The sequence below is a fragment of the Pezoporus occidentalis genome, unplaced genomic scaffold (genome assembly GCF_034315485.1).
Source record: "Pezoporus occidentalis ecotype Australia unplaced genomic scaffold, CSIRO_AGI_Poc_V1 ctg118, whole genome shotgun sequence".
Classification (NCBI taxonomy): domain Eukaryota; kingdom Metazoa; phylum Chordata; class Aves; order Psittaciformes; family Psittacidae; genus Pezoporus; species Pezoporus occidentalis.
In genome coordinates this window covers 3,841,580-3,896,096 of record NW_026912972.1, presented here as the reverse complement: position 1 = coordinate 3,896,096, position 54,517 = coordinate 3,841,580, and the positions used below count along the sequence as shown (strand labels likewise).

General features: G+C 48.8%; 2 protein-coding genes across 2 annotated transcripts in view; one reads left to right on the top strand and one right to left on the bottom strand.

Annotated features, from left to right (window-relative positions):
• ITGB2 (integrin subunit beta 2) overlaps window positions 1-290 on the bottom strand; it is a 12,642-nt gene extending 12,352 nt beyond the window's left edge. The window contains exon 1 of the mRNA XM_062602917.1: window positions 123-290. The gene's annotated coding sequence lies outside the window, so the exon portion shown is untranslated. The remainder of the gene's footprint in view (window positions 1-122) is intronic.
• Window positions 291-2,563: 2,273 nt separating this feature from the next.
• SLX9 (SLX9 ribosome biogenesis factor) lies at window positions 2,564-51,893 on the top strand. The gene is made up of 6 exons (XM_062602992.1): window positions 2,564-2,720; window positions 4,441-4,549; window positions 39,919-39,987; window positions 44,477-44,630; window positions 48,498-48,566; window positions 51,243-51,893. The coding sequence occupies exons 1-6, from the start codon at window positions 2,595-2,597 to the stop codon at window positions 51,367-51,369; spliced, it is 654 nt and encodes a 217-aa protein (XP_062458976.1). The 5' UTR covers window positions 2,564-2,594; the 3' UTR covers window positions 51,370-51,893.
• The last annotated feature ends 2,624 nt before the right edge of the window (window positions 51,894-54,517 follow it).

Below are 54,517 nucleotides of genomic sequence, written 5' to 3'. Positions count from 1 at the left end.
AAGAATTATAACCCAAATCCACTGGAAACACCAGAGCTACCAAAGCACCTTGTTGCCTGGCTGCTTTCCACCCCCCACAGAAAGAAGAAACAGAAGCAAAGAAATGCAGATGCTGTACTTACCTTGCATCAAGCCCTCTGCTCCGTCCCGTGCTTCACCTGGGATAGGGATGGTCTCACCTTCTCGAGCTTGGCTGGGAAAAGCAGAGGGGCATCGGGAGCTTTGCAACACACCCCAATCCTTCCTTCCTATTTCTTACAGTCGGCTGGGGCTGAAAGGAGGAAGTCAGAGCAGTGGGTGTAGGAGGGTGCGTTCCCCTCCAAAACCCAATCAAATCCCTGTGAAAGCATCCTGCCCCCCAGTGCTGGGGCTCATCTCTCCCCTGAGCTGCACTGGGGGGTCTGCAGCTCTCCTCCTTCACCTTGGACACGGACCCTACCAAAACCCCCTGGTTTTTGCCCCACTTTTAACCTTTCACCAGCATGGGCCCCCAGTGAACAAGTAAAGCTGGTAGTAAGGGAAACTGATTCCTTTGGGACCTGGTTCCTGGGTGCGAAGAAGATGGGGAGCTGGCTCTCCATGTGTCAGGGCTCACTGCCAGGGTAGTGAGGTCTCCTCGATTGGCAGAGGATGCTGGCACCCTTCTTGCTGTGGCACAGCTCAGGGCTGTGTGGGGTTTTCTTTAAGCAGCCTTCACATTGTGTTGTGCAGGCTGCAGTAACTCCTCCAACACACCTTTACCAACACTTCCCTAAGTAGAGAGAAACCAGCTATTTAGGAAATGTACAGGATTGTAGTTTTGGGTGCTTTTTGAAGGTAGTTAATGTGAACCTTTTGTTAACTGCTCTTTAGGTTCCCCTTCCAGCAGGCTAACATTGAGTGTCCACAATGCATTGTAAGACACCAATGCGGTTTACTGGCTGCTTGCCTTAGTTATGGAGCTGTGTTTATCTTTGCAGCAGGCAGAGCATCACAGTGCTAGCAGTGATTCTGAGCCCTGATGGATGCCCCGTGGGTCAGAGGCTTTGACAACAGAGCTCTGGCCTGGTTTTATTGCAGCCAAGGTGCTGGTTGTAGCAAGAGACCGTCATAGCAATTCTTGCAGCACGATGGGAGTGTTGGAGCAGCTCTTGCCTGGCTGGCATGGCATACAGTGGGGATGGAGCTGAGGACAGCCCCGCCAGGAACCATAGGATGGTTTGGGTTGGAAGCGTGGCTGCAGCTGGATGCTGCCATAAACCCCTAATCCTGGAGCGGGTGAAGCTGGGAAAACTGGTGGGGCTTCCCGCAGGTGTTGCTGGTTGCAGGTCTGGGGGAAGGAAATGTGCTTGAGTGAGATGAGCTGCGGTAATTTTCCCTTTTGTATTGTGTAAGGTCTTTATCGGGCTGCTCTGTTCAATTATTCCATCAGGTTTGTCAAAGCACTCTGCTCCCACTGGCCGTGATGGAAGGGTGGGAGAGCTGGGAGCCTCCTGAGCGGGAGCAATGGAGCAGAATGGGTACCTCATGGGCTCTTGGGGCCCAAGGCTGAAGCTTGCTGGAGTACTCCCAGTTCCTCCTGAGCTGTTCCTCATGCTGTCTTGCAGCTTTGGCCTTGAATGGATGTCCACAACAAAGCATTATCCCTAACAATTCCCATAGGACCCTTAACACATTGTGTGTTTTAAAATGCCCTGCCTCCAGCATATCAGTGCTTAGCATGATGGGTTAAAATTATGCATATTTACCACATTACTACTACATTTACTACTATTAGCCAATGAGCAGTTACTCTAACATTGTGTCCATGCTTTCACAACCGCACACAGCACGATGTCCAAGCAGGAGTAAGCCAGGGCTGGAGCAAGCAGCATTAGGATGACTTTCACCCCTTTGTGTGTGTGGAACGGTGCAGGTAGGGCTGAGGCTGTTTTGTGAGGGGTTTCCAGCTGGTCCATCCGTGCCTGCATGGTCAGACACGTGCCTGGGGCCCACAGGGGCTGGTCACGTCTTTTCTGCTGTTCTAACTACGGACATAACTTCTGGCGGTGTGTTTCAGAGTTCATTTCTTGTCCTGCCATGCACCTTGGTCTCCAGTTAGGGCTACCAAGAGGCCTCAGCTCTTTCAGGGGCTTACACCAGATCTTAACTGTGTTGTAGAGCCTCTAGATTTGACCCAACCACACTGGTTGACACCCCCTGGCTGTTTCCAGGACCCACTGGAGGCCTGAAGGTGATTAACCCCCAGGCTGCCCACCAAAGCGACTGGTGTCACTTAAGATGCCACCATGAGGTTTCAGAGTTACCAGCTGCAGGGTGGCCTGGCTGGGGCAGCTACACGTGTGCTTCCCGGGTTCATGGAATGGTTTGTGTTGGAAGGGACCTTAAAGCTCACAGAGTTCCAACCCCTGCCACAGGCAGGGACACCTTCCACTAGAGCAGGTTGCTCCAAGCCCCTGTGTCCAACCTGGCCTTGAACACTGCCAGGGACGCAAGGCCGCGGGCGCCCTAGTCCCTCGGCTCCCGGCTCCAGCCCTCCCCAGTCGGGGCCGCCCCGCGGCAGGCGGGGCTCAGCTCAGGCCTGCCCGCCTCTTTCCTTCCGCCGCGCCGCCGCCATGGTGGGGAAGGTCAAGCGCCCGCGGCTGCACCGCGCCGCCCCCCGGCCCTGGCCCGCCAAGGATCCGCTGCCGCTGCCCGAGCCCCAGCCCGGCCCCGGCGGCTGGAATGCGGCGGCGGGCAAGGTAACGGGGAGCGGGGTGGTGACACGTGGGGCCGTGGTATCGCCTATCCCGACGGATGGGTGTATCCCGGCGGCTGAGGCCGTGCTCCCCCGCCTGCACCGGGAAGGCCGCAGCTCTGTTCGGTCCCTTGAGCTCTTGGAATCTGCACACGGCGGCTGCCACGGGCGCAGGAGCCTCGCAGGTGCCCTGGTGTGGCCTCGCAGGGTGCCTGAGGGTGCCCTTTGGTCCTGGACATGGTGAAGCGTTGGTGGGAGCTGGCAGTCTTCATAGGGGCAGGAGTTAACTGAAATGGTGACACGGGCTTTGGACAAGGGCCTGTAGGGACAGGACAAGGGGAATGGCTTTAACCTGCCAGAACAGGGGAGATTGAGATGAGCTCTTAGGCAGAAGCTCTTCCCTGTGAGGGTGCTGAGGCGCTGGCACAGGGTGCCCAGAGAAGCTGTGGCTGCCCCATCCCTGGCAGTGTTCAAGGCCAGGTTGGACACAGGGGCTTGGAGCACCCTGCTCTAGTGGAAGGTGTCCCTGCCTGTGGCAGGGGTTGGAGCAGGATGAGCGTTAAGATCCCTTCCAACCCAGACTATTCTGTGACATTGTTTCCTGAAGCCTAGTCTCCTTTTCCTGCTTCAAAAAGTCACCTTACACCCTCAGTGCTGTGCTTGTGGCCTTGAAGCTGCTGTGGCACTGTGCTGGGCCTCACACCACTTGTCAACACACTTCTCATGGTGATTAAGGACACTGCTGGTCACAGCAGGCAGAACAAGGGAGCCTGAAGCTTCAGAGCTCTAGTGCAAGGTCCTGCTTGTGCACCACCAGCTTCCCAGCATGCTTCTCAGCATCAGCCATGGGGATGGATGTGCCATGTGCTGGTAGTTACGGCAGCCATCAGCATGCATTGGGAGTGGAGGGGTTAGACCTGCCTGGCTCATTTTGTGCTGGTTCTCTTCAGTTCCAGATTAGGGCAGGTGGAGATGAGCTGTTTATACACAGTCATTTACACACAGTTTATACACAGTCGTTTAGGAGATTTGGGCCATGTCTGGCTTCACCAGCTGTGTTATCAATAACACAGTTAAGGCTAAAGCTGGTTGCCTCCCCCAGTCTCCCAGCAGCAAGGACACAGAACAGCAGTAAATGCTTTTTGTGCACCTACAGCTTTCCTTTTAAACAGGGAGGAACAGACTGTGCCATATACAGCTGGTTTTGTACCACTATGAATTATGTGTCAGTGCTAGCTAACTAATCAATTCCAAGCCAACCAGAGAAGCTACTGCAAAGCTTAGGACTTAGAGAGCTATTGCATGCTTAAAGGAACTGGATTCTGAAGATTTGGTTAAGTTGCTGGTAGTCACTGAATCTGCTTAATGTCCACTGATTTAGGATTTAGGCCCCTAATCTGCTCATTTGTTGCTTATTTGTATTGTCATGCACCTGTAATAAATCTGGCTTTTCCTAAGGATACCATTCACATTAAGACCAGAATTCAGGTGAGCTTGGGTTGAGGCAGATATCTGTTAGGAATAAGACAGTCTGAAGCATGACTTTGTGAAGCTTCCTTCTGTGTGGAAGAGCTTGTGGGGTTCTGGCCAGTGGGGTGACTTACCTACCCCTGCCTGCTCAGAGGCACCCTCCTGTCTGGAAGGTGCTGGGGTTCGTTTTTGTTTTAGTGAATGTGTCTTGTGGTGTTTGTACTGACTCCTGCTTCATGTTTCTTTTGGGTAAGGACTGGGACTTCTCACCTTCTGATGTTTTTTCCGGGCTGAAGATTGACCCTGATACACTTGTCAAGAACCTTGACTTGGACTCCAGAAGCATCATTTCCTCCAGAACAGGTTTGTTGTTGTATTGTGAATGAGTGCCTGGTTAAGTTTTGAGCAAAGACACCGAGGACTGTATTCTTCAGTGGCTGTCAGAACTGAAACCAAACCACAGCTCCCTGTGTTCCTGCAGGAGCTTTTCCGACAGGTTTCTGTTTGGCGTTGGAGGAAGCAGAATGGCATATGTGTGGGGTGGGGAATTAGGCTCCTAGTCCTCAGGGGCTGAGAGGACAGCAGAGCCCAGGCTGTGAGCTGATCTCCAGGCTTCCTCCGCAGCTGCTTCTGCCTCACCAGCAGCTGCCATTCATACTCTGTTTTGCCAGCTAGTTGCTTGTTGTGCATCAGTAGTGCTTTACCCACAGCAGGCTGATTGCCACCCGTTTTCTCCTGTCCATTGCTGTTTCTAGGTCTTCTGGCAGGAGAGTTCAGCTCGCCAAGGATTACGGGGAGTAAAGTGGGAATGGTGAGGTGGTGATAGAGGGTATTGTTTTCTAATCCCACAAGGAAATGCACCCTGCTTAGTGGCAGACAGGGCTTTGAGTCTGAAACTGGTTTTCCATTTCATCTCAAAATAGAAACTGATGGCACACGAATCTGTCCTGATGCAGAAGACATGAGACTCACAAATACCTCACTTACAAACTGAATCTCTTCTTTCCATGCAGATTAATACCACTACAGTGACTTTGTTTTCCTGTCCAGGGCTACAAAGCAACCCAGTAACCACCTCAAGGCTAGTGGTTACCTGAGCTGCAGTGGCCACAGCCCATCAGTCACATTTAGTCACAGTGTCGGGGAATGGGAAGGTTGTGCGAGGACGCGTTTGCTGGGGGTGCTTGCCCTCTGCACAGAAACCTTTGTGAAATGCCTTGTTTTCCAACACTGAGCTCATTGTTTGTACCTCTCCTGGGAAAAAGACATGTGTGCATACATGTGTGCACGTAAACATAGCCATCTCTTTAATTAAATGAGCATGTTGACGGCTGACAGCCTGCAGTCCTTATCTTTCACTGCAGGCTGCAGCTGCACAGATCTGCTTTATAAATAGCTCTGTGCCTCTAGTCCCTCTGCAAGTGCTGATGATGCAGATGTGTGGTGTGTGACTACATTTAACCCTCTCTTGAGGCTGTGTGCTGGCTGCCTGCAGTGATGCTGACCCCAATGCTTTGTGCTGCCTTGCACTTTCCAGATGATCGGCTAAAAATAGCTGTTTGTCTGGGGGCCCAAAACTGCAGCTCAACGAGGCAAAAAGTGGTTTGATTTTGTTCTCAAATCTTCCCAAGCTGCTCTGCCCTTTCTTTTTGTATCATTCTGGAGCCATGTGGAGGCCTTTTCATTATGGAAATCAATTCATTTTTTGTGTTAAGTCAGTGAACTGTAACTAGGCTGTGCATACAATAGCAGACACCCTGGAGTTAGAAAAGAGATTCTAGGCAGGCTCTGCTTTGTCTCCTGGGATCCCTGGTCAGCTGAGGGCCTGTTCAGAAGCAAATTCAACTTGACTCCAACCCTCATCCCCACTTTTCTCCCACCCCCATTAGCTCTGTGCACAGGGCAGGAGGGTAGGATTCTCCTACACATTGTTATTTTTAGATTTAATAGCAAGACAAAAAAATGTCTCTCTCCCACTTGCATTTCAAGCTCTGAGAAGGTCAACTTGGCAGACTGTAGGTAGGCTGTATTTCTGTATCTCCTGTGCTTTTCACAGCTGAGGCTTTTATTCTGCCCAGGAATGTGTGGCAGTTGAGAAAGGTGGTATCTTTGTCCTCCTGTGTGTGTGCGTGCACTCCTAGGATTGCTTCACATTATCTAAGGTTACTGGTATCTGTTTTGTGTTACTGTCTGGTCTTGTGCTGTGACACTTTAGGGACAGCCAGGAAAACGTCAGTGTGGGCTTACAGAGGCTTGCAGGGCATAAGTGAAACAAGGGATCAGTTACAGGGGTTGGACCTGACAGGAAATGCTCTGGGTTACTCTGCTGGTTGCTGTGGGTTTTTGCTCTTTTGTCTCTCCTCCTTAGATCCTGCATCCCTCTGCTTTTGGAGGTGTAGTTCCCAGAAAGCCGGCATCTTACTGCATGCTGGTAATGCTTTCATGGCATTGCAGCACAAAGGTATTTCTGGGTAAAACATTTGACTGTCCTTCTACTGTCCTGCCATGTGCCTTTCCCCACTTGGTCTTCCACATTTTGGCTTTGTGCTTGAACAGGGGGCCCAACTTTTGTCTTGACAGAGCCTGAACACCAAAGTTCCGTGAGCTGGAGTGCCTTCTGCTAACTGTGAAGCTGTCAGATGTGGAGCTGGCCTAGAAGGATGTGTGAGGTTGAGAGATTGCTTATTGCTGGAAAACTAAGGAAGAATAGGTGGTGACATTGGCTTGTGGCTCCACGTGTCTGCACCCCCCCTTACTGTTTAAGAGAGGGTATTGGCTGGCTGGATCAATAGAAGAGACCTGAAAAGCCTGCCTGGTTTCCTCAGAGCATGGTGCAGGGACAAGAGTTGCTCTTGGAAGAGGTGGTGGTATAGGGGGAAGAGCAAGACAGGAGCACTTTTTCTATACCTTTTGTCCCCTTACCTTTCCTCAATTTCATAAACAAGATTGGCTGTGGTTATTCTGAGGGAAGAGGGAGAAGCATCCTTCTCAAGTTGGAAAGTTTAGCATCTCGAGCAGGGTTAGCATGTTGGTTAACATTAGTGGTTGTGTCTGCCTGCGCAGGTGTGTGCTGGGGCTGAAAGGAGAATGAAGGAGTTCCTTGTTTTGGGAGGATAATCTGGTGGTGTTGGTTCTTGCCAACATTTTCCTGAGGATTCCTGGTACAGCTGGTGGAGGCAGGGTGCCACACTGGAAGTATCTGCTGCTCTCAAGGTAATGGTCTTGTTGCTTCCCTTAGATACGCGGCTGATTAAGTGTGCTTGTTTTGATTGGGGTGAGGTATCAGTTTAGGCTGTTCTGGCATCAATGATTGCGGCAGCATGAGAGGGAAAGGGTGGAACTGTAACAGAGAAATGGAATTAATATTTGGTGAGGCTTGCATGTGTGATGGTAGAAAGCCAGTGGTCCAAGATGGGAAGTATTTTAATATGGGGAGCTCTGAGCCATGTCATACTGTGAAGAAGACCTGCTGCAACTGCTTTCTTCTGTTCTGCTTTTTGTCTTTAATCATTAGCTCATCTCAGCACCAGATTCCGGATGATTTCCACACGCTAATAGGTAACAAAAGCCAGCAACATCACTGTGAACACTGGAGCTAAGTCCAGGAGCTTGGTCAGTGATTGCTTTTCATCAGTGTATTTTACTTAGTCACTGACGTAATGTAAATCAGATGCTTTGCCATAATCTAATCCATGCGAGGACCTCTGCTACTAGTGTGAGGGAATAAATCTCCTGTGGGTGAGCCTCTGTAGCGTGGGAATTAAGTGCTTCCAAGTCAGTCAGAAATAATAGCCTGTCTTATGCGGGGGAGTGTGTGTGTGTGTTTGCTTTTTTTTCCCCCCTTTTTCTTCCCTTTTTGAATCCCTGCTTTAGGTTTCCTTCCCTAGTATTTGCCCCTTGAAGCAAAGTCCTGTTCAAGCGTAACTGTGGCAAACCAGTTGCCTGGGAATGTCTGGCGTTTTTTGGAGCAGATGATGAACCAGTTGTGGAATGGGATGAACAACTAGACTGGCATCTTCCTGCTTTATTTTCAGCGTCTGCAAAAGGGCACTCTGACAAGATGCATTGTTGAGGAAGCAAAAGGGCAATGGCAGCAAGTGCTACCAGGTCAGAATTGCTTGCAAAACCTTAGCTGGTCACCTTGGTTTCTGAGGTTGTGCCAAGAGTAGCTTTTCCTGCAGATTGCTTTAGCTCCTCCTGTGCTAGTGGTGAGCCAGGAAAATGTGATTTGGTACGTGGATTAAAGCCATTTGCTGCCTCTGGCCCCAGACCAGTTAGGGGTCCCTAAGGACACCATAAGGTAGGTTTAGATTGGACATAAAGAAGACATTTTTTACAATGAGGGCTGTGAGGCTCTGGCACAGGGTGCCCAGAGAAGCTGTGGCTTCCCCATCCCTGGCAGTGTTCAAGGTCAGGTTGGACAGAGGGGCTTGGAGCAACCTGGTGAAAGGTGAAAGGGGGTTTAGGCTAAATGATCTCTGAAGGTCTCTTTCAGCACAGACCACTCTGTGAGTCTGATTCTGTACCAAGCCTGGATCTGCACACTGGGATGTGAAAATAGAGGGGACTTTCAGGCATGCTGTAGTATCTCCGAGTTACCCCTTTGTATCTTGAGAGTTTTGTCCTCTGATGACAGTGTCTTACAGCATGGGTTCATCTGTCAGTGTCACAGAGGGGAGTGGAGGTGTGAAATTGCTGAGTATCTGACAAAGAAGGGAGTCGCTTTTCCTGTTGAAGAAATGCAGAGACAGGAGAGAATAAATCAGGGCAAGCAGGAACCTGATAGCTTGGAATTGCTGGAGTCTGAAAGCCATGTACAGCCTTGCTTTGCCCCTTTCTTACATACTCTTGATTTCCTTTTGTTACCAAGCCTTCAGAGTCAGTGCTTGTGTCCTTCTGGTTTGCACCTCAGCTTCTGTTCTGGTGTTCCAGATTAGCTGTGTCTGTCACATACCTGCTTCCTTCTCTTTGCGCTCTGCAGCCACTTGTCCAATTCTGTTCTCCTTTTGTAGCCTTAAATGAGAAGCAGAAAAACTGTGGTTGGTTGGTGTCATGGTTCTGCTGTGCACTAACTTTATGGGACATGATTTACTTTTCTGGTTTTTGCTTGTAATGGTGGTGTGCCAGAATCCAGGTGAGACCCGTCCTCTTCAGCATCACTGTTCCTGCAGTGTCTGGAGTCAGGGTTGCCACTGCTGTGTTGCTTGAAGAATTACAGCTCTGACAGGATGCTAACCTTTGTGTTCCATAACTTATTCCTTTCTGTTCATAGAATGGTAGAATCACTGAATGTCTGTTTGTTTGTGCCCTTTCAGTATTACAGTTCTTCCACTTCTGTCCTCATCCCTGAGGACGTTTCTTCATGAAATGCTTCTTTGAAAGTCCTGGAGCTGTGCTGTTGGTAGGAGCAGGTTACTTCTGCTGGGAAGATGTTGGCTGTGTTCCTCTGTGGTGCATGGTGTGAGTCTGCCTGCCTGTTGCGTCTAATCCTAGCACTGTCCACCTTCTTTATGCAGATTTTTAGTGACGTGAACAGAGCAAAGACGTTGGCACCCTTTCTATTGCCTTCATTTTGGGCTTCTCTTTCACCTCCTGGACAGCCTGCTGCTTGCCATCCCCTTTAGTTGTGCCTTCCTGGCTATTGTGTAGTGCCTGGCTTCGTGAAGGGGGTTCCTGTTTGGTTTTGGGGGTTATTTTGTTTTAATGAACACATCCTTTCTGAATACCAGTTTTAAGCCTTTGCTGCTTTTTGGGGTGTTTTAAAATCGGCTTATGGTGGTCGTTTACCACGTCTGCAGTGTGGAAAGCTGCTGCATCTTCACAGTTCCACTGCTGTTGCTTTTCTTCAGCATCTCATTCAGTGTTGGCAGTTGTCATGCGTGTCTTGTGTTTGTTTTAGAGCACTCTGCTCAAGCTGTTCCCCACTGTAGCACTCTTCAGATGGAGAGGGGTGCAAACTGATACTGACAGCGAGTGGCCTGCAAGGAGCAGCTGTAGCATCTCCAATGTGTGTGTAAAATGCGACGTGCTGTGCTAGTCCGCAGTGACAAGATGTTCCTGTTCCATCTGTCTCTGGGCAAAGCTGCCCAGGCTTTGGTCTGTGTGACTTTGGGGAGTGTTGAAATGCTTTCCCTTAAAGTGGTGTCAGTCAGGTACCTATTGGTGATGGCCTTGGTGGCGTGGCACTGAAATGATTTTAACGTTGAATGGTTTGGTTTGGAAGGAACCTTAAAGCTCATCCAGTTCCAACCCCTGCCACGGGCAGGGACACCTTCCACTAGAGCAGGTTGCCCCAAGCCTTAAATGCTGCCAAGGATGGGGCAGCCACAGGTTCTCTGGGTACCCTGTGCCAGTGCCTCAACACTCTCCCAGGGGAGAACTTCTGCCTAAGAGCTCATCTCAATCTACACTCGTATGGTCCTGCTGAAAGCACCTGCCTGCTTACCTGCAATCCACTGCAGTATTACTTGTTAGAAAATAATCTTTTTTGTTTAGGATGCTTTGAAAATCTCTGTTTGGCAGATGGATGCTGCCCTAAGAGGAGCAGCTGCTTGAGTGGCATTTGAGCTGGGATTTCTCATTCTCATGGGTGAGGTGGATATCAACAGGTCTTTCAAACAGGGCATCCAAGCTCCATTATCTATCATATCTGAGAAGTTGTGGCAGGCAGGTTAAGTTCCTGCTGACTGGAAAAGGCGAAATATAAGCCCCAGATTTAAAAAAGGAAACAAAGCAAACCCAGTGAACTACAGACCAGTCAGTCTCACCTCAGTGCCCTGGGAGGATCATGGAGCAGATCTTCCTGAAAACTAGGCTAAGGCACATAGACAATAAGGGAGTGATTGGTGACAACCAACATGGCTTCATGAAGGGCAAATCATGCCTGACAAATTTGGTGGCCTTCTACAATGAGGCCGTGGTGGTGGATAAGGGAAGAGCAACTGATATCATCTACCTGGACTTTTGCAGGGCATTTGACACTGTCCTGCACTAAATCCTTGTCTCTAAACTGGAGAGGCATGGATTTGACAGGTGGACCACTTGGTGGATAAAGAACTGGCTGGATGGCTGCATGCACAGAGTTGTGGTCTATGGCTCAATGTCCAAGTGGAGACCAGTGACAGGGGATGTTCCTCAGGGCCCCGGGGATGCTGCAAGGGCTGGAGCAGCTCTGCTCTGGAGCCAGGCTGAGAGAGCTGGGCTGGTCCAGCCTGGAGAAGAAAAGGCTCCTCAAGGGGAAACCTTAGAGCAGCTCCACTGCCTAAAGGGGCTACAAGAACAAAAGGCTGTAGGTTGCAACAACTTGCTTGGAATGGGAATCCTGCTGCAATCCTACTGAAAGCCAAAGGTGCCCGTGTCTTAAAAATGGTAATAATTTCTGTTAAAGAAGTAAAAACTCCACATTGCTTAATAACACTTTAACATTTACTGTGCAGTATGGTGCTGGCTGTGAAAGGAGCTGAATGAAACTCCACTTTAATTAGTCAGTGTAATTAAGTGAAAAGAGCTAAATGAGTGTCTGAAACTTGCACTGCTTCAAGTGCTTTGACTTCCCTTCTGCAGATAGACCATTTCCATGTTGTGAGTTCCTCCTGCCAACTCATGGGCATCAGTTGGGTTAATATTTCTGGAGTTAATTAACATTTTCTCCTTCCCCTTCCTCTAGCTGGGGCTAAGTCCTTCTACCTAAAATTAATGTTTTGTTGTTATGTTTTTAAATGCTCCAATTAGCCAGTGGTCATGGATACTGAGCACTACACAAACACAGGAACGCTTTCCAGAGTGGCCAGAGCTGCCAAGATGTTTGCAATCTGCTCCAAAGAGAAGAGGCTGTTCGTAGTGGGAAGAGCCTGAAATGAGTCTTATGAGCTTGAACGATGTGTCAGATCCCTGTAATTTCTTATGGCTGGCTCCTGTGGTGGCTGTGTCATGCTCCCCGCTAACAATGGTAGAAGGTACGTGCTTGCCTTGGAGCAGCCTTTACATGTGTTTCTTCTTTGTTTCTGGAGAAGAAAAGGCTCAGGGGGGACCTTATTGCTCCCTACAACTGCCTGACAGGAGGATGGAGCCAGGAGGGGGCTGGGCCCTGCTCCTAAGGAACATGGGATGGGACAAGAGGAAATGGCCTCAAGGTGCACCAGGGGAGGTTTGGATGGAGCTGAGGAGCAATTCCTTCCCAAAGGGTGCTAAGGCATTGGAATGGGCTGCCCAAGGCAGTGCTGGAGTCACCGTCCCTGGAAGTGTTCACACACCGTGGAGGCAAGACCCTGTTCACCAGTCTCCCTGCAACAGCTCTGAGCAAGGCTGTGGGCACATAAGGCTCTGCACGTTACAGCAATCTCCCTTCTCTGCCATGGAAGCTAAGCACCTAAACCCGTAAGATTCTGCCTCAGTCCTTGAGGCTCCCTGCTGTAGAAACAGGTCTCACAGCTGCCCAAGCTCTACAGAGCCAGCAGCCAACAGGCTGAGCTCCAGCAGAACATTTTTTTCTCTAAGACAGGCCCCAACAGCCCAGAACTGCTACAAGCCCCCAGCTGAGCTACACGATCATAGAACCACAGCCTGGTTTGGGTTGGAAGGGACCTTAAAGCTCATCCAGTCCCAACCCCCTGCCATGGGCAGGGACACCTTCCACTAGAGCAGGTTGCTCCAAGCCCCTGTGTCCAACCTGGCCTTGAACACTGCCAGGGATGGGGCAGCCACAGCTTCTCTGGGCACCCCGTGCCAGCACCTCAGCACCCTCACAGGGAAGAGCTTCTGCCTAAGAGCTCATCTCAATCTCCCCTGTTCTGGCAGGTTAAAGCCATTCCCTTGTCCTGTCCCTACAGGCCCTTCTCCAAAGCCCCTCTCCAGGTTTCTTATAGCCCCCTTAGGCACTGGAGCTGCTCTAAGTCTTCCCTGAGATGCTCCAACTTGTCCAAGAAGAGCCTTGATGATGCCCTCAGAAACAGTCAATGCTCAGTGGGATCCATGAGCTCCTTTTCCTTCTGCTAGGTGATCACCATGTCTGGAAACTCACTGCATTGCCTCCACACCCACAGGTATAAGGGATACATGATGGAGGACTCTGCCTTTTCCATGTGCATTCAGCAGAGGCTACAGCAGAAGAGCTGGCTTCTGCTTAGTGTCTCGTGCAAGTGTATTGCACGGATGAGCCTCAGTGCTGAGCTAGTCCTGGTCTCTTCTCCCAAGTAACAAGACAAGAGGAAACGGCCTCAAGCTGCACCAGGAGAGGTTTAGATGGAGCTGAGGAACAATTCCTTCCCCACAGGGTGCTCAGGCATTGGAACAGGCTGCCCAGGGCAGGGCTGGAGTCACCGTCCCTGCAAGTGTTCACACACCGTGGAGCCGAGGCCTCAGTGCCATGGGTTAGTGGTGGCCTTGGCAGTGCTGGGGAATGGTTGGACTGGAGGAGCTTAAAGGTCTTTTCCAGCGTGGTTGATTCCGTGATTCTATGGCTGTGTTGAAGCTGAGTGGGTGAAGAGGAGGAGAGGGCTGACTGAGGAAATGGGAACTGCTTTGGTGAGGCTTCTGAGGTGTTGCTCTGGGCTTTTGAAAGCCTTCCTGCAGCTCTTGTACAAATTGAGTGTTCAAGCATGTGGTTTTCAGGTCAAATGGGTCAGTCCCTTGTGCCGCTGAAGGGCTTGCTGAATCTGGGGTCACTGTACATCCTGGCTTTCCTGGTTAGGTGTGATGGGGCATAGTAGTTTGCATGTTGTGCTGTCTTGGTCTGTGTGATTATGATTCCAAAAGCTTTAAAAGGATACTAATCTAGCCTGGTATTCTGCTAAATCAGTTTTAAATGGTCAGACATCCTTACTTAACACAAAAATAGATCAGCCCCGCTTAGGAGAGTACTGAAGCTGCAGTGTTACAAAAGAGGGCTGTGAACTGAAATCCATGCCTTTGCTGTTCTGATGTTACAGCTTTGGCATAATCGAGTTATAACATTATAAATGCTACAGAGAGAGAGGGAGGAGGCACAGTTCTGCACTGGTGGCAAAGAGCTGCACCCAGCACGAATCCCAGTCATGAAAACCTCTCATGGGGCATGAGAAGAAAAGTTTAACACTGCATGACTTAAGGAACTGAATCCCAAGAGGGATGAAGAACTGGCTGTGGAGAGGGCAGATTGACAGCTCTGGAAGTCAGCGCCCTTCTCTTGTCACCAGCGTTAGTACAGAGTTGTGTCAGGCTGTCAAAGGTGTTTCTGAAATATGTGTCCTGGGAGTTTAATATTTAATAGGTGTTCTAGTTAGAAAATTGGTGGAGCCTGGTACAGTGTGGGTGCAATGAGAGGTCTTCTTCTGGGTTGCCCCTTCTGACTTGTCTTAATGTGCTTCTGGGGTGCAGAATGAGTCAGCCTCCTCTTTCCTCTGCTGACACCCCTGGGAGATGCCCATGTGAGGAAGCCTATTTTGCTTGGCTATTTTTTCCAAGGGTTTCTACACTAAAATTGTCATCTACATAAATCTGATTTGCCAAGAGATAAGTCTCTGCTAATGTGGGTCTTATCTGGATGACAGGGTGAGCGTTTAATGGTAGATCTCCCAAGACTTTATGCCTATAATTCAGACTAAGTGGGATCTATAGATTTATTGTGTGCAAGTTATCCTTTACTGGAATAAAGGTCTAGATTGCCTAAGGTTTTATATGTTGTTTAAACTGTATTGCCTGTTCATAGGGGCACAGATAATCCTTCAGTTGCAGCACTGATGGCCCACAGGTTGCAGTTACGAGAAAACATGATATTCTGCTGGAGCTCTTCTTTCAGGCCACCACTGACTGCCGTGCACGCTTGAGAAACGGGATGTGTGTGGTGCTGGTTCCTGTGCTGAGAGCTGTTTTGCTCATTACAGGGATACTCAGGATACAGAGGATCAGAGAGTCTTTGTGAGCAGTTTATGGACAAACGTTTTCTTTATGCTTGAGTCAAAATGTGGGCAACACCTGAAGATCTGTTTGCCCAGTTTAAAGGTGGCATTATTGATGCTCACATGTGGCATAACTGGTAAAGGCATGTAATCTGGGTTTAGCTTTTTAGGCAAGTGGTTTATAGAAAGAAAGTAAGGCTTTAGGGGTCTTTGTTGGGTTTTTTAACACTGTAAATCTCAACGGGCACTGTCTAAGCTAAATGTACAAGAAAGGTGGAGAGAGGGGCTTTGGACAAGGGCCTGTAGGGACAGGACAAGGGGAATGGCTTTAACCTGCCACAACAGGGGAGATTGAGATGAGCTCTTAGGCAGAAGCTCTTCCTGTGAGGGTGCTGAGGTGCTGGCACAGGGTGCCCAGAGAAGCTGTGGCTGCCCCATCCCTGGCAGTGTTCAAGGCCAGGTTGGACACAGGGGCTTGGAGCAACCTGCTCTAGTGGGAGGTGTCCCTGCCTGTGGCAGGGGTTGGAACTGGATGAGCCTTAAGGTTCCTTCAAGCCCAAACAAGGCTGTGATTCTATGACACTTAAGCAGGTCATTCCTCCATGTTGCTGTTGTACCTCTATACCTCTGACAGCATCACAGCCTTCTGTGGCAGTGAAACATGTGGTCTAACTCTGTACCATGAGGTTACAGAATTTTCTCTGCTAGGTTGGATGAAGAGATCTAACATATGACAGACAGACAGCATCCATCCAGACAGCATCTGGATCTAACAGCATCCAGACAGACTCAAGCAAGGGGCGCAGAAGTTGAATGCAGCAATGTGTTTTGGAGGTAACTTTAGAGGGAAGGTAGTCCTTGTGGAAGCTGCCGGCAGGGGTGAGCTGATAAACCTCCTTGTGTCCTGAAGGTCACAGTTAGGAACCTTTTCCCTCCTCCATTTGGGGAAGGAAAGAGAACGGAACAGTAGACAACCGTATACTCTGAGCTCAGGAAAGCACGGAATAGGTTGTGGGTCCATTCAGATGTTTTTCCTGCACGTTTGCTGTGTAGAAGGTGCTGCCTTGCTCCAGCTGTGACTGCATTGCTGACAGCTCTGCAGCAGAAGAGGCCATGCCTGTAGGAGAACAGAACGTATCTGTTGGAGTGCTCTTTTCATATATTAGATGTGCTCATTAGAGGGCAGCAGCAGAACTCTTCCTTTTTCTAGGTCAGTTCTATATTTTTGAAGGATATTTTTCTGCTCTGCAGGGCACAGAACACAATTTTCCAGTTCCTCCTTCAGGTTTTCCTAGTGCAGTATGTGTATAAGCCAGCGATGCTCACATGAAAGTGTTAGTCAGTATAAAGTAACATAGAGGAGTTAGAGTAAAAAGCTGCTTCTTGGAAGCTTGGAATTGTTGCAGGCTCAAACGAAGTGGAGCTCCTCAAAGCTTAAACCGCAAATGGCTAGCACCATATGTGGAAAAGCAGCCAAGTTGCACAGCTAACTTGTTTTTCCCTCAGCCTAATTCTTGTGTGACCTATATGTCCATATGCATCTATTGATTTGTTTGCTCTACCCCAGCTGCTGCTGCCACCTTTTTCTGCTCGAAGAAAGCGTTTAAGAACCAGTCTTGCTTCATCTGAGAGTAAGCTTTAAATGGGATCTGATAGTACTCTGTATTCTAAATACTAAAAATAATTACGGCCCAATGTTTAAAGGCTCAATGAGGCTGGGATTTGGAGCCCAACATCACAACGCTTAAATGCATTATTTATTATGTAACATTGATAGGAGAAGGCTGTAGTGTTGTTTGATGTTGCAGCTTGTGTGTTTCTGGCTTCAGCACGTCCAAATACTCACTAGGAGCAAACATCTCCAGTGCACAACTTCACTGCAATGTTTTGTACACTGTTGACCTTTCTGGGGTGTGTGAGCTGCTTCTAGGCAGCTGGAATAGCAGGAAAAATGGATTCAGCATTTCCATCATCAGCATCAGCAGTTGGTTTCCAACAGATGGCTCTGATTTTGCAAGGGCCTCTGTGGAAGTAAAACTTGGAAGAAAATGAGTATTTCAAAAGATGTCCAGGTAGGTTTTGTACCTTGTGAAGCTTTGGTGAATCCTCCTCTTCCTGAAGCTCCTTGGCCTAGGGCAGCGGAGCATGAGGATTGGCACGGGGAGACACAACACCTCCTTCCCTTTCCCAGAATGTGTTTGGTGTTATCACATCCTGCGTATTTCCACATCTCCCTCTGCCCTACCTGAAGGAGCACGTGTCCCCCCATAGGGGCACATAGCTGTAGGTTCCTCAAACGTTGGGGCGTCAGCACAGCAGGGTGTACCTAGCTGCTGCTTTCTGTCATACATTATTTTTTAGGATGGCAGTATCCAAGCCTGCAAACCACTAAGATGAAACAGCCTTCTTGATACTGGCAAACATTCCTGGTGCAGTGGCTTGGATCAGTCCCACCTCCTGGGGAAGTCCAGATTGTGCTTTGAACTCTCACTTTGGGATCCACTGGCAAGCTGGCATTTCTTCGTGTCTTCGCTGTGACACCTCAGTAAAGGCAGGTCCTCATCAGGAAAGGAAAGCTGAACAAAGCCAGAAAAATGTCTCGCAGTGCTTGGCAGCTCTTGGTCCATTAGGTAAATTTAATACCCTGTCAGTAGGATAAAAGAGAAAGACGTGGAGCTGTTGGAGCGAGGCCAGAGGAGGACACGGAGATGCTGCAGGGGCTGGAGAAGAGAAGGCTCCTTCAGGGGAGACCTCAGAGCAGCTCCAGTGCCTAAAGGGGCTGCAGGAAACCTGGAGAGGGGCTTTGGACAAGGGCCTGTAGGGACAGGACAAGGGGAATGGCTTTAACCTGCCAGAACAGGGGAGATGGAGATGAGCTCTTAGGCAGAAGCTCTTACCTGTGAGGGTGCTGGGGCACTGGCACAGGGTGCCCGTCGAAGCTGTGGCTGCCCCATCCCTGGCAGTGTTCAAGGCCAGGTTGGACACAGGGGCTTGGAGCAATGTGCTCTAGTGAAAGGTGTCCCTGCCCATGGCACAGGGCTGGAACTGGATGGGCTTTAAGGTCCCTTCTAACCCAAACCACTCTGTGATCCTATGACCTAACACAGTATCTTGTTGGGGATGCGGGTGTTCTCAGCAGCTGTATTTTAGGCATGGCGAGCCTCAAAGACTACTGCTTGGGAATGGCAAGATAGATTTTTTTTTTGTTGGAGGAGCCCTTTCTTTCCAGGAGCAATGCCAGACCATGTTCCCCTATGTGTCTGGGGATACTGAAGCACAGGGAGGTAAGGGGACAGGTAGGTCTCAAGGCTCTGTTTTGGTGCTATAGTTCCAGACCTGATAAGGTCAAGGCAATGCCCAGTGTCTGGCAGCTCTGCAAGCTGACAGCAGGGAGTGTCAGAGGAGCGACTACCAGGGTTTGGTCCTTCCCTACCCCTTGTTTACTTTTTGTTCTTGCAACATATCTCATGGCTGCACTGGGTAGATGGGGCTGTGGTGAGAGCACCCATTCTTGCCAGTGCAGCTGCAGTGTAAGTGCTGTTTGCTGACGCTTGGTATCATGTTTGTGCTGCTGGCAGGGTGCAGAGGGCATGAAGTGCAAAGTGATGGAGCCCTGGAGTCACTGAAAACCTGCTTGCTTTAGAACAGATTCTACCAGGAGAATGTTGTTCCAGGATATTCCTGTCCTGCAAGTTTTGCATTGAGAAAAGGGGAAGAAGTGAAGGGATGGAGATAAAAAAACAGCTTCTGCATCCCCTGGAGGAGCCCAGATCTTGATTTTTCATTTTGATTAAGATTTCATCTTCACTGAAGTGAGCCATATGGGCATATTGGAGCAGAGTGGCTTGCTCTAATTTGAGACTTGTTTGAAAAGAAGGAAATGGTCTTGTGTCCCTGCAGAGTGGTCAAACCCCGCTTTGGCAAGAGATGAGGAATGCTGTAGGAGGTCTGTAGTGAGGTAATGCTCACCGTGGTCTGTTGAGGGGCTCGGTGAAGCTGCAGGATGGTGCCTGTTTGTCGCCAGGAGCCAAGCAGAAGAGGAGCAGGGGAGTGGACGTGGGGCTGTCCAGGGGGAAAGATGCTGTGGGAGTGTCGTGTGTTGCATAAGATGGCAGAGCTGGTGATGATATTGGTGCCTCAGGGCTTTTGGGTGCTCTAAAGTGTTTGCTGAAGCAGAAGAGCAGTTGAGACAGCACAAAAGCATCAGCCACCAGAAATGTCAGAGGCTGTAGGAGGAGGTGAAGCCATGTTTGGACCAGTTCCACCTGCAGGGCAGTCTGTGAACCCATGAGGAAGGAAGGAAGGAGCCTTGAGGTGCTTGGGTACCTCCTGGTATGAGTGTTTTCATGGGTTGGGCTCATTGGAGTGTGTAATCACCAGCACCAGCACAAAAGAAAAGGTAGTTCACGGTGTCACATTGGAATGCTAGAATTAGTAAGACCTTTTCAAGGTTAGAGGGCCGTTACGATCATACAGTCTTCGTGCAGACACTGGGTCAACTTTGACTGTGCTTTAGGGGCTTCTGCTTGGCATCTCCAGTCCTGATTTTGTGGTGTAGCATTTCCTTATGAATTGTAGTCGGTTTTATAGTGCTTGTTTCTGGTCAGGACATAACTTGTCAGCTGTTTGAGCTGGGAGGGCTGTGTGCTCCTGATGGGCAGGAGCGGGTACCTGGGTGCAGCAGACACTGACCTGCAGTGGGTGTTGATACTGGGACTGAGTTACCTTCACCATAGAATCACAGACTGGTTTGGTTGGAAAGGACCTTAAGATCATCCAGGGCCAGCCGCCTGCCATGGGCAGGGATGCCTCACACTAGAACGTGTCACCCAAGGCTCTGTCCAGTCTGTCCTTGAATGTCATAGACCAGAGGAGCATGGATTACATGCCTTCTGCTTCCCCAGGTGATTATTTGTCTAGCTCCATTCTTCAGATGCCTTCCAGTTTTGAAAATTGCTCTTTGTGCTGCAAAAAGAGGGTTAGAACAGGCAGAGAGGCTCCAGCAGCATTCTGCAGTGCTGATCCTGTGTGCTGGTTGTTGCTCAACTACGTGCAGGCAAAGCTAAGCAGTGAGCTGGGGGCTGGAGGTCAAATACATGTCACAAACAATTTGGAAGGCTTTCCTGGGTGTCTCCCTCTTACTTTATGTTAGCACTGCAGTCCCCTGTATGTGCAGCAGTTTATAAAGCCACTTAGAATATAAATGTTGTTGGACCCGACTGATTTTGACCGGGGTTGAGCTAGTAATTCTTTGATTATGTAAATAATAAGTCTGCTGGCATTATCCAGGCTGAATTGTTGAGCTCTTTTCGATGTCTAAATCTAAATGATCTTGTATGTGTTGACTTAGTGGGCTATTGGGTAAAAGGAAATGAATGTGATTACATTTAACGCATGGCTCTTCAGTGCTATTAGATGCAGTTGGACTTGCTGGTGCTTCTGAACTGTTAGGTGTTGGGGTTTCCTGGAGTGCAGGATCTGCAGATGGTGGGATTAACTCCTTGACGTAGGGCTGTGCAATAGATGGGAGGGCGTAGGGAGGGGGAGGGTGCCACATTAATCTGCCACAGAGACTTAAAAACCAAAGGCGAGCTCTGACGTGATTAGTTTTTTTATTTTTTTATGCATGGAGTGTTGGGAGTGGGGAAACAAACCCGCACCATAGGGATCCTGAGAGCAGGCGTGCTAAAGAATCCAAGGAAGTCTGCCAGGAAAGGGGAATTAATCAACGGTTAGAATAACCTAGTGGAAATTTTGCCTAACGAGCTTTGAGTAAGTTCCAGAGTAATGACTTCAGGAAAGCTCAGACTGGAGCAGCAAAGAAGTGTCTCTGGAAACTCTGCTCCTGCATTGCCTGCGTACTTCTGGCTCCAAATACGTAGGAGGTGATGCCAGGGTTCGCTGACCTTCTTTAGCACATGTGCCTCACCTCAAAGGAAAAGCCATTCTCCAGACTGGATATCTGAGCTCCTAACAGTGTCTGCAGTCAAATGCAGTCCTTTCAGAGCATCTGTGTTTATCTGTAGATGAGTTTTTCAGCATTGATGGTAAAGGCATGGAATGCGAGCAGTGATTAAATGGATCTGAGCTGTCTTGCCTGGAAAAGATGATGGTCTGGGAAAAGTGATGCTGGTGAAGTTTAGTAAAGCATGATTGCCACAGAGCTGAGGACATACTAGACCTGTTCCCAGTCCCTATCTTCTAGTGAGATAAGTGGAAGAAATCAAACTAGGAGATGCTGGGTTCAGGATGGGAAAAGATCATTTAAGGAAAAGGCAGTTAAGTTTTAGGACTTCATGCACTGAGGTGTTCTGAATTTCTGGTACCCATGTGGGCTTCAAAGCAGCTGGTCAGATCCCCAGAACAAAAATACATTGGGGATACTACATGTACACCCACTCTATCCTTGGGCATTCATTACTGGCGCCATGGGATACATGCTATAGGCTTGCAGGAAGCTTTGGTCAGGCCTGGTATGTTCTTATCCCAGTGATACTATTTACTAGTGGTGAAGCTGGACACCAAAGCTCAAGTCCTCAAAGTGCCTTCTGTTAAAGCTGTGTGAGGGTTTTGTGTGTAGCTTCTGCTGATGCTTGGCAGAAGCAGTTCTTGCTCGCAGGAGAGAGCTAAAGGCAAGGAGGGGGTTGTCCAAGGCTGTTCCCAGAGAACATTATGTTAGGCTGGCTGAATCCCTCATGCATATCACATCTTTGACGGGGCATTGGCACAGGCTGCCCAGGGCAGTGATGGAGTCACCATCCCTGGAAGTGATCACAAACCATGTAGATGAGCTCTCAGTGCCATGGATTAGTGGTGGCCTTGGCAGTGCTGGGGAACCATTTGGACTTGAGCTTAAAGCTCTTTTCCAGCCTGGTTGGTTCTGTGATTCTATGATCATGGGGTTTCTGTTGTGTTTGCAGCCCTGGCTTGCAGTTGCAGGTGATGTTTTGTCTCCTAATTTGTGCAGATGCTTTAATCACATCTATTGCGTAAGTGGTCAGCTGGGTTTGTCATGCTGCAGAGGGGACTTTTCTTACTGAAACACATGGGCTGCAAGTCTTGATTTACTTGGGTGCCTGTCAGTCTCTGGGGAGCCTTGCAAAGGGGGGAGGTATTCCAATGAAAACCACCAAAAGAATGGAGGCTTTCTGGAAACATGCAAGAGGGATATTGGAGGCTTTTCCTGCATTCATCTGTTCTGCTAGTTAGGCTTTGCAGTAATGCCTGGAAGAGGCATGTAGCCACACATGTCACAGCAGCAATACTCTTGTCACCCTGTGTGCTGCAAAGGATCCTGATGTTTCCCCCAACCCAACAGCTCCAGTGGCTCTTTTGCGTCTCCTGGAGCTGCGAACACCTACAGCTGGGGATGGAGCCAGGGGGATGCCAGTGGCACTAAGTAGTGCCATACCTTATTGTTTCTCTCCTGATCCCAGTCCCAAATACATTCATGCAGCAGTTCTGCCCTTTGGCTATTTTAGCATGAAGTTATTTCTAGTGCAGTTTAAAAACTGAAATGAAAATGTAAAGAATCTGACCCTGCATAATTGCCTTTAACACGAATATGTGGCAGACCTGCTGTAATTGAGAGGAGCTGAGTAAAATATTGCAGGGGTACAAGCTGAGCTTTGGGGTTTTTGTCCTTTCTGTCTGTAATGCTCTTGTAACTGGCTGAAAACTGCTAAATCCTCCCAGTCTATTTCACAGTCATTAGTCTGTATTTACTTTCTTCTCTCCTGCTCTTCCTGCTGGCCTTTGGATCTACCATGGAATTAATTGGTGACAAAAAAAAAGAAGAGGGAAGGAAATTTATCCACTACATATGGCAGGAGATTGCTGGCAGTGCTGTCTCAGGTTAGGTACAGATACGTGACACACAGCCTTTCTGTAAGGTAGAATCACAGAATCAACCAAGTTGGAAAAGCCCTTTAAGCTCATCCAGTCCAACTGTTCCCCAGCACTGTCAAGGCCACCCATGGCACTGAGGCCTCGTCTCCACAGTGTGTGAACACTTGCAGGGACGGTGACTCCAGCACTGCCCTGGGCAGCCTGTTCCAATGCCTGAGCACCCTGTGGGGAAGGAATTGTTCCTCAGCTCCATCTAAACCTGCCCTGGTGCAGCTTGAGGCCGTTTCCTCTTGTCCCATCCCTTGTTCCTTGGGAGCAGAGATCAGCCCCCTCCTGGCTCCATCCTCCTGTCAGGCAGTTATAGGGAGAGATAAGGTTCCCCCTGAGCCTTCTCTTCTCCAGACTGAACCCCCCAGGTCACTCAGCCGTTCCCCATCACACTTGTGCTCCAGGCCCTGCACCAGCTCCTTTGCCCTTCTCTGGCCTCGTTCCAGCACCTCAATGTCCCTCTTGCAGTGAGAGGCCCAGATACCAGTCATCTCCTCCATGTTTCTTGTTTCCAGATAGGGTGTGCAGGTTTTGTCAGGAAAATAAGGCCTGCAGCCAGGATTGAAAACATCAGCTACTGGGGAGGAGAGGAGAAATTATGGTTAAACAAGCAAACAGGGCAAGAATATAGCAGACAATAGAAACGCTGACTCTGCTGGCCTGGAAGGAGCTGTTTGGAGGCCCAGTGGGAAGCAGAGGCAGTATCATTTGGAAAGAGTAGGGACAGGTTGGATTAATGAGGGTGGCATTGAAAGGCAAAACTCATCATCAGTTAATCATGCACCACCTGAAAGAAAATAAGGTGGGGCAATTCCTCATTGTTGTTCAGTCTCACCCAGGATCAGGCACTGGGGTAAGAACTTTCTTCCTGTCCCTTTGTGCCAGCAAGGGATGTGCTTGGTTAACCTCTCTTCCTGGAGCCTGGAGCTTTGCTGTCCTGGGCTTGTGATGGTGGGAAGCACAGCAGCGTGTTCAGTGCTTCAAGGAGAGGTTAGTACAAGTTGCTGTGATGAGAGATTCCCACTCTACAGTGTGTGCCAGGACTGTGCAGCAGTTCAGGTCTGGTTAAACTCCAAACTTCAGTCTGTCAGGGTGACGGCTGGTCACATACTGCCTTGCTCAGTCTCTCCACCACCAAGCTGGAGGCAGGGGATGTCATTCAGTGTCACTGTGCCTGTGCTCCTGCTCTTCACTAGCTGAATTCATCACAAACTCCCAGCCTTATGTGAGGTTACACAGGACTGCAGTTCAGCCCATCCCAGGAAGGATCCAAGGCTGACCAAGCTGGTTAACAGTGGTGTATATTAAACGGTCCTCTTGGATCATACGTTCTTCTGCTGGAACCCTCACAGCTGCTCCTAAAGCAGACTATAGAGTTTTTAGGCCTCTTCTGAGCTTCTCTTCCTGTTCCGTTTTCTTCTGTTTATTGGCTTATTTCACAATTCAAGCTGTGTCTGTTTATTCCTTGTGAAATTCCCATGTGCACATCCCAAGGGAAGTTTGTATCATGCTCAAGTCTAATTTAGTAGCCTTGTACTCCTCTCTGGCTATGTACTGTGGGCCAAACAGGGCAGTGGGGTGGCTGATGCTGTCCCAGTGATTTTACATGTATCCTGCACTCTGTATGTGCCGGGGGCCAGTTCTGAATCTGCTGGTTTGTCCTGTTAGAGTGCTGGGGTGCTGACATACCAGAAGGAAGGAGCCTATTGCTGCTGTCTTGTAGTCTGGGTGGCCTGATCCAACATCAACTTTCTGGGTACTGGGATGGCAGCGTTGACATCCTAGTACCCCTACAGTGAATAGGAAAAGAAAAGGCAGCACCCACCTGATAAATCTGTAGCTGGAAATGTTAAAGGAGAAGGTGAAACTGAGGAAGAAAGCTATTTCAGGCTATTGATGAGCTGGTGTTGAAGCAGGTCAAAACCTGCTGCTTCGATGTTCACCCCAAAGCTGTTTACGAAGCCACTTCTGCTGTGCACTCCCAGGCTGCTGTCAGGGTGGGAATTGGTGCTGGGGTGTTTGATGGTGAGGTTTGTTTCTTCACCTCCTTCTCTGATGGTAAGGAGTACACATTCTGTGGTTCCAGGGCCTGGGCTCCTGGCAGCATGCGGAGAGCAGAGGAGAGAACTGCCTTACAACAGCTGTACTTGTGTCACGGCAGCTCATCTCAGAGTAACTGAGGCACAAGGCAGTAGTATTCCCAGATTGCAGTCCTTCATCCCTTTTCTTAGTCTGAATTCAGTAGATCATTGAGGGTTTTCTGGTCTGGGCTCTGTGAAGGAAACTTGAAAACAAACCAAAATCTCCACTAATCAGACTCTGTACTTGGTTTCCAGCTGCTGAAATTCCCCAGTTAGATCTTTATGCCAGAGGCATGAAGCAACAATTTTCAGGTTTCTCTTGTTTCTCAGGGTTTGGTTGATGCTGTGGCTGCTGAACCTCTTACTGTGACAAGATCTTCCCCACCTTCCCAAGTAGCTTGGTATATAGTTGGTGTACCTCATCAGAATGAAAGCGTAGCCAAGGTGGGCAATTCCCCTGAGAAAAACCTGGGGAATATAGCCGTACTTTCCTCAAAATGCTTAGATGAGCACTTAAAGCTTCCAGTACCTAATAACTATTACAAACCACAAACTAGTGAGACGGAAGAACTATAAGGTTGTAGATACCAATAGTGGCAAATCCTTGGAACACCTCTGTTCTTCCAGCCCCAAAAGGTTCTGCAGGCATTCCCTCTGCCCTTGTTTGTGAGCCCACCTGGGGGACTTGGAATGCTTGTGTGCTCAGTCATGTCAGGCTGGAATAAAGGCAACACTTGGCCTAGAGATCTGTTGCTGCTGATAAATATTAACTTATGTTTAAAATAGATGATGGGCACTTTAGGGCTGAAGTCCGAAGATCAGTGTGACTGTCTCCAACACCTTGCCACTGCTGAAGAGGAGGAGGCCTGCTTCCTCCTCGCTGTCCTGACCATGTGTGCTCCTGATTTGGTTGGGCTCCCTGAACTAGTGGAAAACTAACCTGGGTGGCAGTGAGTGAAGTTTTCCTGCTGGAGCTGCACATCAGAGCTGGGGCAGGAGGCTGTGGGGCATGCATGGTGGAAAGATGCTGCTATTGCAACAACAAGCTCTTAGGGAAGCGAAGCTCAACCTGACATCTGGCTTGCCCAAACCCTGCGCTGCTCTGTGCTGGAATCTGCCTGCTGTTGTCTCCGTGCCAAGTTTCCAGATGTGATGTGTAGATAATGCTGCTGGTATGGATACTGCTCCACTTTGCATGTCGATCTTTCCAGGGGAAGCAGCCCTGTCTGTGTCATTAACTGAGAAGTCGATTACAATTGATTTAGGTTTTTTTGCCCCTAGTTCCATTAGAGACAAGCAATCCAATATTGCATTCAGTATTCCCTGGAGCAAGTCAGCACCTTCCAGACCTCTTCCCTGCTCATCAAACCACACCCGAGCATCCTGCCAGCATCACAGTAGAGCTTTAGGAGTATGTTTGCACAGGCAGTCTCCTCTTATCATAGAATCAAGGAATGGTTTGGCTTGGAAGGGACCTTAAAGCTCATCCAGTTCCAACTTCCTGCCATGGGCAGGGACACCTTCCACTAGACCAGGTTGCTCCAAGCTCCATCCAACCTGGCATTGGGCATTTAATGTCTATGAATGTAGATGCACTCTTCTTCATAGACTTGCTGGAGACTTAAATTATCTCTCTTCCATCTGCATTAGAAGGAAGTTATTCTGAGTCTTGGTGTGAATACAAAGCCTTTGTGCAGAAGTGGCTGCTCTCGCTGTGCTGATGGGTGTTTGCTGATGGATGGGAGCAGTCTCTTTAACAGTAGGTGGGGTGTTGGCACAGCGAGACCTTGGAGTGGTGTGCTGGAACTGTTGCCTGTGCAGGCTTGTAGTGCAAGAGGCTGCTGGTGTGCCAAGAAGGCAGATTTACTGAAGGAGAGTTTATTAAACTATGTCAAGGCTCCTTGTGCATAGTGTAGCAGAGGCTGAGGACTGCATAACCTTAGGTGTGGCTGCCTGTACTTCAGGGTTTTTGGCTGTTGCCTGACATGTTTTTCTGGAGCATGTGTTTTGGTGGAATCCCAGCTTGATTATAGATGCTGAAGCAGGGAAGTCTTCTGAGAGGGGAAGGCAGAGGGAGGGACATTACAGCTTCCTTGTTACCCCTCTGCTACTGTGCTCTGAACTTGATGGGCCACGTGGCAAGGTGGTCCTTCCTACTGACTGAGCAGCCTTGTTGTGAAGACATCCCAAGATAGCTGCTTGCCATGGACAGTCAGGGCCATCCAGCATATCCCTTTACTCAGGATTAGGTTGACAGGGTCTCAGGGGCTCTCCAACTGGAAGACAATGCACACTTCAGACACTGATATAGCAAATCTGCCAGGGAGAGGCAGGGAAGCTGTCAGCCTGGAGCAATACTTGTGTGGGTCTTCAAGCATTTTCCTAAAATTCATCCCAGTTTCACACATGTGCTTCCTTTGTGTCCTTGTATTTCTGAATGCCTGTGAAGCACACAGAGCTTCAGGAAGGCATTTTGGGCAGCCTTCTCCTAGTTCAGGCAATTTCAAGTCCTTGTTGCCATTGGAATAGTGGCTGCTGCAGGAAATGGTGGGATGCAGTGGTCAGGCTTGGACATTACTTTTGTGTCTGCTGTTTAAAAAGTAATAGGTTTGGATTTTTCTGCAAAGCACTGATTTAATGAGCAGGGTTATTTCTGAAAGGGAAGGCCATAGAATCCCAGACTGGTTTGGCTTGGAAGGGACCTTAAACCTCATTCAGCTCCAACCCCCTGCCACGGGCAGGGGCACCTTCCACTAGAGCAGGGTGCTCCAAGCCCCTGTGTCCAACCTGGCCTTGAACACTGCCAGGGATGGGGCAGCCACAGCTTCTCTGGGCACCCTGTGCCAGCGCCTCAGCACCCTCACAGGGAAGATAATGGAGTGAAGTACTTGATACCCCTCTAGCAAACTAGAGAGGGGGTAATGGTGGGGCAATCCTCTCATCTCTCAGCCCTTCTCTGCCTTCTGCTGTGCCTCTGAATACTCATTCCTTCTCCACTGATGAGAGCTTGCCCAATCTGTTCCTTATGTCCGCCATGGAGAAGAGAAGGTTGAGGGAGCAGCCTCTTCATGTCAGCAGGCTGGGAACAGAAATGATCCTCCTGCCTTCCTGAAAACACCTCTCTTTGCCTACCCTGGGGGGCTTCCAGTGTGCTTTAGATTTGCTGTGACACCAATGGCCTGGCGGCCCTGCCCTTGTCTGTTGGAAGACAAACCTCACTCTGCTCTTAAGGGTGATTTGAAGATGTCCAGCTTCCCTTAACACCCTTGTTTCCGCCTCTTCCATAGCTGTTCCTGGTTCCCCCCTCTGTGTACAACAGCTTCACCCTTACCATTTGAAGTTATAATTTCAGCAGTTGTGACATTCATCTCTTGACCTTCACAGCTCAGTTCTTCCTCCTTCACTGTGAAGACATCTGTGATGTGATCTGTTCTCTCCATGTGTTGTGTGCTGCTGCTGAAACTCCTGTACATCTCCTAGTTACTGCTGTTCCAGGAATGGTTTTGTTTCGACCCTGAAGGGGTCTACTCAAGTTGTCTACTCAACTCAATTTCTGGCTGATGTTGTTGTACTGCCTGGAAATATAATTAAGTATTGATCACAGTGCACTCGGCAGTCAACTTAGTTAATACGTTAATTATGTGTAACAGTAATTCCAGTGATGGTTGTTACCTCCCAGTGTAAGTAGCATCATGTGTGCGTTGAGAGGAAGGGCACAGAGAGACCTTGGGATGGAAAAGCTGTGTTTGCCTTTGGTTTTGCCTTTTTATAGTTGCAAGTCCCTTGGTTGGTGGTGGTCTGGGCATTGCTGGTTTGCTGCTCCTGTTGTTTATTGCCTGTTCCTGCTAGTTATTGTCTGCTGGTCATAAATTTCCAGAAGAAGCCTTACACCACCTCGGTGGTTCCTGCTAAATCCTCTCATCTGTTGGAAGCCAGGCTGCAGTACTTCCAGTTAACATCCCGCCTTCTGGGGTTTCCTGAAAAATGCCAGCATCTCCCGTTCTCAGACAGAGCGAGTGTCTGTCAGCAGTACCAGAAGTGCTGAGCCTTGGGGTTCCTCCTGCCTCTTTTCCTTTATCTTCATCCAAGGAAAGATCCAGCTGCAGCTCTTCCTACTGACTTCATCCCTGCCTTGTCAGGCAGTTCAGGTGGAGGTTCCTGCAGGCACTTGTTTCACCAAGTCATACTGGGATATAGTCCCATTGCCCATCCTGACCCATTTCAGCTGAAGGAAATAATTTCAGGTTATATTGTGTGTCTGCATCACTCCCATGTCCTGCTTTTCCCAGTTGTGGGAGGGAAAATGGCTTTAGATGTTAAACCTGGAGCAAGGTGTCATGGTGTAATCCCAGCCGGCAGCTAAGTTCCACACTCCCTCCTTCCTCCTTCAGTGGGATGGAGGGGACAGTTGGAAAGAAAGGTAAAACCCATCGGTTGAGATAAGAGCAGTTTGATATGAAGTAATATAATAATAATAGTAGTAGTATTGAGTAGAGAGACAACAAAAAGGAAGAGAAATAAGACCCAAGACAGACAAGTATGTTATCAACATTATTAGACTAAATCCAAAACACACAGTGCTGTACCGGCTACTAGGGAGAAAATAACTCTACCCCAGCCAAAACCAGGACACAAGGAACTGAGGAAAACTCAGTGTTTCTACCAACAAACTACCCAATCCATGACATACATTATCTGGAGATGCTGAGGGGAAGATGGGATCCAGCAGCAGCTCCACAACTTGTTCTAGGATGTTCTAGACAACCTTCAGTGCATGGCTGGGCTGCTGACAGTGCTGCAGTGGCCCCTGACAGTGACATAGCTGTCTGCCTCAGATGTCTCGCACTCTGTGCCTTTGCAGTTCCTCTGAGCATCTTTAACTACTTTTGTTTTTCCCTCTCTTGCCTTTTGTCTGCCCTTTCTCCCCCCTCTAGCCCCCCATCAGGCCATGGTGTTGGCACTCAGGGAAATGCAGTAGAAAATACAGAGCAGCACAGTTCTCTGCTGCATGTTTTGAGGAGAAATACCTGTGGTTAAAACACAGGTATAGTGAACATGAGTATGGATAAATGTCAGTTATGTCCAAATCTCCCGTGCACCACTTGCAGGAGCTACAGAACTGTCTGAGGTGTGGGGTGGCTTCAGTTCTGTACAAATGTTCAATGCTAAGATCAGTATTTTGGATAGAACAAGTCTTTTGTCTGCAGTCCCATTAAAGGAGCTCTTCAGAAACTAAGACTAAAGTGAAGAAATTCAGGTGGGAAGAAATTGGCCTGTTGTCAAACCTAGGGAAGGAGTTGGGGACTGGTTTGCAGGATCACTACTAAATCCATGCATTGAGAATGTAATAACAAATACAAGTGAGTAGAGCAGGCTCCTCTGAGTAGCTAAAAGAGCATGTATGGAGTGATAGGTAAGAATATACATGTAAGAGAAATGCCAGGTACCAAAACAAGTGCAAATTTTAGGATCCAGTGGCAGGAAATGGAAAACTTCCCTAGAGAATGCCCATTTAATTGTCTGGTAGCTAATATGCAGCTCAAAGAGAAGGACATTAAAGTAGATTAATGTTTCCTGGCATTTTGCATAAATGACAAGCACTGGGTAAAATCAAATCATGCACCACTTGCAGCTCTAGAACTTTCACCATGTCACACTGCAGAAGGTATTGAACTTGTCCAAGGACAGTGTAGGCAAAGGCAATCTTATGAGCAGGAGTGGAAAGGATATTTGGGGGAAAATCTCTTTAAAATAGAAACCTGCAAGGCATTGTCAAAAAGCATAGGGATGTTTCACTAGTCTGTCTCCCTTAGTAAGCCCTGAGGAGAGAATCTGCCCGTTGATAAATATGAATTACTTTTGGGCTCAGAATAAATCTCATTCTAGATATTTGTTGCTGTTCAAGCTTTTTATAGGGTTTTATATTTGATTCTTCCCACTGCTCCCCACTGAAACTGCAATATCCACACAAACATCTCTTGTGTGTGGATCTGTTGCTAAAATACACACTTTCATCCTCTGTGGAAGGGGCTTTGCTGACTGTCCAGGTTGTGTTGTGCTGCAGACTCCCTGTGGTCTGCTGTGGTGGTCCCCCTTTGTTGTGGCTGTGGTTTTGTACAGTACTTTCTGCAGGAGGTAGACAGCTCAGAACGACACCTCTGCATACCCCCAGTGCTTTGTGTTTTTGGGTTGTGATGGCAAACCTGTGAGTCATTATTGCCTTATAGATGTGTGCTGAAGGAACCTGGTTGCCAAGGTGACTTCAGATACTGGTTTGGCAAGGGCAGGTATTTTCTGACAAGGGAGCCACAGATCTGTGTGCTTTCCCTGCTGCACAGAAACTGAGGGTGGGCTCACAAAGGAATCATCATAGAATCCCAGACTGGTTTGGGTTGGAATCTTATCCAGTTCCAGCCCCTGCTGTGTTTTTACAAAGGTAGGTAGGGACAGGACAAGGGGAATGGCTTTAACCTGCCAGAACAGGGGAGACTGAGATGAGCTCTTAGGCAGAAGTTCTTCCCTGTGAGGGTGCTGAGGTGCTGGCACGGGGTACCCAGAGAAGCTGTGGCTGCCCCATCCCTGGCAGTGCTCAAGGCCAGGTTGGACACAGGGGCTTGGAGCAACCTGCTCTAGTGGAAGGTGTCCCTGCCTTTGGCAGGGGTTGGAACTGGATGGGCTTTAAGGTCCCTTCCAACCCAAACCGTTCCATCATTCTCTGATTCTATGAGAAGACCATAGTAATGAGACTGCTTTCAATCCTGGCTTACTCCCTGACTGACCTGGGCTGCAAATGCATGGGCTGCTATGGAGTGCTTCATACCCCGAGCTTCTGTGCTACTTCCCAGAAACTGAGTGCTGGCTGAAGGGAGGAGGAGGAGCAGCAGTTTGCTGGGCTTCCATGACAACAGAGGAAGCCACTTTACCTGTGTGGTAATGTTTAATTGTAGTGTACAACTTGCCAGCTTTCCAACCTGAGAGCTTGCAGATATGCATTTGTTCATGTTCCTTAAGGAATATCTTGAGCAGATTAGACTTGTGTCCCTTAGGTGAGGGAGGGAAATGCACTGCGGGTGCAGGTTCCCCTGGTGCTGCCTCAAGCAGCATTTGGCCTGAGCTCCACTGTTTTGTACTTCGACATGGATGACGAAAGCCAAGCAAGCCTGGTTGGTTTTGCTCTCTCAGGTGCCTCAGGCCATGAAATCGCCCTCAGAAACTGGCTGATGGGTTTCTGTGCTAGCAGTAGCAAGGCAGGAGGTTAGAGATGGTTGGGTTTCTTGGCTGAGTGTGGAAAAAAGGAGGCTTTGCTGCAGACCTACATCTCCTTGGATCAGCTTGATTGCAAGAAGGCTTTGCAATTCATTCTGCCTCACATGCGGACATGGTGAATCCTTATCTTCTGTGGCTGTTCCCTGTGTAATTTGCTGTGATCAGAGAAGTGTGTGGGGGAAGGACAAGATGGCTTGTGGCGAAACATGGAAGAAATCTCATGAACTGAGCTGCTCTGATTGTCTCAGATGTGCTTTGATGCCCTACTCCCTTTACTTTGCTCCTGGGTTTCCATTAGTGCCTTTCCTGTATCACCTCCATTCTGCTTCTCTTCTGTTTGGCCTGGGTGACCAGTTGCAGCTGCAGCACTTACAGAGAGCTGCTGCTGGGCGTACAATTCACTGTGGTGACAGGTACTTAAACTGTTTATGGGGCTGCACAGAAAGCAAGTACATGCCAGAGGAAGCAAAGAAGAAGTTAACCTTTTCAAACGTGCCATTCCTTGACAAATAAGGATATCTTACTTAGCTTGTGCTGTGGGACTTGAAGATACTTGTGGAGGGCATCTTGCTGCTTTGTTGGAAGAAACGTACACACACTTGTTGCATGTACATCACCCTGCTTTTTGTTAATCCCTGTGGACATGAAAAGGGGTAGGGGGAATTGAAATGGCTTTTCTTCAAAGCAAACTGATTCTCACAAAGCTGGAAACCCCTGTTTCTTATACCTGGTCTTATATAGTCCCTGACATGCCATGTGTTTCCCAGGGCATCTGTCTATGGGTGAGCCTTTCTGCCTTTGTTTGGTGGGGTTTGAAGTGTTACAGCTCAGGGAGTGTTTTGTTTTTCTGGGTGCAGAAAAGATATGAAGGGAAGTAAGTCAAAAGTAATTCAGCATCTTTTCTTGCAAAGCTGTATTGAATCCAGGCAGAAGCTGACCTGGCTGGGTGGTGAAGATGCGCTGCTTGGGATGCTCTTTCTTGCAGGTGATGTGAAGCTCCTGCACTGGTGCAATAACATCCTCAGCAGTTGCACCTTTTGCCAAAAGGTGTTTTTCTATGAGCAGGGAAGCATTTGAGGAAGATGTGAGCAACTTCCTTAGTGGAAGAACAGGAAGAGAGTACCACCCAGTCTGCTGAGCACAGAGGTTGGTTTGGCTGTTGCTTGTTGTAGTCATCTAAGACTCCCAGAGAAGGGACAGCCAAATGTGCAAGCAGCAGGAAGAAAGGGTGGTGGGTGATATCCTCTATGTTATGCAGGCAGAACTATGTATCTGCAACGTAATGAGGATGAATCAGTTTAAAGGTAAAACTATACCAAAAAGGGTACTTTGTGCATGCAGAGTTTCAAGAGCTCTAGTAGATGTCAAATGGTTCATCCCCTTGGGTTTGCTTAAAGCCAGATTTACTGAAAGTTGACTTCAGTGCCTGGTTCACTTTGTCTGCTATAGGCAAGACCTCCTCCTGTAGGTGCCAGCCAACATTCCTACAGCTCCTTTGTCTCCTGCGGCTCCTAATGCTTGTCTGGCCAGGAAGGGGAGAAGTAGCACAACGTGTCTGGTATCAGACAGTGGCACTGTCTGTCTGGTATCCTGTGTTTCATTCTCCCTCTTCAGTCTCACCACTACCCAGTGACTCAGCAGGATGTGCTAATAGTAGATGCACAATTTCTTTTCATTTCTTTTTATGCTAAACTTCCTAAAACCAGCAAAATGTATGTGATAAAAGTGTTTTGGTGTCCTGGACTGGGGATGGGTCTGACCTAATTTGCTCTCCTCCAGTGGGTTAGCAGCAGGATGGAGGTAATACACGAAAGGCACTAATGGAAATGCAGAAACAAAATGAAGCAGGATGTAGTTGTCCTGCTGTCCCAAGTTAATGTTTCTCCCCTAAGAAGGCTGCATGTACAGAAATCATGGTGGGGTATTTCTCCCTCTGATCCCACAGTGTTTGTACCCTGCGTGTGTTTTACGGGGAGGATAACTCCTGAAACAAGCTGACCTTCTTCTAGCAGCAAAAGATAGTGTTTCCCAGGGAAGAGCCTGCAGACTGGCAGATAAAATGAGCTCCTTGTGGCAGCCACAGATTCTCCATCAGGAAGCTCATGGTGGTTTCTCGGATCTCTCTGTGCCGTGAAGTGGCAATACCAAGTACCTGCCTCAGACAAGGCATTTCACAATCCTTGTGGCACGCCAGAAGGATTTCACGTCAGAAATCCAGGTTCCCTGAGACACGTCACCTCTGTCTGCCTTGGTTATGGAAATAACCTTCCAGCTGCAAAAGTGGCTTTAAGAACAGCGGCACATGAGCATCCTTTGTGTGCCTGTCAACCTCCATGCTGGACAGGGCACATGGGAACACCAGAGATTTCTGAAGAGTGAAAAACGCCTGGGGCAGAGGAAGAGAAGGTACCTTTACTTCTTGGCAGGGACTGAGTGTGCCTGAGGCACCCCAGACATTGCTTGGGAGGACAGACTTTGTCTCTGGAATTGCCTTTCACAGGTTGCTGTGCAGATTGTGACTTCCCCATCACCTCCTGAGGGGAAATGCTCCCGTTCCACGTGGCATGTCACTTGTGTGCTGATGCAGCTAACTAGAGATGAGTCTTGGCTCTTCTGCAGAGGGAGGTTTTGTGCCCTTGCTGTAGCTGGTCAGAGCCTGGGGATGATTACCAGGCCTGTCAGAGGCATGACCTTGGTGAGAGGACATAAGTCACACTACTCCTCTGGGTCTCTGATGGGAAGCTGGGCTTGGGAGTAGACTCTGCTTCAAATAACATGGGGATCTGGGAGGGTTGAGAATGCAGATCCCACTTTAAATAGGATGCTTTCCTCAGAGGGGACAGGAGGAAAGCCTACGTGTTGGTTTAACGATTAAGTGTGAACAAAAATAATATAGCTTGTTTTGGAACATAGAAAGCAAATGCTGTATCCATGGTGAAATGCGCTCTGTCCCAGCAGGGGCTGTCATCTTCTCTTCCAGCACTGGTTCATGAGCCTGCTCAAGGTGGCAGGGCTTGAACTGGGTAAAACCTCAACACCCCCTGCCATGGGCTCTGTTCACAAAACTGTCTCCAGGGTCTCCTATAAGGAGCTATAAAAGGCCAGAGATCCACCCCCTGCGGCTGTCCTTGCCACCTCCCACTACTGATACAGACTCCCTGGACACTTGTGCATCAGTGAGAAGTGAAGCTGGAGTCTGTTGGTTGGGAGCTGGGAGCAGGGCAGAGCACCAGCTCTGCTGTAGAGCATCTGCAGGACCTTCTGCCTGGCCTGTGTTGTTCCTCAACCTTCTTTCCGGAGGAAAAAGAACTGGCACAGGATGCCCAGAGAAGCTGTGGCTGCCCCATCCCTGGCAGTGTTCAAGGCCAGGTTGGACACAGGGGCTTGGAGCAACCTGCTCTAGTGGAAGGTGTCCCTGCCCATGGCAGGGGTTGGAACTGGATGAGCTTTAAGGTCCCTTCCAACACAAACCATTCCATCATTCTGTGTTTCTATGACTTTCAGTGGTTCTGCACTGGCATCTGTCAGGTCACACTATGGTTGTGTTCACCCCAGGAGCCTGTGGTTCTCATTTCCCAGGCCCTTTCAGTGGGAAGAGGTATCAGACAATTTACAAGTGACACTGTAATTTCAAACAACCAAACAAAACCCCAGACACCCCCAATCTTCTGCTTTTGGACGTCCTCTTTGAATTTCTTCAGTGAACTCGCCCCACAGCTGTAGGCATATGCTCCTTTTTGCTGCTGTTATACAACAGAGGCTAAAATTAACACAGCTGTTGTTATTTAACTTCAATTTATACCGTACCCTGTTTCGCCAAAATATTATGTTTCAAGCAGCAACAGCTTTCCTGACGTGTCATCGGAGTTCTGGGAATAATACTTAATACTATGTGCTATTTCTTAATAGCTCATACCAAAGTGGGGACTTGATGCTTCACTGCAGCCTTGCACAGGGGAAACCAGATGCCCAGGGCGGAAGGACCCTCCTCTGTTCATGTAACATTGCCCAGGCACAGGTTTCTTTGCTAGTTCTGCTCATAGGTGATACTTCTGTTCATGGCTAAGTCGTCGGTGTGGTTTCCTGGAATGGGAAGCCTGTTTTCTCCCTCCCGCTTGTGGACTCAAATAGTGGGATCTTGGGACTTAGGAAAAGCCTGAAGTGTTACGGCTTTAACACAGTCCGGCTTCTTTCTGAATGCCTAGAAAGAATCAAAGGAGGAATTCTGAGGTCAGAGAAGTCCTTTATGAAAGGCAGTCATATATATATATATATATAAAATATGAAGAATTTCTTTTTCCAGTCTGAGATGTCCTTTACCAAATAAAACCCCTCAACCTTTTTGCTGTAGTCCAAAACCCAAACCTGCTGGTCCACCAGGAAAGCAGGATCCTGACAATTGGGGTGTGGTATCAAACGCTTGATGTGTAGGAGGCAAAAAACCTATTGGCTTTTATAATCTGTTTATACTTGAGATGTTTTGTACCGTGCAGATCAGAGGGAAGAAAAAACACATCCTTGCCAAAAGGAGTAATTGTCAAGTTTACAGGATGTGAATTGCCCTCCGCTGGTGCAGGAGGGGTTAGCTCACCTTTCTTCCTTGCTCCAGCTTTCAAAGCCACGTGCTGTTAAATTACATGTGGAATGGGTTGGAGGGGGAGAACGCAAACCCTTGTGATTTCACAGGAAAATAATTAAGCTGGAGGTGCGGCCTGGCTTTGATCTCAGTGGTGCTTGCAAGCTAAATGAAAATAAAAGACTACCTTGGGGACAGCCCGTGCTGTTATTTAACCAGCTAAGCTCTGCCGTTGCTGCTTTCCAGTGGGCTTCCAGTGGCTTTGGCACTCTGCATCGTCACTGGAAGCTGCCAAACACAACTTTGGCACCTTCCAGCAGCAAAACAACCTCCGCAGAGGTAGGTGGGGTACATAAAGTGGAGGTGTCTGGGGAGAAGGCAACACAGAAGGGCAGAAAGTGGCCTCCTCATGTCCCTCTGGTGATCTGCTGCTGCCAGCCTGGCCATCAGCCACCAGTCCTGGCCTGCAGTGAGGCTGGGCTCCTGCCAAGAAAACAGCTTTTGTGTTACCTTAAATATTCTGCTGCTGTTTGGGAGGAAAAATAAAGAAAAGGGGGAAAAACACCCTAAATGTGAGTTGCTGTTGTTACTGGAACTGGCCAGCTGGCTGGCTGCTTTATTTAGTTATTTTCACCCATAAATCCCACTGAGTGCTCTTTGCCCAAGGGAGTAAGAAGTGTATTTTCAGATCAGGGGGCACATCTCACCTCTGAAAGCTGGGCAGGATCAGGCAGCCCATCAGAGAGCATTGGGCACGGTTTGTGTTCTGGGCTCTGGTGATTCATCTGGTTTTTATCCCTGAAACCACAGCAATGCGGGGTGATCACATTCTTCCCTGTGAGGGTGCTGAGACACTGGCACAGGGTGCCCAGAGAAGCTGTGGCTGCCCATCCCTGGCAGTGTTCAAGGCCAGGCTGGACACAGGGGCTTAGAGCACCCTGGTCTAGTGGAAGGTGTCCCTGCCTGTGGCAGGGGTTGGAACTGGATGAGCTTTAAGGTCCCTTCCAACCCAAACGAGTCTGTGGTTCTATCTTTGAGGTCCCTTCCAACCCAGACCATTCCAAGGTTCTATGATTTTATGACCTGGGATTTGGTTATTTAGCATCTGCTTTGATACCAGATACAGCAAACAGATTGAGGAAATTTGCCCTTAACTGGATGAGATACTTGTCTCTGTTATTGCCTGGTCCTATGGAAGGGCAGGGCTGTTCTGCTGGTCTGGGTGTAGCAGGGTTCCTGCATTGGTGCTTTATGCAGGAGATGGAAAAATGAATAGCAGCGTCAGTCACATGCAAACCCTTCAAGACATTCCTGAGCAGTCTAAGTTAATGACAGTTTTATTTCTCAATTCTTGGGTGCATTGACTGTAGTTAATGTATTTTTCTGGGACTTGAGGTAGTGAAAGCTACAGATTCATTCTCTGTGTCCTCTAGAAACTCATAGATTCATAGAACCACAGACTGGTTTGTGTTGGAAGGCACCTTAAAGCTCATCCAGTTCCAACCCCTGCCATGGGCAGGGACACATTCCACTAGAGCAGGGTGCTCCAAGCCCCTGTGTCCAGCCTGGCCTCAGTTCAGAACATGGTTGTGGTTTTTGGCTTTATGAAGTCCTTGCAGCCCCAGCAGGCTTGTTCTGATCTTAAGCCACTGAAATGACTGAGTTATGGTACTGCTTTTGTTTAAGTCACCTTGAAAGATTCGCATCTTCAGAGTTGTCCACAATAAGTTATTTTCAGAGTTGCATTGAAACCCTTTCTCCTGGTTCTTCCAGGGAGAGAAGGAGTCATTTCTTTTCTTTTCCAGGCTTAAGAATAAAGGAAGAGGAGTGGTCTTTGGGCGGCTTATTCCTCCGCTGGCGTTCCTGTAGCAGTATTCCCAGCACATTTCAGGAGAGAAGTTGACTAAAGTCAATTTTGGTTTAAACACCAGAGATAAGATAAAATTTTATAGCGTCTGCAGCGGAACTCTGGTAAATCTGTTTGTGACGTTACTTGGTGCTGGATCTCAGCCATCTACAGCTGGGTTTAAATACTATGTTTGGTTATAGTAGGCTGCCTGCTATAACTTGCTTGAAAAGCTGTTTGTAGTGGGCTGTTCCTTAGGGCTGCCACAACATCTGGGTGTTTCAGACCCTTTGCAGTCCTTCCCCTGCCTGACACATGCTGTCCAGGCAGGCATTGAGGCTGTTGCCCAGGCAGGGGGATGCCAATAGCCATGTCGGGTCACCATTCCCCCTCCTACATAGAATCATAGAATAGTTAGGGCTGGAAAGGACCTTAAGATCATCCAGTTCCAACACCCCATGAGGGACACCTCCCACTAAACCATGCCACCCGAGGCTCTGTCCAGCCTGGCCTTGAACATCGCCAGGGATGGAGCATTCACAACTTCCTTGGGCAACCCATTCCAGTGCCTCACCACCCTCACAGTAAAGAACTTCTTCCTTATATCCAACCTAAACTTCCCCTGTTTAAGTTTTAACCCCTTACCCCTTGTCCTATCACTGCAGTCCCTAATGAAGAGTCCCTCCCCAGCATCCCTATAGGCCCCCTTCAGATACTGGAAGGCTGCTATGAGGTCTCCACACAGCCTTCTCTTCTCCAGGCTGAACAGCTCCAGCTTTCTGCATGTCTGCAGTCCACATTTTCCTCCTTCTTAGCCGTATTAGCCTGAGTGTTTTCAGATTAAAGCTTTCTTCTTGCTCCCAGTTATGGGACGTGTAGGTCTTCCCATCACTTCAGAAGAAACACCAGCTCCCAGACCAGGTTCTTGCAGGACACTAGGCAAGGTTGTCTTAAAAATCGTATCTCAAAGAGCTACCTGATCTGATCTTCTTGCCTTTTCCTTACTTCTTAACTGATAGCAAGATGGGTTTGATTGTTCAGGTAGAAGTTGAGGTGTAGCTCCCAGCCTGCCTGCAGCCTGACCAACCTGCCAGCAAGTTCAAAAGCGTCAAGGGTTGAATGGTGCCTTTGGGAAGAGCCCAGCACTGAATCAGTGTGCAGAAGCCATGTCTCATGTCTCTCTTCTCTTCTAGGTTTAGAAGAAAAAACAGTTCTTTCCAAAAAAGAGAAAATGAAGCTGAGGAAGGAAAGATGGCTACAGAGTAAGTACTCATTTGGAACACAGCGCTACCGCAGGTATCAGTGTGGGGCTGTTGGGTCTCTCTCTATGTGGGGTTTGGGTGGCAGTGTGGGGCAGTGCTTCTCAGGACCCTTCACATCTGCCCCATAGCACATGGGGTAAAACTCTCCCAGCTGTTGTTTAGCCACTGAGATTGAGTCATTGCCCCAAATCTTCCTCCATGTGTAATTGAAGTGACTACATAAAGCCTTTATTTACCTAGATAGGACACTGTGCATGTGTAGGTTTAGCATGTTTCTCTAACTTTTAAATTTCTGGTACCGATATGAGTAGCTATGTAGTGGAGCTCCCCATTCCCAAGGAGCCATGGGGGTGGTAGGAGAGCCTGGAGCTGAGCCCCACAAGCTAATCCAAGCCTCTCTGGTGAAAGCCTGCAATGGGCCTTCCAACCCTTCTGTAAGGGAAGTCTCTGGACACTGCTGGCTGTGTTACTGCTCTTTCCCATGTGCCACAGGTCAGTGAACCCGCTTACCAGTCAGTCTGGCTGTGAAATATGAGCTAAACAAAACCAGCCCACAGCAGAAATGTTTGTGTTTCCTGTGGGAAGTGTCTGTATTTGTGCTTCAAGTATCTCAGTGCAGTAAAAGACGATGCTGTGCTACGCATTGTAGCAGAGGGATTCCTCTTGCCACCTGGAGCTGTTCTTGGGACAGGTTTTTTCCCTTAACACCTTCTTGGTCAACAGATTTGCTGACAGACTCTGTTTGGGACAGGGATGTGGCTTTCTGCCACACCATATGCTTTCTGCTCCTGAGGTCTGAGCTGAAGTCCATCAACCTGTGATTTCACCAGTTGCAGTGAAGCTATCCCTGTCTCCTCTTATATAAGAGGGGATAATTTAACACCATGAGTGTGAAGGAAACCTCCTCCTCCTCCCTGTCACTAATCAATAACGAGTGCCTTTGTCATCTGCAACCCTTGGTGTCCCTGTTGGACGCAAAACATAGGTGTCTGTGCTAGTCCTAATGTCTGACTTGCCACCTGCAATTGTGATGCTCCTAAGAGGAGAGGGCTGCTGGAGCATAGCTGAGCTTTCCCTCCCTTCATAGCAGGGCTGGTACCAGGTGCCATGGCGGAAACCATGTCCTCAGCAGCATTTTATGAAGGAATCCAAAGTAAAAACGGTACATGGGACTCATGTCATCTGCAAGAAACAGAGGGCATGCTCCTGCAGTGAGGTGACAGCGCTGCTCCCATAGGAAAAGCCCAGGAGCAGGGTACCTGCACTCCTCCACATATGCCTTTGCAGCATTAGTGTCTCATGATAACGTATGTTATTTTGTCCTTGCTGTGGCCTCTTTCCTGCTTTCTTGGCTCTAAAATCACTAAGCTGAGGGAATACAAAGGAAATGTAGAGGCTTTGCTTTGAGGAGAACGCCAAGATGGAAAAACTTCAGACCAAATTATCTCTGTCTTAGAAGATACTAGGTGTTAGAAGTGCTTTACAGACACAGAACTACTTAAAATTGCTGGCTCCCTTAACTCTCCGTCTAAACTGTGGCCAGTTAGTTGGCAAATCCTAGCATTCCCTGCCAAATGCTTTGTTAAGGCTAACAAATACCTGGGGATTTGTGCAAGTAAAGTCAGGAAGGGTTAGTACCAGGTGTGCAGCTTGTTATTGAGGAAAATGGAATAGCTGGAAAGAGCCTGCGTAAACATCATTAAAGAAACCGATATTATTAGCTGATGGAGTGAAATGAACTGATATTTCCAGAAATGGAGATATTTCAATGAAACTTGGCATTCTAACATTGTGACCTTAAAGAGCTGGAGTCAACTGAAAAGCATTGGTTTTTATCAGATGCGGATAACTCTGCCAACTCTTTGTGGCCTTTGACACCCCAAAAGAGAGCCTGGCTTAGACTGGAGAAGTTGAACATTTAGGAAAACATCCCTGTTTCCCTAAATCTTCCGAAGAGTTTGTTGTTTCTTCTTGTCCCAGAGCTGCTTTTGTGACACTGGATGCCAAGACCCTGGGAACTAAAGTTCACCCAGTAGTGCAAACGCAAAACTTGGAGATTTCTCCCATTCTAATAAATAATCTCAGGAGAGACACGAGAGGGGGAAAAAGATTTGTAATGCTTCAGCGATTAGAAGTATGCACATTTAAAAATACATATATTGCATGGCTCCTCAGACAAACAAGACTTCATAGGAAAAGAATTTGGGATGTTTGCGCAGAATCAGGTGTCTGAAAATTTTGAGCACATACTGTTTATGAAAGCACAGAAGGAGTCAGCTTCATAAAGCCAGACCAAAAAAAGAAGTGATGCAGAACAGAAAGCTGGGTTCTTGGCAGGGATTGCTGTGAGGAGAAGCGTTTACAATCCAGATTTGTCACAAACAGCCATGAACAGCAAAATTGCACTTCATGAAAAGCTGTTGCTCCTCTACGCAGCCAAGTTGGGGAGCAAACAAGACAAAGGCACTAAAGGAACTAGTTGGGTTTAAAGTTCTGCTTTCTTAAATGTGAGCAGCAGGATTAGACCCAGAATTGCAGGACACATCTTTCCTGCGGTCTGTAAGTGGAACTGGCTGCTTTCATGTTCCCACCAGAAATACCTGTGCCAATTGGTCCTGCTGCTGTAGCCATGCTTTGTTGGAAGCTGTTGGCCTCCCTCTGTCACCAGCTTGGCCCCATGGCCACTGGCACTGTGCTCCGCTATAGAACCAACCAGGTTGGAAAAGCCCTTTAAGCTCATCCAGTCCAACCGCTCCCCAGCACTGCCAAGGCCACCACTAACCCATGGCACTGAGGCCTCGTCTCCGCGGTGTGTGAACACTTGCAGGGACGGTGACTCCAGCACTGCCCTGGGCAGCCTGTTCCAATGCCTGAGCACCCTGTGGGGAAGGAATTGTTCCTCAGCTCCATCTAAACCTCTCCTGGTGCAGCTTGAGGCCGTTTCCTCTTGTCTTGTTACTTGGGAGAAGAGACCAGGACTAGCTCAGTACTGAGGCTCATCCGTGCAATACACTTGTACGAGACACTAAGCAGAAGCCAGCTCTTCTGCTGTAGCCTCTGCTGAACGCACATGGAAAAGGCAGAGTCCTCCATCATGTATCCCTTATACCTGTGGGTGTGGAGGCAATGCAGTGAGTTTCCAGACGTGGTGATCACCTAGCAGAAGGAAAAGGAGCTCATGGATCCCACTGAGCATTGACTGTTTCTGAGGGCATCATCAAGGCTCTTCTTGGACAAGTTGGAGCATCTCAGGGAAGACTTAGAGCAGCTCCAGTGCCTAAGGGGGCTACAGGAAACCTGGGGAGGTGCTTTGGAGAAGGGCCTGTAGGGACAGGACAAGGGGGAATGGCTTTAACCTGCCAGAACAGGGGAGATTGAGATGAGCTCTTAGGCAGAAGCTCTTCCTGTGAGGGTGCTGAGGTGCTGACACTGGGTGCCCAGAGAAGCTGTGGCAGTGTTCAAGGCCAGGTTGGACACAGGGGCTTGGAGCAACCTGCTCTAGTGGAAGGTGTCCCTGCCCATGGCAGGGGGTTGGAACTGGATGAGCTTTAAGGTCCCTTCCAACCCAAACCAGGCTGTGGTTCTATGATCGTGTAGCTCAGCTGGGGGCTTGTAGCAGTTCTAGGCTGTTGTGGGCTGTCTTAGAGAAAAACATGTTCTGCTGGAGCTCAGCCTGTTGGCTGCTGGCTCTGTAGGGCTTGGGCAGCTGTGAGACCTGTTTCTACAGCAGGGAGCCTCAAGGACTGAGGCAGAATCTTATGGGTTTAGGTGCTTAGCTCCCGTGGCAGAGAAGGGAGATTGCTGTAACGTGTAGAGCCTTATGTGCCCACAGCCTTGCTCAGAGCTGTTGCAGGGAGACTGGTGAACAGGGTCTCCAGGAAAAGCCAGCAGCCTCTGTGTCTGCACTTGGTGCAGTGCTTTTCTAAGGGCCCAGTTTATCCAGCATCTGACTGCTTGAGCTCTACCTTGAGTCATGAAAGTGAGACCTTGACTTGCTCCAAACCAAGTAAACAACTGCAATGAAGTCCATCTCCTTTGCCTGTGCTAGGAGACTATTGTTTGGTCCCAGCAGCAAAACAGAGATGGGGCTGTGACTGTTCAACGCTGCATGTGGAGCTGTTTGGTTTGTCCCTTCCCCTCTTGTTTCTTTCTCCTAATTCCATGCAAGGTGTCAGTGTGGTTTTGTCCACCCCACAACTCCTGCACCATGTTACTGTGTGCAATGAACAGTGCAAGGGATGGAAACAGTTCAGACAAAATCCGGCTGGGAATTTCACTTCCCATGTACATGTCAGTAGAGATACATAGTTAGAAGCAAGCACAAGAGGGGGAACTACCCAGCTGCAGTATTCTTCAGTCTTTCCCTGGTTTAAATGAATTCTGGCTTGTTTTTGTGTCAGTGGTGAAGCAGCCTCTGAATTCCTTAGCTCAGGGGTTATCTCTTGCAAATACTTCCCCTTCCTCCAGTAATGTCTTGTTTCTGATTCAGAAATAGAGAGTGTGAAGTTAGCCAAGCAGAAGCAAAAAGCCGAAGCGAAGCGGAAAGCCACACCTGTGGTGGGAGATATGCAGCCACTGATGGAAGCCCTTCCCGAGCTTTCTGACCTGACCACCGGTGGCAGGGGCAGGAAGCCACCCAAGAGGTATGTGCCATTTAGGGATGGGCTGTGTATTTCCCTTCTTCCTGCAGGATGGAGTGTCCTTCAGTTCAGCTTGTTGCTACAGCCAGTGCAAGCTCAGTGCCAGTGGTCAAGCGAACAGGGCCTCATTATAAACACCATTTCACTCCTTTCCATGCTTCACTTGCTGCAAGGAAAAAGCTTAAATGTATCTTCTGAATCTACAGCTAAAAGGGGAGTTGTATTGCTTAGGGAAGGCTTGGCAGAACTTCTGGGCTTGCTTCTGTGGTAGTTCAAGCCCTTTTGAGCAGAGATTAACACTCTGGCCAGACTCCTTGTTTGCTCTGTTGGCTTGCAGTGTGATCTTGGACATGAATAGAAAGATGTTGTTTCTGTTCCCTTTATTCTGCTGAAAGAGAAGGGCTATTTCTGATCTCTAACACCATCATGTCAGCTGAAGGGTGGGTTCTGGCTGCCCTTATGTTTTCTCTTTTTTAGTCACGGAATGGTTTGGGTGAGAAGGGACCTTAAAGCTCATCCAGTTCCAGCCCCTGCCACGGGCAGGGACACCTCACACTAGAGCAGGTTGCTCCAAGCCCCTGTGTCCAACCTGGCCTTGAACACTGCCAGGGATGGGGCAGCCACAGCTTCTCCGGGTACCCTGTGCCAGCGCCTCAGCACCCTCACAGGGAAGAGCTTCTGCCTAAGAACTCATCTCAGTCTCCCTTGTTCTGGCAGGTTAAAGCCATTCCCCTTGTCCTGTCCCTACAGGCCCTTGTCCAAAGTCCCTCTCCAGGTTTCCTGTAGTCCCTTTAGGCAGTGGAGCTTCTCTAAGCTCTCCTCTTAAGGAGCCTTCTCTTCTCTAGGCTGAACCAACCCAGCTGTCAGCGTGTCTGCAGTGCTCTGCCAGACCATCCGGTCAGTGTTAAAGCTGCTTTTCCATCTCCTAGTGCAGAATGAAAGTGCTCTGTGTGCTGCACTATCACTTGTACCTCCTTTCCAGTTGCTCACTAGGGGTTGGAACTAGATACTTGTTATGACATTAATAAGCAAGCATGTGGATTAGAGAACAGCCAAGAAAAAGGCTGTCTGGCAAAACATCCGCTTCTTTGGTTGTAGGTCCAGGCTGGAGATGCCATGAACCTTCCTGTGACTTGCTCAGTTCCCCTCCAATGAACTCTAACCCAGGTGGGGCTCTGACCTACAGAGAGTGGCTGAGTTAGCAGCTTCCTGTGCTTCTGGAAAGCCACTCCTCAGACAAACAGCAGCTCTGAACCTTGCATCTAAACACGGGAAAATATTTCCTTCCTTAACTTGGCTTTTAATTCTTTGAATAGCATTTTTTTCCCTTTCTGCAGCCATTCAGTCTGCCTGAGCCTTCTCTTTCAGTGGGAATGAGCAGCAAAAGTGCACACAGATGTTTCCAAGTCTTGCAGAGCACTGAGAGTTGGTTGGATGGACTTCTAGGCCAGGGCACAGCCTGAGCCTGAAGAGGTGGCTTTGCCCTCTTTCTGTGACCATGTGCCACAACCACATGTGGCCTCTGACTCCAGGTGGTGATCAGATGTCATTCTCTTTCATCATTTTCCCCCAGCCCCCTTGTTGCCTGAGGCTCTCCTGTCTAGGAGGATGGCTTGCTCCAAGTATGTCTAGGGGAGGAAGGACAGGTAGGCTCCTTCCTTTGGGAATTCCTTTTCTGGGTGGTTGCTTCATCCAGTACAAATACCCTGCAGCTGCAGTTCTGGACCAGCTCACAAGGTAGAGTCGACCTGGAAAGACTCAGAGACGGCTGACAAGGATGACAGTGCAGGATCTGGCACAGTTTGGTGTGACTAAATTTGCTGGGGAGTCCTCAGCCCAGACAGGAGATAGAGGCAAAGAGCTTGGGAATGTAATAGTCTGTAAAATCAAGTGTGTTGTGGTTAGGAAGTAACTTGTTCATCTTCTTTTCCAATATGAGAAATAAAGCACATGGAGCATAGCTAGTGAGTAGGCAAGCAGAAGTCTCAGTGCTAGTGCTCTGTGGAGCTATGTGGGAGTGTGGCAGCCCTTCTTTCCCTTTGGAAGCCTGAGCGCAGGCTCTGGCTCTGGTTTCAATTTGGCTGCAAGGCTCTGCTGTCTAGAGAGCCCAGTGGGCCTATGGAACAACACAAGCGAGAAGCCCAGCCCTGATTGAGAACTTCAGGACTGTCCATCACCAGTTGCTGTGGGCACAGTGGGGGTGGCAGATTGGCTTTGCCTGTGACATGCCAACCAAAGAGTAGCCCTTGGTACATGGAGAAGGTACAGGGCTGTTCTTCCCCCTTTGCTGGCTTGTGGCTTCCTGGACTGCATGAGGATGTGTGTGCATCAGTGTTTGAGATAATCAGAGGAGGCTTTTATAGGATTTGAATCATTACATAAATGCAGGGTAATACTCTGGTGATTTGTCAGCATTATTAATAAAAGATTAGATTCTCCAGGAATTTGATCTCCTGCTGAGTAAGAGTATTACAGTGAAGGTCTTATTCTGTTTTATAATGAATGAAGGCAATGAAGTGTAATGAAACAGGGCTACTAACATGGTACAAGTTAACAGGCAGCATCCTTGTGGCTTGGTGGGGGGAATTAAGGCAGAGCCTTTTAAAACTGCTAGACCAGTGGGGCAGAGCTGTTGAGTGGAACTGGAAAGCCTTCAAGAAGGGACTGTTATGGTGACTTGTGGCAAGCCCTTTCTCTGGTGACTATGGGTTGCCATCCAGCTTGAGAAGGGATTTCTTTGTGCTTCTGGGAAGGATTGCAGGCAAACTGGCACAAGCTGTTCCTGTGCTGAGCAGTTAATGGACATGAAGACAGAAGAGATGCTTCCTGCTCCTTCTGTGTCTTGCAGTCCCAGTAGACACAGCAGTGTGACAGGAGCTGCTCAAACCCCTGGAGCTCTGTGTGCTCTTGTTCCTTGTGAGCACTCAGGCAATGCCAAGGTGACCTTGAGGGCTCTGAAGGGTACAGGAGCAGCATGCAGGCATCGATCTGCCCTTTCCTGCACAGGAAAGTGCTGTTCACCCTGGCTGACATCCATTTCTCTGAATGGGAAGCGAGCTTTGATGCTGGGACACACTGTGCTGGGCTGAGGGTCATCTACCTGGACTCGTGTGAGGCATTTGACACTGTTGTACATGATATCCTTGTCTCGAGATTGGAGAGGCCTGGATTTGATGGATGGACACTGGCACAGGGTGCCCAGAGAAGCTGTGGTTGCCCCATCCCTGGCAGTGTTCAAGGCCAGGTTGGACACAGGGGCTTGGAGCACCCTGCTCTAGTGGAAGGTGTCCCTGCCCATGGCAGGGGTTGGAACTGGATGAGCTTTAAAGTCCCTTCCAACCCAGACAAGTCCAGGATTCTATGCTTCTGTGATCTTAAAACATAACTGACAGCTGATACCCCAGTGGTCCCACTGCAGGATCCGAAGGAGGGCTGGAAGTTTCTTCTTGCTGAGCACCTGTGGCACTATGTATACCTGATGTGTGCCAGTGCTGGCGCTCTACAGTGCTAGCAGGGAACATGAGATGTGCAGAGGTGGTGAGGGGAAGTTCAGTGGCATCTTTTCTTTACGCAACAGTATCAGTTTGACCTGGAGGTTGGTGATAAGCAGAAAGTGATCTGGGCACAGAGAGCTAATGACCAGGTCTAGGAGTAAGAGATCTGATTTTAATTTACCTCCTGCCTGTTCAGTCCTGACTCCTAAGTTGTGATCAATCTGTGTCAATCTCCATTACTGGCTGACTAGGGAAATAATTGCCTTTCAGGACAATTTCCATACAGGACAATCCCTGTACTCTTCCTATCTCTACAGCAATTGTTAAATTAACTTTCTTCTGTAACACTCACTCGCTTTGTTTGTTCTTTCCACAGCCACGTAAAAGCAAAGGCAGCACCAGCAGACTTCTGTCTGATGAAGCAAGCTCAGAAATGCCAGCTCTTGTAAGTACCCAGTAATTAGTGTCTAGTCCCTGCTGAGCATTATGGAATGGTTGAGACTGGAAAGGACCTCTGGAGGACATCGGGTCTAATCCCATGCCCACCAGGGTCATGTAGAGGTGGTGGTCCAGGTCTACTCTCAGACGGCTCTTGAATATCTCGAAGGATGGAGATCACACAACCTCTCTAGGCAACCAGTTCCAGTGTTTCAGGCTTGCAGCCCTGAAGACCTTAGAAGAGATGGCAGCTTTGTTTTTTTTCCCTTTTCCATATTGCAGGATATTTGTGGGTGTCCTTCTGGCTTAGTCCCTATTAGACTTGATCAGTTCTAAATGGGTTCAGCCTGTTTCTGCTTCAGTCTCATGTAAAACTTAAGCTAAAAGAGCAGCAGAAGCTGCACTTGCTCCTTTAAGTGTTCACTTTTGCTGTCTCAGGAAAAGAAAGTGATGGCTGGGGCCTCGTGGGTATGGTCTCTGGGCTTTCAGGACAAACCCACCCCAACTGTCATCTTGTTCCTCCTGGCCACAGTTGTAAGTTCTGGCTGTACCAAATGAGTATGCCTGTGCTGTGTCCCTCTGCGTGGCACGGACAATGTGGTTATCAGCCCGGTGGTGCATCCCATGCCTTGGCTTGCTGAGTTGGAGCTGCAATATCCAGCTGTGGCTGAGTCTGTTATGACACCAGGCTCATGTAGCTCTAGCTGATGCCCTTCAGGAAAGCCTCCTGTGGTGGTGTAGTTGAGGAGCTCCTGGAACTGCATAGCATCAGGAGCTACAGCTGATCTGTCAGAACACCTTTGGGATGCTGACTGACATGTCCCTTAGGAGTACAGCTGTCCACTGGCATCTGCCAACCTTTTCTTCTAAAATATATCACTAAATGCTTTGGAATGACTCCTGGACTTGGTCTGGCAACTCCTTAGTCCACTGTATAATCTGCTGGATATCTTATACTGGCACCAGGCTTCAAGAGCGTCATTTCCCCTCAGCACAGCACCCCTGCGGCTGGCACTGACACCTGGCCCTGCTTCCTGTGGGCCTTGTTTCTAGGATATCTGTCAGTTCTGAGCCATTCAACTTCAAACTGAGACTGAGGAGAACAGCCTATAGACCCCGGCACTGCTCTCCAGCATACTCTGTGAATACCCTTCTCTGTGTGGAACTGGTCAGTGTCGATCCTGGGATGTTTTTCTTGTTCAGTTCTGCCTTTCTGGACAAATCCCTCCTTGGCTTCTCGCAGAATCCCGGGGGTCATGACCTTAAGTGTCACCAGTGGGTCTCGTGCCAAAACTCATGGGTGAGGAACACTACTTGAGGAGGGACTTGTATACTTGTATTAGGGGGCCTATAAGGATGCTGGGGAGGAACTCTTCATTAGGGACTGTAGTGATAGGACAAGGGGTAAGGGGTTAAAACTTAAACAGGGGAAGTTTAGATTAGATATAAGGAGGAAGTTCTTTACTGTAAGGGTGTTGAGGCACTGGAATGGGTTGCCCAGGGGAGTTGTGAATGCTCCATCCCTGGTGGTGTTCAAGGCCAGGTTGGACAGAGCCTTGGGTGAGATGGTTTAGTGTGAGGTGTCCCTGTCCATGGCAGGGGAGCTGAAACTAGATGATCTTAAGGTCCTTTCCAGCCCTAACTATTCTATGATTCTATACAGATCTGCAACAGAATAGGCAACCACCACAACCTTCTGTCTTAGCAAGATGGCCCCTTGTGTGCCCCCCCTCTCTTCTGCACAAAATGGGGCAGAGGCACTGAGTATCCTACCAGGGTGATCTGGGAAGTCTGTGCTGCTTGGGAGGGAAAAAACTGGGAGGAAGGTCTTGAGTTTGCTTCTCCAGGATGTTAGATAGATAGGACTGGATGCTCCCTGAGCCTCACCTTACTGACCCAACTGCCACAACCTGAGTTTCGGGTTTGGCTTCTTTCTCAGTTCCAATGACAGGGGCAGGGCTGGTGTTGAAGGGAGTGAACTTAGCTCCAAGCTGGAGAGCACTCTGCTGATCCACAGCAGCTCCTAAGGATGTTGAGATGGGTATCTGCCTGGGCTGTGGAGAGCCTGGTAGCCTGTGAGAGGGAGATGGGAGGCTGCAGTGGGCGTGACTTACTGGTTTATGCACTCCTGCTCTGTTCTTATTCCTCCCTGCTTGCTTGTTTTTTAAGACAAGGCCATTTCCACAGCAGTCAGCAGTTGACTAAGCATGCAGAGGCAATTCTGTCATGATTCTCCCATGGTGGCTAACTTAGTGTTGCACACAGTATTACCAAGCCTCTACATTGAGCAATAGAGAGTTGGTAGATGAGTTCTTCAAAGCAGAATCTGCTTTTGTGCTAGTGCAGTCTGAAGTTGTTTTCATTCCTCGTGATTTACTAGATACCCAGCCTCTTGTTCCTGATTTACTAGGGAAAAGCTCTAAAAAACCTCATTTCTAAGTGATGCTGGACACTGCTGTGATTGTTCCTGTCTCTGTGGCATGAGTTCAAGTCTCTGGCTCCTGTGAAGCTGGCAATGATTTGAGCTTTGCCCTTGGGTAAATGGGCTTTATTTCTTGCACTGTTTCTTTCTGACGCGATTCTGTCTCTACAGAAACCCACTGCTTCAAGAGTGCTGCTCTTACCTGCTCATTTCTTTTCGCATAAGGCACTCAGCACTTGTGTATTCTTTTTCTTTCCTCAGAGAGGAGGAAGTGGCTCGGTTTCGCGAGGTCATCTCCAGTCCTAGCTACAGAGCCAACCCCCTCATGGCCATCAGTGAGCATCTCTCCAAGAGGCTGAGGCAGGAGGAAGGAGGTAAACCCCTCTAGAATGTTAAGCTGGGACCAAACGTGCACACTGGAGCTGGTGCGAGGGCTTCAGGCTGCAAAGTAGCACATCACTAACGTGACCTCTCAGCCACTTCAGTCCCTGGAAGCAGTCCAGCAGATTATTAAATCCAACAGCCCTGCTTTCTGTCTGCAAGAATAATGCAGTTCTCTCCTGACAGTGGCAGCTGCTCCTTGGCAAGCAGCCTGCAGAGAGCAGGGTAATCTGTGAGATCTTTGTGCAGACATAAAGCTCCCTGCAAAGTGTCTTGACACCTCTTTCTCTTGTAGCAGACACAATGTCTTAAATTGTGCCACTGGCAACATATCTGTTTTCTGTCATTTCCCTCCCCTTTCTGACACCTCTGACAAGCCAGTCTCTAATGCTCTGTTGAGATGGTCCAAGACCCCCCAGCCCTTGAGCCCAGAAGGCTGTTGGAGGTCTGTGTAAAGACCAGTGCTGCTGTTCAGAGACATTGTTTTATGTGAGAACTTTAGCTTTGGAATAAACACACTTTCACACAATATGCAGTTTGTCTTGTTTTGGTAAATACTAATAGAAATATGAATTTATTTCCATCACTGGTAAAATGACTTAACAGAATATCTCCTGTCCATGTGTACAGACAGTGAAGCACCAGACTGCTGCTGCAGGGGAACCAGAAGCCATGTGAAATCATTGCAGATCACATCTAACTGATAGACTTGCTTCCTGTGGGTGATGCTGATCCCTTTTGGCTTGGGTTGTGCTCCCTGCTTGGCCTGCCCTATAGGAAGCATCCCAAAACATGTCCTGGCTGCAGGCTGTGGGCTCCAGCCGATAATTTCCATGTGTGGCTTTGGGAAAGGTGAGGCTTTTCCTTCTACCAAACACCGATTTTCACAAAACTCCAGTGAATTTTTATGGGGACAACTGAAGGCAGCGCCATTACCTATTGGAGATGATCGCGATTTGACACCCCAAAATGTCACTGCTGTCTTTTGTGAACCATACAGAAGTTTTCTGATGCTTTTTAACCTTGGAAGAGCAACCAACTCTGAGGAACATCTGAAACCTTTAAGAAAGAACATGGAATCTGGAGCTGACCCTTATCCGAGTTGGTGCCTGAGAACAGCTTTGATGAGAGTGGGAGGCACCTTGATCACACCTGTCTCTTGAGCCACTATTAATGCTCCTTTTTCTCCCTTTAGGCTGGCAGAGGCCACATAGACAAGTTTGCTATGTCCCATCTTTCACCCTGTTGCTCTCAGGCTGGCAGAGAGCTGGCAGGGCTTTCATCCTTTTTGAGAGGTTGAAACTGGATGATCTTAACATCCTTTCCAACCTAAACCATTCCATGATTCTGTGGTCATCAGAGCTGGGAGGCAAACACTGCTGTGCTGGAATGCCCTGCAGGACCCAGGCTCTGGAAAGCAGAGGATTGTGGTTGGGTCAGACATTTCAAAGTATCTCCCCACCTCCTGGCTGGTTCCTGCTTTCTCCCTTACCACTATCTGCTTATGTTTCTTTGAGGCCATGTTGGATCTTGGCATCTGAACATCAGCCCCAGCTTGCCCTGCTCATGTTATGTAGGTTGGACACTGCCTTGGATAGCTGGGCCTTGGATGGGGTTGTGCACTAAGGGCACTTCCTGTAGCTGCTGTTGCTGCCAGTGGCTCACAACAGCCCAAGATGTGACTAAAACTTGGACCAAGCTTAGGTTTTCTCCCTGTGTGTGATCTTTATCCCTTTACTCTTAATCTAGTTGTCTCCTGAGAAAGGCGCCATCCTTGTGCTTAAATGGAGGGGAGGGGAGAGATGAAGAAGGTGAAGACAGCCGAGCACAAAGGAGGATGAAGTTTGCTCCTCTTGTTAGTGAACAGCACACTCAGGGATGGAGAAGTGCATCTGGAGGGCAGGAGGCAGAGAAAGGCAGCTTGCAGGGCATGGTAGAGAACTTGTGTTGCTTGTTTTCTGGTCTTTGCAGGTTTCTCGTTGTCTTGTGGTTTAAAAAACATCCTCCTAGGTTGTGCACTGTGGGTGGGATCATATCCCTCCCTCAGAGCTGCGTGTGGTACGTCATGACTGGGCTTTGCAGAGATCAGCCAGAGGGCTGATTGCATTTGACAAGCACCAGTTTCCTGGGCACCATCTGTTTTCCACAGAGCAACACCAGCCTTTCAAGCCTCTGGAGAGCTGGATTGTCCCACACACCTCTGCTCCAGACCAGTTTCTTCTTAGTAACCTTCCCTACGGTGATAACAAACACCAGCTCTTGTCTTCCTGGACCACTTAGTTCTCTATTCACAGTCTTACAGTGGAAGCAGTTCCTGGATGGCCTGAATTGCATTGTTAGGGGAAATACTGAGCTGGTAGAAGGGCCAGGTATAGTTAGGATCTAGGGTAGATGTTACTGTGGGTTATGTGCCAAGAGATAGGAGAGGGCTGGAGCAGCTCTGCTCTGGAGCCAGGCTGAGAGAGCTGGGCTGGTTCAGCCTGGACAAGAGAAGGCTCCTTAAGGGCAGACCTCAGAGCAGCCCCAGTGTCTAAAGGGGCTACAGGAAACCTGGAGGGGGAGTTTGGACAAGGGCCTGTAGGGACAGGACAAGGGGAATGGCTTTAACCTGCCAGAACAGGGGAGATTGAGATGAGCTCTTAGGCAGAAGCTCTTCCCTGTGAGGGTGTTGAGGTGCTGGCACAGGGTGCCCAGAGAAGCTGTGGCTGCCCCATCCCTGCCAGTGTTCAAGGCCCCAAAAAAGCATCACCAGAGTGAAGGGCTCTGTGGTTTGTGTAGCTCTTCCAGGGTGGAATCAAGACAGGGGCTGTCCCCATGTCTCAGCCTGCACATGGACTTCCCAGTTGCCAGCTGTGATGATTTATGGCCAGAGCTAGTCACTGGAAATTTGGGCACCAGCAGTACAGTCATAGAAGCCCAGCGTGGTTTGGGTTGGAAGGGACCTTAAAGCTCACCCAGTTCAAACCCCTGCCACGGGCAGGGACACCTTCCACTAGAGCAGGTTGCTCCAAGCCCATGTCCAACCTGGCCTTGAACACTGCCAGGGATGGGGCAGCCACAGCTTCTCTGGGCACCCTGTGCCAGCGCCTCAGCAGCCTCACAGGGAAGAGCTTCTGCCTTATCTCCAACCTGAGCTTCCCCTGTTTCAGTTTAAA

Bases quoted from the DNA above. Each gene is read 5' to 3' on its own strand.
- SLX9 (XM_062602992.1), top strand. From the start codon at position 2,595: ATGGTGGGGAAGGTCAAGCGCCCGCGGCTGCACCGCGCCGCCCCCCGG. The intron at 2,721-4,440 runs GTAACGGGGAGC...CTTTTGGGTAAG, and splicing joins GGAATGCGGCGGCGGGCAAG to GACTGGGACTTCTCACCTTC. The intron at 4,550-39,918 runs GTTTGTTGTTGT...CTTCTCTTCTAG, and splicing joins CATCATTTCCTCCAGAACAG to GTTTAGAAGAAAAAACAGTT.